General features: G+C 48.4%; 2 protein-coding genes across 7 annotated transcripts; both read right to left on the reverse strand.

The window, feature by feature from the left end:
• Window positions 1-750: 750 nt before the first annotated feature.
• ZNF251 (zinc finger protein 251) lies at window positions 751-36,907 on the reverse strand. Of its 3 annotated transcripts, none has more exons than XM_025395313.1 (5): window positions 36,691-36,906; window positions 36,010-36,117; window positions 35,507-35,636; window positions 34,973-35,086; window positions 751-3,216 (listed from the first exon to the last, which is right to left on the reverse strand). In XM_025395313.1, the coding sequence occupies exons 2-5, from the start codon at window positions 36,040-36,042 to the stop codon at window positions 1,478-1,480; spliced, it is 2,016 nt and encodes a 671-aa protein (XP_025251098.1). In that variant the 5' UTR covers window positions 36,043-36,117; window positions 36,691-36,906; the 3' UTR covers window positions 751-1,477. The 3 variants fall into 3 exon arrangements, with proteins under 3 accessions (XP_025251098.1, XP_025251097.1, XP_025251099.1); XM_025395314.1 differs by lacking the exon at window positions 751-3,216 and adding an exon at window positions 22,829-22,909 and having other exon boundaries at window positions 36,691-36,902; XM_025395312.1 differs by having other exon boundaries at window positions 36,010-36,907.
• Window positions 36,908-54,554: 17,647 nt separating this feature from the next.
• ZNF34 (zinc finger protein 34) lies at window positions 54,555-68,969 on the reverse strand. 4 transcript variants are annotated; one of them, XM_025393179.1, is made up of 6 exons: window positions 68,903-68,949; window positions 61,073-61,125; window positions 59,858-59,944; window positions 59,503-59,629; window positions 58,918-59,037; window positions 54,555-56,066 (listed from the first exon to the last, which is right to left on the reverse strand). In XM_025393179.1, exons 3-6 carry the CDS (start codon window positions 59,888-59,890, stop codon window positions 54,706-54,708), a joined length of 1,641 nt encoding a protein of 546 aa, XP_025248964.1. In that variant the 5' UTR covers window positions 59,891-59,944; window positions 61,073-61,125; window positions 68,903-68,949; the 3' UTR covers window positions 54,555-54,705. The 4 variants fall into 4 exon arrangements, with proteins under 4 accessions (XP_025248964.1, XP_025248963.1, XP_025248966.1 ...); XM_025393178.1 differs by having other exon boundaries at window positions 61,077-61,125; window positions 68,903-68,928; XM_025393181.1 differs by lacking the exon at window positions 58,918-59,037 and having other exon boundaries at window positions 61,077-61,125; window positions 68,903-68,969.
• Between the last annotated feature and the right edge of the window lie 1,252 nt (window positions 68,970-70,221).

Here is a 70,221-nt window from a genome sequence, read left to right on the forward strand (position 1 = left end):
GGCTGGAGTGCAGTGGCCGGATCTCAGCTCACTGCAAGCTCCGCCTCCCGGGTTTACACCATTCTCCTGCCTCAGCCTCCCGAGTAGCTGGGACTACAGGCGCCCGCCACTTCGCCCGGCTAGTTTTTTGTATTTTTAGTAGAGACGGGGTTTCATCGTGTTAGCCAGGATGGTCTCGATCTCCTGACCTCGTGATCCGCCCGTCTCGGCCTCCCAAAGTGCTGGGATTACAGGCTTGAGCCACCGCGCCCGGCCTTTTTTTTTATTTTTTAGTAGAGACGGGGTTTCACCGTGTTAGCCAGGATGGTCTCGATCTCCTGACCTCGTGATCTGCCCGTCTCGGCCTCCCAAAGTGAAAACAGCCTGTAGTTGATACACAGTTATGGCAGCTTTAATCATAGTTGCCCATAGTGAAAATGCCCAAATACCCTTCCATGCGGGAACGGATAAACAAATGGCTCCGTCCATACAATGGAATGCTACTTGGTGTAAAAAAGCAGTCTACACAGGCAACGTGGATGACTCCAATGCATCACGTTCAGTGAAGCCACACGCAAACAGCTGCACACTGCAATCCTGGAAACGGTGAGGCGATGGACAGAAAACAAACCAGTGGTTTCCACAGACTGGGGTTGAGGAGGGGTTGACCACAAGAGTGCACAAAGGAATTCTGGGTGGTGGTGAAGATGTTCAGTATCTGGAATGTGGTGGTGGCACAATTGTTTGCTTTTGTCAAACCCCACAGAACTATACACTAAAAAAAGTTATTGTTTATAAATTATGCTTCAATAAACCTGCCTTAAAAAAATTTTTTATCAGTAATTATAATTTTCAAAAGTGGAGATACTTGGTAGGCCCCTGCTTTCTTGGCCCCTGAGGTCCCTCTCTCTGCTAAACTGTAGAGTTCCTTAGAACCAAAACCAAACTAACTTCCATTTTAATGAAAATGAAATGCAAAAACTGGGGCTCCAAGCAAGGAGGAAACGTGTACCTGCAGTTCCTCTGCGGGCTGGTGGGAGGTGGTGGAAGGAATAAGGCTAAGCCCCACCAGCAGGCGCAAGTTCTCTGCCTGGAGGCAGATGTATGGGACTGAAAGTGGATGTTCTCAGCCACAAGCCTGGGCCTGGATAGGAAACAAAAGATAAGACTGGAAGGATGTCAGGCAGAGTAGACCCAGAGCACCAGCTGGGCTCATTTTTCACACCCTCCATCCATTCATCATGAGTATCCGGACACAGCACCACACGGTTCAACTCCTGAGCACGGCAGTAGCCTTTACACAGACAGCCTGATTTCCCAGAATGAATTCTCTTATGTTGACTCCCAGATTTAATGACTTTAAATGACTTTTAGTAGTCATCTGAACTATTTATTTTACTTTGCCAGGAATATTTAGACCTTATTTATCTTTCATTATGCCATCTTATCTTCTAATGTAAAGTGAACAGTTGCTAAATTGTCTTCTGCATTTATCACTTTAAAAATGTCTTTCTTGGAAAATCTTTTTGATTTGAATAAAGTATCTTTTAGATCCATCATTTAAAGCAGGTTTCTCTCCAACATGAGTCTGCTGAGGTGGTGTGAGCTGTGAACTCTGGCTGAAGGCTTTCCCACACACACTGCAATGACAGGGTTTCCCACCAGTGTGAGTTACCTGATGTCGAATAAGGGCTGAATTTCCACTGAAGGCGTTTCCACATTCTTGACATTTATAGGGCTTTTCCCCAGCATGCATTTTCTGATCTTCCGTGGGTTGTGAGGTGGGACTGAAAGCTTTTCCATATTCATTACATCCAAAGGATTTCTCACCAGTGTGAACTGTCCAGCGCAGAATGAGATTTGCACCATGGCTAAAGGCTCTGCTGTGCTTCTCTCCAGTGGGAATCTGTCCATCTGGTGTAAGGCTAGAGCCATGAACAAAGGCTGGACCACATTTTCTGCACTTGCGAGTCTCTCCACTGTGAATTTTCTGATGCTGAATAAGGGTTGACCTCCGGCTGAAGGCCTTCCCACAGTCACCACATTCATAGGGCTTCTCTCCAGTGTGAACTCGCTGATGTAGGGTGAGTTGGGAGCTCTGGCTGAAAGCTTTCCCACATTCAACGCATTGGTAGGGCTTCTCCCCAGTGTGAACTCTTCGATGCTGAACAAGAGTGGAACTCCGACGAAAGGCTTTGCCGCACTCATTACAAACATAGGGTTTTTCTCCTGTGTGAATCCTTACGTGTTCAGTAAGATGAGAGTTAAAACCAAAGGCTCTACCGCATTCATTACATACATAGGGTTTCTCTCCAGTATGAACCCGATGATGGAGGAAAAGGCTTGAGCTCTGACTGAAGGCCTTCCCACACTGATTGCATTTATGGGGCTTCTCTCCAGTGTGAATTCTCTCATGCTGAATAAGGCTGGAACTTCGACTGAAGGCCTTCCCACAGTGCCTGCATTCATGCGGCTTCTCTCCAGTGTGAATTCTCTGATGCTGAGTTAACTGGGGGCTCTGGCTAAAGCCTCTTCCACATTCATTACACTTGTAGGGTTTCTCTCCTGTGTGAATTATCCGATGTTGAATAAGAGTTGAGCTTCGACTGAAAGCCTTCCCACACTCACCACAGCCAAAGGGTTTTTCTCCAGTGTGAATTCTCCGATGAAGACGGAGGTGAGAATTGAGTCCAAAAGTTTTCCCACATTCATCACATTTAAATGGTTTATTTCCAGTGTGAATGTGATGGTGCAGAACAAGATTTGAGCTGTGAGTAAAGGCTCGTCCACACCGGCCACATTGGTATGGCTTCTCCCCAGTGTGACTTCTCTGATGTCTACTTAGGTCTGAATTGTATTTGAAGGTTTTGCTGCATATATCACATTTAAAGACCCTCTCTCCTGTTTTATTTCTTTGAAGTCTAACAACATTTTGGTTCAGATTCAAGTTTCTATCAAATGCACTACCCTCTTGGGGTCTTTCTCCCAAAGATCTTTCCCTACCCATGGTAGCTTCTGTTAAAACTCTCTTGTGAATATTGGGTTTGTTCAAACTCTGCCCGGCAGAATTTCCCAGATGCTCTTCGAGTTTACCCTCATGGCACCATGCTTCCCGAAACTCAGCTGCCTGTGCATTATCCCTTAAGACACTTCTTGATACAAATTCTGGGGATTTTACTTCTTCGGAAAATTTTTGGTTTAAAATAGATAGTTCCTTCTTGGTCCCAAACTCGGAATCTGTTAAAGAAAAATATGAATGAGTTACTAGAGAAAACCTTCCATCAGGGATAATGTCCACGATGTGGTAGAAGCTCCTACAAACTGTCATGCAGAAGGCAGTGCTCTCACAGGAAAACATGTGAAAGGCAGAATTCAAAAGTAAAGATGGGATGGCCAATCAACAGGATAAAAATATTCAAGTTCATTAGTTATCAAAGTAGTCAAATCAAAACAAATTATGATTTTTCACCTATCAAATTGGCAAATTATTCAACAAATATTTAGAAAGCCAGGCATGTTCTAGGTAAGGAATATACAGGAAGATAAATATAGTCTCTGATCTCATGTTCTACTCAAGTAGATAGCAAGTAAGTTCTTAAAAATAATGATACACCATGTGACAGAAATTGTGTAAATGTGTTATTGGCCCTAACCTAGTCTACATGGTCAGAGAAAATGCCAGGGGTGAGGTTCAAGCTGAAACCTGACAAAGGAAATAAGTTAGCAGTGGCAGACAGGAAGGCCTGGGCCTGGTTGTGATGCACAAAAATATCAATCAAGTTCTTGATTTAAAGAATTTGGGCCAGGGCCGGGCGCGGTGTCTCACGCCTGTAATCCCAGCACTTTGGGAGGCCGAGGCCGGTGGATCACGAGGTCAGATCGAGATCATCCTGGCTAACACAGTGAAACCCTGTCTCTACTAAAAATACAAAAAAATTAGCTGGGCGTGGTGGCGGTGGCCTGTAATCCCAGCTGCTCAGGAGGCTGAGGCAGGAGAATGGCGGGAATCCGGGAGGCGGAGCTTGCAGTGAGCTGAGATCGCACCACTGCACTCCAGCCTGGGGGACAGAGTGAGACTCCGTCTCCCCCCCAAAAAAAAAAATCTGGCTGGATGTGGTGGCTCACACCTGTAATCCCAGTTGGGGGGCCAAGGCAGGAGGACTGCTTGAGGCCAGGAGTTCAAGACCAGCCTGGGCAACATAAGGAGACCCCATCTCTACAAAAGTAAATTTGTTTTTTTAAATTAGCTGGGTGCAGTGATGCACGTCTGTAGTCCCAGCTATTCAGAAGACTGAGGTGTAAGGATTGCTTGAGCCTGGGAGGTCACAGCTGTGGTGAGCCATGATGGTGCCACTGTACTCCACTATGGGCAACAGAATGAGACCCTGTCTAAAGAAAAAAAAAATTAAAGAATTTAACGGCTGAGTGCACTGGCTCACACCTGTAATTCCAGCACTTTGGGAGCCTGAGGCCAGGAGTTCGAGACTGCAGTGAGGTAGGGTCACGCCACTGCTCTCCAGCCTGGGTGGCAGAGTGAAACTCTTGTCTTTTTTTAATCCCACCACGGCTAGAGCAAGAAGTATGAGGGGAGAGTGGGGCAAGATGGGGCAGGGTAAAGACACAAGAAGCACTGCAAAGAGGTTGAGAAATTTGGACTTTATGATAAAGGCTTAAAAAAAATGCTGAGCACTGGTAAGAATTAAAGCAACAATCAGCAGGGCGCAGTGGCTCACACCTGTAATCCCAGCACTTCGGAAGGCCGAGGCGGGCGGATCATGAGGTCAGGATATCGAGACCATCCTGGCTAACACGGTGAAACCCTGTCTCTACTAAAAATACAAAAAAAAAAAAAAAAAAAATTAGCCAGGCGTGGTGGCAGGCGCCTGTAGTTCCAGCTACTTGGGAGGCTGAGGCAGGAGAATGGTGTGAATCTGGGAGGTAGAGCTTGCAGTGAGCCGAGATCGTGCCACTTCACTCCAGCCTGCGCGACACAGCAAGACTCCGTCTCAAAAAAAAAAAGAATTAAAGCAACAATCGTGCCATGTACTGTTGGTGGGACTGTAAATAAATGACTTTTTTTTGAGATAGGTTCTTACTCTGTTGCCCAGGCTGGAGTGCCATGGTGCAACCACAGTTCACTGCAGCCTTGACCTCCCAGGCTCAAGCAATCTTCCTGCCTCAGCCTCCCAAGTAGCTGGGACTACAGGCACAAGCCACTGTGCCTGGCCAAAATACAACTTTTTTTAAAAGCTGACAATATGTAGCCAAAAAAATTGATATATCACACACCCTTTGTCCCCCAAACTGCTCCCCTAGGATTTATCCTAAGTGGACTGCCGTATGTACATGGAAATGAGTACAATGATGCTCACTGCATTTTGTAATTGTGGGGAAACAAGGAAGAACCCAAATTTCCAAAAATGGGGTTGTTTAAACCCAGTAAAGACTATTCACATAATGGAATACCATTCTACCACTATTATAATAGAAAGATACATAATTAAATGAAAAGCTTATATTACAAAGTGAAGAATCAGGTTCTAAAATTATATGCACAGCATAAACCAACTTTTATTGAACATATATATGTAAGATAGTTGCTATTTCTTCCTTAACTGTTTAGTACAAGTTGGTGAAGCCATCTGGGCTTGGCATTTTTTCTGAGGAAGGGTTTTAAATTATGAGTCAATTTATTTAGCACTTAAATAATTATGTATTAACCTTTTCTTGTGTCAGTTTTGATAAATTGTATTTTTCTAGGATATTTATACATTTTATCTATTTGGTATAAATGTGCTCAAAATATCTCCCCCCAACCACCACCACCTTTTTTCTTTTTCTTTCTTTCTTTTTTTTTTTTTTTTGAGACAGAGTTTCACTCTTGTTGCCCAGACTGGAGTGCAATGGCACGATCTCAGCTCACTGCAACCTCCGCCTCCTGGGTTCAAGCGATTCTCCTGCCTCAGCCTCCTGAGTAGCTGGGATTACAGATGCTCACCACCACGCTCGGCTAATTTTTTGTAATTTTAGTAGAGACGGGGTTTCACCGTGTTGCCTAGGCTGGTTGCAAACTCCTGAGCTCAGGCAATCCACCCGCCTCGGCCTCCCAAAGTGCTGGGATTACAGGCGTGAGCCACCGTGCTTGCTTGTTTCCAGGGTAGAGTACAGTGTTGTGACCATAGCTCACTGCAGCCTTGAACTCCTGGGATCAAGTGCTCTTCCCACTTCAGGCTCCCGGGTAGCTGGGACTACAGGTGTGCACCACCTGTAGTCTGGCTAATTTCTTATTTTTTTGTAGAGACAAGGTCTCACTATGTTGCCAGGCTTGTCCCCAACTCCTGACCTCAAGCAATCCTCCTGCTTCAGCCTCCCAAAGTGATGGGATTACAGGTGTAAGCCACTGCACCCGGCCCAAAATATCTTTTTATTATAGTCTGAAATATCTAGGTGGTGGCTCCTTTTTCATTTTGGTTATTTGTTCATTCTGTTTTATTATTTACATTTTATTATTACATTATTAGTTACATCCAGAAGACAGAAAGAGATGCTACATGCTCCAACAATGTATGTGAGGTTAATTCATCTTTGATACCAAAATTTGACAACAGTATGAGAAAACAAAATTGAAGGCCAATCTCATCCACAGTGATGGATGTAAAATCCCTAAACAAAATATTCAGAAACTAATCCTGTCATATATGTAACAAGGATAACACATCAACAAGTGGGTTTATTTCAAGAATGCAAAGTTAGGCTGGGCGTGGTGGCTCACACCTATAATCCCAGCACTTTGGGAGGCCCAGGAGGGCAGATCACTTGAGGCCAGGAGTTTGAGACCAACCTGGCCAACATGGTGAAACCCCATTTCTACCAAAAATACAAAAATTAGCTGGGCGTGATGATCCTCACTTGTAGTCCCAACTACTTGGGAGTCTGACACAGGAGAATTGCCTGAACCCAGTGTCAGGCCTCTGAGCCCAAGCTAAGCCATCATATCCCCTGTGACCTGCATGTATACATCCAGATGGCCTGAAGCCACTGAAGATCCACAGAAGTGAAAATAGCCTTAACTGATGACATTCCACCATTGTGATTTGTTTCTACCCCACCCTAACTGATCAATGTACTTTGTAATCTCCCCCACCCTTAAGAAGGTTCTTTATAATTTTCCCCACCCTTGAGAATGTACTTTGTGACATCCACCCCCCTACCCCCAAAACCTTGCTCTTAACTTCACTGCCTATCCCAAAACCTATAAGAACCAATGATAATCCCACCACCCTTTGCTGACTCCTTTTTCGGACTCAGCCCGCCTGCACCCAGGTGAAATAAACAGCCATGTTGCTCACACAAAGCCTGTTTGGTGGTGTCTTCACACGGACATGTGAACACCCAGGAGGCAGAGGTTGCAGTGAGCTGTCATGCCACTGCACACCAGCCTGGGCAACAGTGAGGCTCTGTCTCAAGAAAAAAAAAAAAAAAAAAGAATGCAAAGTTAGTATAGTATTAGAAAATCAGGCCGGGCACAGTGGCTCACGTCTGTTATCCCAGCACTTTGGGAGGCACAGGTGGGCAGATGACTTGAGGCCAGAAGTTCAAGACCAGCCTGGCCAGCATGGCGAAACCCCTTCTCTACTAAAAAATATGTAAAAATGAGCCAGGCGTGGTGGCGTGCGCCTGTAGTCCCAGCTACTTGGTAGGCTGAGGCAGGAGAATCACTTGAACCAGGAGGTGGAGGTTGCAGTGAGCCATGATCGTGCCATTGTACTTCAGCCTGGGTGACACAGTGAGACTCTGTCTCAAAATAATAATAATAATAATAATAATAATAATAATAATAATAATAAAAGACTACTAGAAAACAGCCGGGCATGGGCCGAGCGTGGTGACTCACACCTGTAATCCCAGCACTTTGGGAGGCCGAGGAGGGCGGATCACGATGTCAGGAGATCAAGACTATCCTGGCTAACACGGTGAAACCCTGTCTCTACTAAAAATACAAAAAGTTAGCTGGGCGTGGTGGTGGCACCTGTAGTCCCAACTACTTGGAAGGAAGGCTGAGGCAGGAGAATGGCGTGAACCCGGGAGGCAGAGCTTGCAGTGAGCTGAGATCACTCCACTGCACTCCAGCCTGGGCGACAGAGCAAGACTCCATCTCCAAAAAATAAAAAAAATTAAAAACAAATAAAACTTAGCCAGGCATGGTGGTACACACCTGTAGTCCCCCTTACTCAGGAGGCTGAGGTGGGAGGAAAACCTGAGCCCAGGAATTTGACATTACAGTCAGTTATGATTGTGCCACTGCATTCCAGTATGGGCAACAGAGTGAGACCCTGTCTCTGAAAAAAGCATTTTTTTTAGTGAAAGAACCCAAACATGAAAGACTGTATGCTGCAAAATTCCATTTATAAAAAGTTCAAAACCAAGCAAAACTCAGTGATTATCCCTGGGGCAGTAGTGCCTGGCAGGGACACCACTAGGCTTCTGTAGAGCTGATCATGCTTTGTTTCCTAATCTGTGCTGGTTCTATGGCTGCGTCTGATTTGTGAACATTCAGTAAACAATATAATGTGTGTACATAGTCCCTAACAAGAGAGCCAGCCTGTCCTTTGAAGCTTTGAAGCCAGGCATTGCCTTCTCTCTAGCTATGAAAGTCCTAGATGGCATCTTCTTGCAATAGAAGGCTGTTTTGTCTACACTGAAAATCTATTATTCAGTGTAGCCACCTTCATCAATCATCTTAGCTAGGTCTTCTGGACAACTTGACACAGCTTCTCCATCAGCAGTGGCTGCTTCACCTTGTGCTTTTGTTATGGAGACTGTTTCTTTCCTTAACCCTCATGAACCAACCTCTGTTAGCTTCAAGGTTTTCTTCTGCAGCTTCCTTACCCCTCTCAGCTTTCACAGAATTGAGAGTTCGGGTCTTGCTCTAGAGGCGATGCTTTGGCTTAAGGGAATGTGTCTGGTTTGATCTTCTATCCAGTCAGTTTCAGGGGGACTGAAACTGTCTCCATATCAGCAATAAGGCTGCTGTACTGTCTTGTCATTCCTATGTTCACCAGAATAGCACTCCCAATTTCCTCCAAGAACTTTTCTTTTTATTGTTATTATATTTTTGAGACAGGGTCTCACTCTGTCACCCAGGCTGGAGTGCAGTGGTGTGATCATAGCTCACTGCAGCCTCAAACTCCTGGGCTCAAGCGATCCTCCCATCTCAGCCTCCTGAGAAGCTGGGACTACAGGCTTGAGCCACCACGCCTGAAGAAGTTTTGCTTTGCATTCACAATTTAGCTAACAGATGCAAAAGGCCTGGGTTTTGGCCTGTCTCAACTTTCACCACGCCTTCCTTACTAAGCTTGATCATTTCTAGCATTTGCAATAAAGTGAGAGGCGTGTGACTCTTCCTTTCATTTGAACGCTTATAGGCCATTGCAGGGTTATTAATTGGCCTAGTTTCAATATTGCTGAGTCTCAGGGAATATGGAGGCCCTAGGAGAGGGAGAGAGGTAGGGAATGGCTGCTCAGTGGGTCAGGACACCCACCATTCATTGATTAAACTCACCATCTCATACAGGCAGAGTTCATGGTGCCTGAAACAATTACAGTAGCAACATTGAAGATCAAAGATCACAGAGCACCATAACGGATATAATAAAAAGGTTTGGAATACTGCAATGATTATCAAAATGTGACACGAAGACAGAAGTGAGTATGTTCTGTTGAAAATGGCACTGACAAGACTCGCTCAACACAAGGTTGTCACAAAACTTCAATTTGTAAAAAATGTTGGCCAGGCGCAGTGGCTCGCACCTGTAATCCCAATACTCTGGGAGGCCCAGGGGGCGGATCACCCGAGGTCACAAGTTGGAGACCATCCTGGCCAACATGGTAAAACCCTGTCCCTACTAAAAATACAAAATTAGCCACGCATGGTGGTGCGCGCCTGTAATCCCAGCGACTTGGGAGGCTGAGGCAGGAAAATCTGAACCCGGGAGGCGGAGGTTGCAGTGAGCTAAGATCGTGCCATTGCACTCCAGCCTGGGCGACAAGAGCGAGACTCCGTCTACGGGGGAAAAAAAAAGGCAGCAGTATCTGCAAAGCACAACAAAATGAAGTGGAAGAAAATGAAGTGTGCCTGACCTATATTCATATTAAAATTTAAAAATACGAGTTCACTCCTAAAGCTCCTGGTTATAAAAGTCAAAAGAAAAATTGGGAAAAAAATGAAGAAAAGTTTTTATGTCGTTTTCTCTATGCGTAGTGCCCTTTTAGCAAGCATGTAAGATTCCTTTTAAATGCCAGGGTCCTCCCCGATGTCTCATATCAATGTAACAGGATGCTTAAGAATAGATCTCTTGGGCTGGGCGTGGTGGCTCATGCCTGTAATTCTGGCACTTTGGGAGGCTGAAATGAGAGGAACGCTTGAGCCCAGGAGGTGGAGGCTGCAGTGAGCTGAGACCGCACCTCTGCACTCCAGCCTGGGCAGCAGAGTGCGACCCTGTCTCTGAGAAACCAAAACCAAAACATCTCTCATCAGGCTATCAACAAGTTACATGTGTTTTTTGTGACTACTCAGATAAAAATGTTCCACTGTAACAGTTTCTCAACATTGCAGGCAGGGCTGGCGGGGTTCCCAGGAGGGAGTGCCCTCACCCACCACCTCGAGGCCGCTCGCTCACTGTGCAGCTGTATGGCAGGCCCAGCGGTGCCTCTCCGTACATCACCAGAATCGGCTGAAAACTGCCAAAAGAGAACTCAGAAAACAAACAGGTAAGTGGAGAGGCCATGCTTTATCCACCTGGCCTAAAGGACCCTCCAGGCGCGGGGCCCAGAGCACCAATCCCTGGACAAAGAGCAGCAAGGGTGGGCTCTGCTGCCTCCCAGAGGCCTCCTGCGTAAGACAGCCACGGAAAGCACAGCACGTGACGCCGCGACGAGGCGTCCCAGGGGCAGGGCCCTGGCAAGGAATCCCCAACAAACACGACTGAAAGTCAGCCTGGATTCAAAGTCCACATGGAGGCACTGCCAGAGACGCCTGCCGGGCCAGGTCAGACACCGTGGTAGGGGATGACGGGACCAGAGCCTGTGGCTCCCGGGGGCGTCCATCACTAACCTCCTTCTTGTACAACACACACTCAGAACTTCTAAAGCAGGGCATCTGTGCTCACCACTGCCCCTTCAAAGGCGAACAAACAAAAACAGAATCATCTTTTCCCATCTGGCTGACAAGATCTTACTCAAGATCTCTTCATGCGAGGCCGGGCGTGGTGGCTCATGCCTGTAATTCCAGCACTTTGGGAGGCCGAGGCAGGCGGATCACCTGAGGTCGGGAGTTGGAGAATAGCCTGACCAACATGGAGAAACCCCATCTCTACTAAAAATACAAAATTAGCTGGGCGTGGTGGCTCATGCCTGTAATCCCAGCTACTAGGGAGGCTGAGGCAGGAGAATCACTTGAACCTGGGAGGCGGTGGTTGTGGTGAGCCAAGATGGTGCCATTGCACTCCAGCCTGAGCAACAAGAGTGAAATTCCGTCTCAAAAAAAAAAAAAAAGAAATCTCCTCACGCGATTCAGACACCCAGTGACGGTCGTGGGAACTACCCCCATGAGAGGAGACAGCAGCACCTCGGGCACCGTGTCGCCACATGGGATTAAGACTGAGGGCGGACTCTCTTCCAACTGCCCCAACAGGACTTCAGTGCTTCCAGATGATGTCCAGAGCACTGACGAAACCCCACGACATTAGGGTTCACTACACTGACATCACCCATGGGATGCCTGGGCCACGAGCTAAGGCCACCTTGCTTCCTGGTCTAAGTCTGGCACGAACCACACACAGGAGCCTTGCTCCCCTGCAAGTTTAGAATATCCCAATCAACACTTTTAGTCAAAATGACCACAAACAGTGGCTATCAGAACCATAGTTTCACAAACCTATGCAGTTCTTTGTCTTTCTCCAGCTACAAAAGTGTGTTTCCTCAATGGTGTACTGCGTACCGATGGAACTTTCTGGGCAACAATAACATTATATATCTTGATAGAGGTTTGGTTTACACAAGTGTGTCTATTTGTTAAAACTCAGCAAATTCACACTTAAGATTTGTGCACTTCATTTATATAATTTTCACCTCAAAAGAAAAAACTGTAAACAAACACTGATCTTCAATCAATGACACATATGTATTTAAAGGAAGTGTCCTGTTAGTGCTGCTTCTTGGTTATTTTATGTATGTATATATGCATTTTGAGACAGAGTCTTGCTCTGTCACCCAGGCTGGAGTGCAGTGGTGTGATTTCTGCTCACAGCAACCTCTGCCTCCCAGGTTCAAGCAACTCTCCCGCCTCAGCCTCCTGAGGAGCTGGGATTACAGGAGTGAGCCATCACACCCTGCTGATTTTTGTATTTTCAGTAGAGACAGGGTTTCACCATGCTGGCCAGGCAAGTCTCAAACTCCTGACCTCAGGTGATCCACCCACCTTGCCTCCCAAAGTGCTGGGATTACAGGCATGAGTCACCACACCCAGCCCAATAATTTTAAAATTAAAAATAAAATTAAATTCAATAAAGGACATGTCCTGACAGCTGAACTTTTTTTTTTTTAGACAGAATCTTTCTCTGTCACCCAGGCTGGAGTGCAATGATGCAATCTCAACTCACTGCAACCTCTGCCCCCCAGGTTCAAGTGATTCTCATGCCTCAGCCTCCTGAGTAGCTGGGACTATAGGCATGTGCCACCACGCCTGGCTAATTTTTAAATTTTTTTGTAAAGACGGGGTTTACCATGTTGGCCAGGCTTGTGTCAAACTCCTGGCCTCAAGTGATCTGCCCACCTCAGCCTCCCAAAGTGTTGGGATTACAGGTGTGAGCCACTGTGCCCAGCCTTGCAATTTACTTCAAAAGCAAAAACAAAGTAGATGGTGGGTCTGGTAGAGGGATAGTGGCATGGTAAATGTTAACACAGAACCTCGGTGGTGGGTGTATGAGTCTTCACCATAAAGTTCTTCCAAATGTGGTGTATGTCTGAAATCTTCCGTAACACACTGGGGGAAAAGTGCTGTACATCAATTCTAGATAATCCAAAACCTATGCATGATTGACAAGTCATAGGAAAAAGATGAGTTGGCCAATTACATTAGACTGAGCGTTAGAACCTATCAGACCTCAAACACAAACCACAGTAGGTAACTTAATACTGGCAGCAGTAATAATTCACTTATATGTAATAAATTGTTGATAAAGGCCAGGCTGCATGGCTCACACCTGTAATCCCAGCACTTTGGGAGGCTGAGGCGGGTGGATCATCTGAGGTCAGGAGTTCGACAGCAGCCTGGCCAACATGGAGAAACCCTGTCTCTACTAAAAATACAAAAATTAGCCGGGCGTGGTGGCATGTGCCTGTAGTCCCAGCTACATGGGAGGCTGAGGCAGGAGAATCGCTTGAACCCGGGAGGCAGAGGTTGTAATGAGCTAAGATCGTGCCCCTGCACTCCAGCCTGGGCGACAGAGCGAGACTCCATCTCAAAACAAAACAAAACAAAAATGTTGATAAAATATTACTTAAGTTGGCTGTGGTCGCTCATGCCTGTAATCCTAGCACTTTGAGAGGCTGAAGTGGGAGGATCGCTTGAGGCCAAACGTTTGAGAACTGCCTGGGCAAGATGTTGAGACCCCACCTCTAAAATAGACCCAGTGCAGCAGGCCTGTTTCTGAGCTGCCTCCACATGCATTATCCTCTTTGACATGAGCTCCGACTGCCATGAGGCCTCCGGCAGCCGCCTGACCTGAGTTCCCTACCCCTCCCTCTTAGTCCCTGCGGGTCAGAGGCCACCGCTCCAAGCCCACCTGCAAACAGCTGCTTGACTGGACGCAAAACCTGGACTGACTGCGGAGCAGGAGCCCTCCTTGCACGTGTTTGCTCCAAACCCTGCAACCCCTCTTCTCCACCTGGGCTTCCACCCACACCCTGGAACCCAGGAGAGGCAGATGCCCCAGATCCTCACCCTCCATCCTCTCTCCTCACGCCGACCTCCATGTGGCCTTCAGGCGTGCCATGTACCCCCAAGACCTGTAAGTAAGAAAATCCTTATTTTCCATCTTGTGTCTGATCACTGAAGAGGTTTTCTCAAGAGAAACAAAAGGAAAAAAGAATAAAAGAAAAACCCTGGAACAGCTATCACAGTGGCTGCGCGAGATGCCTTTCAGCTGCGCCTGGCTGACTAAAGTCACTGCCAGTGGGGATAACTACATCTGGGAACAGAGATGCCGCTAGGGTCGGTCCCACAGCCGGCAGCCGGCAGCCGGCAGAATTTTAGGCTGTACATGCCAGATGCCTAAACTGTGCACCCTAAATGGCTGTTGGGCGGGTAAGGGTGGCTCTGTGTTTCCGATATCCTGACCGAGGAGGCACCTGCTCAGACCACGGTCCCTCTGTTGGGACCTTCCCATGCCACACCTGCCTGGTGTTTTCCTTTGTCCCAGTGCTGAGCTGAGGGGAGCTCCTGGCTATATGGACACCTCCCGCGGCATTCACAGGTATCCAGGTCTACTGCAGACCCAGACCATGGGCGATCCCTGCAGGGCTGGCCATGACCCCTTGCAAATATCCATGCTTTGTCCCTGTGCCTGTCGGCCCTGTCCCCCAACTCCAGGGGGTTTCACGGGTCTAATCCCTGGCATGGACTGGTGGGCAAAAGCAAATGCCCTGAGCACCCAGTCCCTGCCCCCACCGGACACTGGAGGCCGCCATCCAGCTCTTAGATGAGTGCAAGGCTCACAGCAACAGCATGGGCTGTACTTGGTGCCGCTGGTCCTGTGGTCCTGAGGCCTGGGGCTGACCCTGACACCAGAAAATGAAGGCGCTGGTGGGTGCTGACCCTGGTCCCACAGAGGCCGCTGGGACACCCTGGAGAGGGAGGTGCTGCCTGCGAGGTAGGGACACACAGAGGTCACCCTCAGATTCATCTGGCAATAATCTAAAAAATGTCAAAATCACAGGGGACGGGGGAATTAGAACTGGAGACCAAAATTCCTCTATGGTAGAAAATTCAAATTTGCCTTGAGGGATTTTGCAGGCCGGGCGCAGTGGCTCACGCTTGTAATCCCAGCACTCTGGGAGGCCAAGGTGGGTGGATTACCTGGGGTCAGGAGTTCGAGACCAGCCTGACCAACATGGAGAAACCCCGTCTCTACTAAAAATACAAAAATTAGCTGGGTGTGGTGGTGGGTTCCTGTAATTCCAGCTACTCGGGAGGCTGAGGTGGGAGAATCATTTGAACCAGGGAGGCGGAGCTTGCAGTGAGCTGAGATCGCACCACTGCACTCCAGCCTGGGGACAGAGCGAGACTCTGTTTCAAAAAAAAAAAGAGATTTTATACTGTCCAGGCGCGGTGGCTTATGCCTGTAATCCCAGCACTTTGGGAGGCCGAGGAGGGTGGATCATCTGAGGTCAGGAGTTTGAGACCATCCTGGCCAACATGGTAAAACCCCATCTCTACTGAAAATACAAAAATTAGCTGGCCGGTAGTGGAGTGCGCCTGTAATCCCAGCTACTTGGGAGGCTGAGGTGGGAGAATTGCTTGAACCCGGGAGGCAGAGGTTGCAGTGAGCTGAGATCGCATCATTGCACTGCAGCGTGGGTGACAGAGTGAGACTCCGTCGACAGAGTGAAAAGGGGGCTGACTCAGGGCATTTAGCACCGGGTCAGAGTTAGTGCTCACTCCCACAGAAATGTGTACTAAATTCCTCCAGGACACTGGCCCAGATCCCCCACATCTGTCCCTCAATGTGGCCAATCCCATGCCCACAAATCAGAAAAACCACTGATGAGGAAGCCTTACCGGGTGGGGACGACGGGCACACTCCGAGGCTCCCTGCTGTGGATACTCAAGGCAAGGCCCGGACTCAACCACCCACCAGTGACAACAGCCAGAGTTCACTATGGAGGTGCCCTGGAGACCACACCCACCTCCTGCTGAGTGACAGCAGACAGTGCGAGGGGTCTGTTGTCTCTTTGAATGTCACTGCCGGGGGACCCTGGGACTGTCTCCAGTCCTGAAGAGGCTCCCCTCAGTCACATGGCAGCTCTGGACAAGACACGTGCAAAGGCGAGACATGGGCAGCTGCTCCCTGGTGCTCAGCAGTCACCTGCTGAGGGCCCCCAGCCTGACTTCGACTGACCCTGGCCCCCCACAGTGGGACCCAGGCCTCACCATTATTTTCCCTGAGCACCTGGAAACTTCCCCAAATCCCAGGACTAAGAACCAGACCCTCATGGGCCCCCAAGATGGGTGGCTGTGCCCAACGCCCTCATCATGGGGCAACCAGAAAATAAGCACCTGGGCTCACGCGGCCACATTTCTTTTTTTTTTTTCTTTTTTTTTTGAGACGGAGTCTCGCTCTGTCGCCCAGGCTGGAGTTCAGTGGCCGGATCTCAGCTCACTGCAAGCTCCGCCTCCCGGGTTCACGCCATTCTCCTGCCTCAGCCTCCCGAGTAGCTGGGACTACAGGCGCCCGCCACCTCGCCTGGCTAGTTTTTTGTATTTTTTTAGTAGAGATGGGGTTTCACCGTGTTAGCCAGGATGGTCTCGATCTCCTGACCTCGTGATCCGCCCGTCTCGGCCTCCCAAAGTGCTGGGATTACAGGCTTGAGCCACCGCGCCTGGCCACGCGGCCACATTTCTGAAGGCTGAGGACACTCGACAGCCTGTTCTCACGGAACTAATACCCTCCCTCCTTTCCCGACTTGAGAGAATGGCAGCCTCCTCATCCCTTAGCCTGGGGACTTGGTGGTCCTCCAGGGACTGTCCCACTCTGAGGGGACAATTGCCTTTTACTACTCTATTAATTGGGGCAAGAAAAACTTTCAGTACTTTATAAGGGGACCCAAGTCACAGCAGTTTCTGAGGAGCCTACAAAATGTAAAAAGGGAAAGCTTTTAAAATAAAGGGAATCACGAACAAACCCTCGGGAGTTCACCTTCATTTTATTTTACTTATTTATTTTATTTTATTTTATTTATTTTTGAGACAGAGTTTCACTCTTGTTGCCCAGGCTGGAGTGCAATGGCACAATCTCAGCTCACCGCAACTTCTACCTCTCGGGTTCAAGTGATTCTCCTGCCTCAGCCTCCCAAGTAGCTGGGATTAAAGGCATGCGCCACCATGCCCGGCTAATTTTTGTATTTTTAGTAGAGATAGGGTTTCTCCATGTTGGTCAGGCTGGTCTTGAACTCCCGACCTCAGATGATCCATCCGCCTCAGCCTCCCAAAGTGCTGGGATTACAGACGTGAGCCACCGTGCCCGGCCTATTTTATTATTTTTTTTTTTTTTGAGACAGAGTTTTTTTTTTTTTGTTCTTGTTGCCCAGGTTGAAGTGCAGTGGCGCAATCTCAGCTCACTGCAACCTCCGGCTCCCAGGTTCAAGCGATTCTCCTGCCTCAGCCTCCCAAGTAGCTGGGATTACAGGCGCCTGCCACTATGCGTGGTTAACTTTTTTGTATTTTTAGTAGAGATGGGGTTTCACCATGTTGGCCAGGCTGGTCTTGAATTCCTGACCTCAGATGATCCACCTGCCTCAGCCTCCCAAAGTGCTGGGATTACAGGTGTGAGCCGCCGCACCCAGCCTATTTTATTTTGTTTAAGACAGTCTTGCTCTGTTGCCCAGGCTGGGGTACAGTGGCATGATCTTGGTTCACGGGAGCCTTGACTTTCCAGGCTCAAGCAATCCTCCCACCTCAGCCTCCCGAGTAGCTAGGATTACAGGTGCCCACAGCCACACCCGGCTAATTTTTGTATTTTTAGTAGAGACGGGGTTTTACCATGCTGGCCGGGCTGGTCTCGAACTCCTGGTCTCAAGTGATCTGCCTGCTTTGGCCTCTTAAAGTGCTAGGATTACAGGCATGAGCCACCGCGCCTGGCCCCTCACGACCCTTTAGATGCCTCCATTGGCACTACTTTTATTAAACATCTGCCACCCACGGGCTCTCTCTTCTTCCATCATGGGAGTGGGTGCCCTCATGCTCCTGGAACAAACCTAAGTCACCGGCCCTTCTGGTTGCAGCTGCCCACTGGGAACCCGTCCACTTGCCACGTCCAGTAAAGACGGTGCACACCCCTCAATATCCCTTAAAACAAGGTGTGCTGGCCTGTGCCCAGTCATTAAAAACATGCTAAAGGCTAAGGTTACAAAACCACTCTCTCTCCCTTTAACAGCATAGTCTAGCCTGTACCCTAAATTAGTTCCAAAGAGTGGCGCTTACTTATTAATTACTGAAACTTACATGCCCAAGTTTCTCCAACAAAGGCCCCTCTAACTAAGATACCAAATTATTGAAGATATTCCAATGGTCCCAGGTGCACACTTTGTGGTCCTTGGTTTGGCCAATATGTTTTATTCTATACCTATTACTGAGGAGTCTCAACCACAATTTGCCTTCATTTTCAAAGGAACACAATATCCCTTTACTCAGCTTCCAGCGAGGTCCCCAATAGCCCAGCCAGTGCCCCAAACCTCTGCAGACAAGACCTGGATGAGGCATCTCTTCCACACTGTCATTTACGGCATTGTATTGATGACCTCCTGTTAAAAGGTTCCTTCTGAATAAGCTGTTCACATTCACACACCATCATAACCCAGCTGAAAAATAACGGTGATGGCCAGGTGCGATGGCTCATGCCTGTAATCCCGGCACTTTGGGAGGCCAAGGTGGACGGATCATGAGGTCAGGAGACCGAGACCATCCTGGCAAACACGGTGAAACTTTGTGTCTACCTAGAAAAAAAAAATACGAAAAATTAGCCAGGCGTGGTGGCAGGCGCCTGTAGTCCCAGCAACTCAGGAGGCTGAGGCAGGAGAATGGCGTGAACCCGGGAGGCTGAGTTTGCAGTGAGCAGAGATTGCACCACTGCACTCCAGCCTGGGCGACAGAGCGAGATTCTGTCTCAAAAATAAATAAATAAATAAAAATAATGGTTATGAGGCCAGGCGTGGTGGCTCATGCCTGTAATCCCAGCACTTTGGGAGGCCGAGGCAGGCGGATCACAAGGTCGGGAGATCGAGACCATCCTGGCTAACACAGTGAAACCCTGTCTCTACTAAAAATACAAAAAATGAGCTGGGCGTGGTGGTGGGCGCCTGTGGTCCCAGCTACTTGGGAGGCTGAGGCAGGAGAATGGCGTGAACCTGGGAGGCGGAGCTTGCAGTGAGCCAAGATCACACCACTGCACCCCAGCCTGGGTGACACAGTGAGACTCCGTCTCAAAAAAAAAAAAAAAAAAAAGGGTTATGGTATCACCCCACATAAAATACAGGGGCCAGTGCCTTCAGTAAAATTCTTGGGCACTGTCTGGTCAGGGTGCAGCAGATCCTATTAACTGTTAAACATAAACTACTGACACTGATACCACCCACAGGTCTTCGACAGACACATCGATTTGGATTCTTCATGTTTTGGAGACAAGAGTTTCCATATCTTACTCTAATACCCAGACCCTTTTATGCTATAACCTGTAAAGCAACCACCTCTCAGTGGGGAGGCCCCACAGCCCTCGCCCGGCCTGGCAGGCAGCCCAGCACACCATGCCACCATGCCTCCAGGTCCCACTCTTGCGTGGAAGCTCTGGCGACACCCACTCTGCCTCATGGAGTCTGTGGAGAAAACATGGTCCACCTGGTTGCCCATAGGGTTCTGAACTAAATGAGCCCCAAAGAGCAGCTCGATATGCCCCCTAGAAAGGCAAATGCTATCTGCCTATTGGGCGCAATTAGAAACTGAGGGTCCCACAATGAGTGGAAGCAGCACCCCTGTGGACTCCGATCCCCACCACGCCACAGCTCGGGACGCCTCCCACCCAGCACAGGCAGGTGCCACCTTGCTGCATGGAAATGGCACCTGCGGCAGGCTGACCTGACACGAAGGGTCTTCCCAAACTCCAGGAGGGTGTGTGGCTTTACTCGTACCCGGCCCCTTGCTCATGGTGTTGGAGGACCTGGCCGAGTCAGTCGAATTGGCAGCCTTGTGATGCAACATGCCTGCGAGTCCAAACTGCCTTCTGCCCATAGATTTAGACTCAGTCAGGCAAGTGGAAACAGGACAGTTTTCTCGTCCAAAGCAATCTCGGGGGGCACCTGTTTGTGGAAACAGGACGGTTCTCTTGTGCAGGGCAACCTTGTGGGGGCACCTGTTTGGGAAGAAGTTGCCTCCTAGGGCTTCCTCACCTTAGTCTGCGAGGGATCACCATAAATGCAGGGTGATACTTGAAACAGCACCAGAGATGCGCAGAGCAGCCCTCCCAGGGAACTACAAGGCCTTCCTGACAGGGGTGGTCAACTAGGGGCACACCATCCACCCACCGGGATGGCCCCCATCTCAAGGGGGATGACATCGCTCCAACTTCAACACTGAGAACACAGACCCTCCCCGCTGCAGACTCCCATCATGACTCCACCCCCCAAACTAGGATCACAAATCACAACTCCACCCCCCACAAACTAGGATCAAAAGGGTTGCCTCTGCCTCAACTATGGACTTGCAACTAGACTCCAACCTACAGAGCTCTCTACAAAATATAGAGCCCAGGGATGCTAGGAATCTTATTTTGCTGAGATAGCCTATGCTTGACATATGAACTAAATGGAAACAAAAATGCCCAAAGTGCCGGAATTACAGGCGTGACCACGGCACCCAGAAACCTCATGTGTTTTGATGCTGTAATCCCAGCACTTTGGGAGGCCAAGGCAGGTGGATTGCTTGAGCCCAGGAGTTCAAGACCAGCCTGATCAATATGGTGAAACCTTGTCCCTACTAAAAATACAAACATCATCTGGGTGTGGTGGAGTGCACCTGTAGTCCCGCTCAGGAGGCTGAGGTGGGAGGACCACTTGAACCGGGGAGGGTAAGGTTGCAGCGAGCCAAGTTCGCGCCACTGCACTCCAGCCTTGGTGACACAGCGAGGCTGTTTCAAAAAAACAAAAAGAATTTCATTATCTGGTCCCAGTGGGAACAAAGTTTAGCTCTGAATCTTCTCATGTCTTCAAGAAACCATAAAAATAACAACAGAAAAATACAAACAAGCAAAATGAATTTTTTTTTTAAACTGCATTTTCAGGCTGGGCGTGGTGGCTCATGCCTGTAATCCCAGCACTTTGGGAGGCTGAGGCGAGTGGATCACCTGAGGTAGGGAGTTCAAGACCATCCTGGCCAACATGGTGAAACCCCGTCTCTACTAAAAACAAAATTAGCAGGGCGTGGTGGCGGGCGCCTATAGTCCCAGCTACTTGGGAGGCTGAGGCAGGAGAATCACTTGAACCCGGGAGGCAGAAGTTGTAATGAGCCAAGATGGCACCACTGCACTCCAGCCTGGGCAACAGAACAAGACTAAATATCAAAAAAGTAAAAATAGGCTGGCACGGTGGCTCGCACCTGTAATCCCAGCACCTTGGGAGGCCGAGGCGGGCAGATTGCCTGAGCTCAGGAGTTCGAGACCAGCCTGACCAACATGGTGAAACCCCGTCTCTACTAAAAATACAAAATTATCTGGGCGTGGTGGTGAGCGCCTGCAGTCCCAGCTACTCAGGAGGCTGAGGCAGGAGAATCCCGTGAACCCGGGAGGCGGAGGCTGTGACAAGCCAAGATGGCGCCATGGCACTCCAGCCTGGGCAAGAAGAGCAAAACTCCGTGTCAAACAAACAAAACCAGCAAAAAACAGAAACAAAAAATAAATAAATAAAAATAATGAAATTTTTTTAAAAAAAAGGACAACAGGAGGCCCTGGAGGCTGAGCCTCTCAGAAGTGCTGCCAAATGCAATGCCAAAAGGGAACAGTCCCAGTAGCCGGAAGGGGCCACAGAAAAGCAGCACCACAAACGCAGATGGGCCCGAGATGGATCTCTAAAGTGTCCAAAAGGAGCTGGCCCAACCCAGGAAAGAGTATCTGTGAGCGGGGCCAATACTGACGATGGCAGAGCCCTGGGACAAGCCAACACACAAGCCTCAGAAAGCTCGGTGCCCAGGCCACAGTGGTGACAGCTCGCGGATAATGCCAGCAAAATGTAACTTGTAAAGGTACATGCTGGTGACCAGCTGCACAGAGGTACACACACACTCATACGCACACACATACTCACATGTGTAAACACGTACATACACACAGACGCAGATACACAAATACCCATACGTACAGAATCCACAGTCTCTACTCCAAATTTAACAAACACATAAAGAACCAAGAAAATAGAGCACATTTTTGTGAGAAAAGGAAATCAGCCATCTGACCCTGAAATGAGTCAGACGTTGAAACTAACAGACAAGGATTTAAAAACAGGAATTATAATTATCCTCAGTGAAGTAAAACAAAACAGGAAAATCTCAGGGAGTCAAAAGTCTCAGCAGAGACACAGAAATAATAAAAAATAAAATGGTCATCCTGGAACTGAAAAACAGAATTTCTGAAATAAAGCATTACTTGATGGACTAACAGCTGAATGGGCACAATAAAGGAGAGTAAGTGAACTTTAATCAAGATGAACAGAAATTATCGGAAGAATACAGATAAAAATATTTTTAAAATAATAAATAGCCTTACAAACCTGTTACATAATTCAAATGGTCACTTATAATTGGTATCTAAGGAGACCAGAGAGGGAATGGTACAGAAAGAAATGTGAAGAAATAATGGTCAAAAGTTACCCAGATTTGATGAAAGACAGAAATCTACAGGATCAAGATGCTGTATGAACACCTAGCAGAGGAAAACCCAAGAGGCCGGTGCTGCAGCCCATCAGAGTCTACCTGCTGGGAACCGAACCGACAGGCAGCTCGCCTGGAAAGCAGGAGAGTGACCCAAGACACACCACCAGCCAGGGCTCCCGTGGTGACTCCTCATCGAAAGCCAAGGAGGCCAGAAAAGAGTAAAATAGCAGCTTTAAAGTGCTGAATGGGAAAAGGAAAAAAAAAAAAAAAGCAAAATAAAGGTACTTTCATACACGAGAAAACTAAGAACTGGGGCAGCAGACTCGCACCATGAGAAATGCAAAGGTCTTTAGGCTGAAGGGAAATGATGCCAGCTAGAAACTCAGATCGTCAGAAAGGGATGAAGAGCACTAGAGATGGAAAATCTGGGGAAACACGAGATTGTTTGAAAATACTTTTATTTTTAGAGCATTTCACAGCAATATTAAGCAGAAAACACAGTTCCTACATACACCCCCCCACACACACCTCCCCCACTACTTACCTCCCGCAACACAGTGATACAGCATCACAATGAATGAACCCACACTGACACATCATTACTATCTAAACTCTCAGTTTAGGGCTCACTCTCGGAGCTGCGTGATCTATGGGTTTTGCATCTACCTCTGTAGTACTATATAGACTAGTGTCACTGCCCTGAAAATCCTCTGGCTCCACCCTGCTTCTCTGCTCCTTGGCACTGCTGACCTTTTTGCTCTCTCTAGTTTTGCCTCATCCAGAATGTCATATAGTTGGAATCATGCAGTATAGGTGTCCGTTGGTAAACAAAGGGGATTCGGCCCGAGACCCCCCATGTATACCCACATCCATGCATACTCAAGTTCCATAGCTGGCCTTTCAGAATCCACTTACATGAAGTCAGCCCTCTGGACATGTGGGTTTCACCTGTGTTTGGTTGAAAAAATCCACATATAAGTGGACCTGGGAAATTCAAACCCATGTTGTTCAAAGGCCAACTGTATAATCTTTTCAGACTAACTGCCTTCACTTGGTAATGTGCATTTAAGGTTCCTCTGTCTTTTCATAGCTTGGTGGCTCATTTATTTTTATTTATATTTTATTTATTTTATTATTGAGATTGAGTTTCACCTTTTCGCCCAGGCTGGAGTGCAGCGGTGCCATCTCGGCTCACTGCAACCTCCGCCTCCCGGGTTCAAGCGATTCTCCTGCCTCAGCCTCCTTAGTAGCTAGGATTACAGGTGCATGCCACCAAACCCAGCTAATTTTTGTGGGGCTTCACCATATTGGCCAGGCTAGTCTTGAACTCCTGACCTCAAGTGACCCGCCCACCTCGGCCTCCCAAAGTACTGGGATTACAGGAATGAGGCACTGTGTCCGGTCAATCATTTCTTTTTATCCCTGAATATGATTCCACTCTCTGCATATGCCACTGGTTTATTTACCCGCTCATCTACTGAAGAACATCTCGGTTGCTTACGAGTTTTGGTAATTATGAAATTATGAATAAGGCTGCCATAAATATCTGTGTGCAGGATTTTGTGTGGACATAAATTTTCAATTCATTTGGGTAAATACAAAGGGACAAAATTGCTGGACCACATGGTAAAGGTATGTTTAGTTTTGTAAGACTGTCGAACTGTCTTCCAGAGTGGCCACCGTTTTGATCCCCCACCTGCAATGAATGGGAGTTCCTGTTCCACATCCTGGCCAGCACTGGGGGTTATCAGTGACGTGGATTTCGGCCATTCTAGTAGGTGTGCAGTGGAATCTCATTGTTTTAATTTGCAATTCCTTAGAGACATATGACACTGATCTCACAATGCCCGCCTGTCATCTGGGTATCTCCTTCCATCCGGAGTCTATTCAGGCCTTTAACCCATGTTTTAAATTGGGCTGTTCGTTTTCTTGAGTTTTTTTGCATATTTTGGATAACGGTAGTTTATATGTGCTTTTTACAAATATCTTCTCCCAATCTATGGACTGTTTCTCATTCTCTTGACATTGTCTTTTTTTTTTTTTTTTTTTTAGATGGAGTCTGACTCTATCGCCCAGGCTGGAGTGCAGTGGCTCAATCTCGGCTCACTGCAACCTCTGCCTCCCAGCTTCCAGCGATTCTCCTGCCTCAGCCTCTGGAGTAGCTAGAATTACAGGCACCTGCCACCACACCCGGCTGGTTTTTGTATTTTTAGTAGAGATCCCAAAGTTGATGTTGTCTTTTACAGAGCAGAATTTTTTAATTTTAATGAAGTACAGCTTGTCAATTATTTCTTCCATGGATTGTGCCTTTGGTGTTGCACCTAAAAACTCATTGTCAAACCAAGGTCATCTCTTTTTCTCCTATATTATCATCTAGAAGTTTCATAGTTTTGTGGTTTATATTTAGATGATCCATTTTTCTATGGAATGAAATGTGTCCTGCTCACCCCAAATTCACAAGTTGAAGCCTCAATGTGATGACGTTTGGAGATGGGGCATTTGAGAGATCATTTGAGTTAGATGAGGTCATGAGGGTCGTCATGGCAGAATTAGTGCTCTTAGAAGAACTTGCCCTTTCTCTCTCTGCCATGTGAGGACACAGTGAGAAGGCAGTCATCTGTAACCCAGAAAGAGAGATCCCTCACCAGAAACTAACCATGCTAACACACTGATCTTGGATGTGTAGCCTCCAGAACTGTAAGAAAATAAGGCTGGGCATGGTGGCTCACGTCTGTAATCCCAGCACTTTGGGAAGCCGAGGTGGGCAGATCACCTGAGGTCAGGAGTTCAAGACCAGCACGGCCAACATAGCAAAACCCCATCTCTACTAAAAGTACAAAACCAGCTGGGCATGGTGGCAGGTGCCTGTAATCCCAGCTACTCGGGAGGCTCAGGCAGGATAATCACTTGAATCCGGGAGCTGGAGGTTGCAGTGAGCTGAGATCATGCCACTGCACTCTGACCTGGGTGACCAAAGCCTCCATATGGAGGGGGACGGGGAGGGGGAGGGGAAGGGAAGTGGAGGAAAGTTAGTGTTTTAAGCACCCAGCTTGTGGTATTGAGTCTGAGCAGAATAAGACACATTTTAAGTTAATTTTTTGCGAAGGGTGTCTAGATTCTCTTTTTTTGGCATGTGGATGTTCAGTTGTTCCAGCATCATTTGTTGAAAAGATTATCCTTTCTACATTGAGGTGTGTTTGTTCCCTTGTCAAAGCTCAGTTGCATATGTTTATGTAGGTTTATATCTGGGCTCTCTGCTCTGTTTCACTGATCTATTTTTTCTGTTTTTTTGACCAATATCGCACTGTCTTGATCACTGTGGCTTTACAGTCAAAGTACTGAAATTGGGTAGCATGGGTCTTTCGACTTTGCTCTTCTCTTTCAATATTGAGTTGACTATTCTGGGTCTTTTACCTCTCCTTATAAACATCAGAATCAGTTTGCTAATATCCACAAAATAACCTGCTGAGTTTTTTGGGGTTTTTTTTTTTTTAGAGACATGGTCTTGCTGTGTCAGCCAGGCGGGAATACAGTGGCATGATCATAACTTACTGAAACCTCAAACACCTAGGCTCAAGCAGTCCTCCCACCTCAGCCTCCCAAATAGCTGGGAATATAGGCACATGCCACCAGGCCTAGCTAACAAAAAAAATTTTTTGTAGATATGGCGTCTCGCTATGTTACCTAGGCTGGTCTTAAACACCTGGGCTCAAGCGATCCTCCTGCCTTGGCCTCCCAAAGTGCTGGATTATAGTTATAAACCACAACTAGCCCCTGAGGTTGTGATTGAGAGTGTGTTGAATACATAAATCAAGCTGAGAAGGACTGACATCGTGATAATACTGAGTTTTCCTATCCATGAACATAGAATATCTCATTTATTTAGTTCTTCTTTGATATATTCTTATCAGTCTTGTATTTTTCCTCATAGATTTTGCACATATTTTGTTAGACTTACACCTAAGTATTTTATCTTTGGTGGTGCTAATGTAAATAATGTGTTTTTAATTTCAAATTCCACTTCTTCATTGCTAGTATAAAGGAAAATGATTGACATTTGTATATTAACTTTGTATCCTGCAACCTTGCTACAATCACTTATTAGTTGTAGGAGGTCTTTTTGCTGACTCATTCCGATTTTCCACACAGATGATCATTTGTAAACAGTTTTTATCTCTTCCTTCCCAATGTGTATACCTTTTATTTCCTTTTCTGTCTTACTGCATTAACTGGGACTTCTAGTGCAATGCAGCAGTGGTGAGAGGGGACATCCATGCCTTGTTCCTAATCTTAGTGGAAAAGCTTTAAGTTTTTTTTTTTAACCATTAAGTATGACGTTAGCTGTAGGTTTTCTGTAGATGCTCTTTATCAACTTGAGGAAGTTCCTCTGTATTCCTAGTTTGTTGAATTTGTAATCATGAATTGAGGCTGGCTTTTGTCAAATGCTTTCTCTGCATCTACTGATATGACCACGTGATCCTTCTTCAGCCTATTGATGTGGTATATCACATTACATTAATTTATTTCCTAATGTTGGACCAGCCTTGTTAACCTGGGACAAATCCCACTTGGTCATGGTATATAATTCTTTTTATACATTATTGAATTTGATTTGCTAATATTTTGTTGGAATTTTTGCATTTATGTTCACAAAAGGCGTTTGTCTGTAGTTTCCTTTTCTTGTAATGTCTGGTTTTGGCATTTGGGTGGGTAATGCTGACCTCATATAATGAGTTAGGAAGTATTTCCTCCGTTTTTATTTTCTGGAACAGATTGTAGAGAACTGGTATAATTTCTTCCTTAAATGTTTGGTAGAACTCGTAAGTGAACCCATCTGAGCCCAGTGGACTCTATTTTGGAAGGTTATTGTTGATTTGACTTATTTAATAGACATAGCCCTATTCAGATTGTCTATTTCTTCCCGTGTTTGAGATTGTGTCCTTCAAGGAATTGGTTCATTTATGAAATTTGGGCACAGTTGTTCATCTTTTTTTATTACCCTTTAAAAGTCTGTGGGACATCTCTGTAGTGATGTCCCCTCTTTCCTTTCTGATATTAGTATTTTGTGTCCTCTCTCTTCTTTTTCTTAAGTCTGGCTAAAGGTTTACTGATTTATTGTTTTTCAAACCATCTTCTGGTTTTGTTGATTTTTTCTATTGATTTCCTGTTTTCCATTTCATTGATTTCTGCTTGAATTTTTATTTCTTTTCTTCTGTCTACTTTGGATTTAATTTGCTCTTCTTTTTCTAGTTTCCTAGAGTGAAAGCTTACATTATTGATTTTAGATCTTTCCCATTTTCTAATACATACAGTCATCAATGCTATACATTTCCCTCTAAGCACTGCATTCACAGCATTCCACAAATTTTGGTAAGTTTTATTTTCATTTTCACTTAATTCAAAATATTCTAAAATTTCTCTTGAGCTCTCTTTGACTTGTGTTATTTGGAAGTGTGTTGTTTATTTGCCGAGTACTTTAGGATTTTCTAGCTATCTTTTTGGTTTCATTTCTAGTTTAATGTCATTGTGGTCTGAGAACAGACATTGTATGTTTTCTATTCTTTTAACTACGTTAGAGTAGGTTTTGTGGCCCAGAATGTGGTCTTAGTGAATGTTTCATATGAGCTTGGCAGGAATGTGCATTCTGCTATTGCTGGATGAAGCAGTCTACAGATGTAAATTATTCCCAGTTGATTGATGTGATGTGCTGTTAAATTCAACTACATCCTGCTGGATCTGTCCATTTATGATAGAGGGTGCTGGAGTCTCCAACTGTAGACAGTGATTCATCTACTTCCCCTTGTAGTTCTATCAGTTTTTGCATCACATATTTTGTTGTTGTTGCTGTTGTTTGAGACAGAGTCTCGCTCTGTCGCACAGGCTGAAGTGCAATGGTGCAATCTTGGCTCACTGCAACCTCCGCCTCCTGGGTTCAAGCAATTCTCCTGCCTCAGCCTCCCGAGTAACTGAGATTACAGGCATGAGCCACCACACCTGGTTAATTTTGTATTTTTAGTAGACATGGGGTTTCTCCATGTTGGTCAGTCTGGTCTTGAACTCCTGACCTCAGGTGATCCACCCGCCTCAGCCTCCCAAAGTGCTGGGATTATAGGCGTGAGTCACCATGTCCAGCTGGTTTTGTTGTTTTTAGAGATAGGATCTCACTCAGTTGCCCCGCCTGGAGTGCAGTGACGTGATTATAGTTCACTGCAGCTTCAACCTCCCAGGCTCAAGTGATCTGCCCGTCTTGGCCTCCCAAAGTGCTGGGATTACAGGCATGACTACCACACTTGGCAACCTCACTTTTTTTTTTTTTTTTGAGATGGAGTCTCACTCTGTTGCCCAGGCTGCAGTGCAATGGTGCAATCTTGGCTCACTGCAACCTCCACTTCCCAGATTCAAGTGACTCTCCTGCCTTAGCCTCTCAAGTAGCTGGGATTACAGGCGCACTCCACCATGCCTGGCTAATTTTTGTGTTTTTAGTAGAGATGGGGTTTCATCATGTTGGGCAGGCTAGTCTTGAACTCCTGACCTCAAGTCATCTGCCCACCTTAGCCTCCTAGTGCTGGGATTACAGGTATTAGCCACCATGCCTGGCAAACCTCACATATTTTGATGCTGTAGTTAGGCACATACACCTTAAGAACTGTTACGTTTTTCCTGACGAATCAACCCCTTTATCATCATGTAATGCCCTTCTTTACCCCAATAACTTTCCTTTCTCTGAAGTCTGCTGTGTCTAAAGTAGTAAGATATTTCCGCTTTCTTTGGATTACTGTCTTTCTCCATCCCTTTACTTTTAATATATATGTGTTTTTATGTTTAAAGTGAGCTTCTTTTATTTTTTGTTCATAGCAAGATCTTGTCATGAGACAGCAGGTTTCTTTTTTCTTTGCAATGGGGTCTTGCTCTGTTGCCCAGGCTGGAATGCAGTGGTGCAATCACAGCTCACTACAACCTCAACCTCCCGGGCTCAAGCAATCCTACCACATCAGCCTCTTGAGTAGCTGAGACTTACAGGTGCACAACATCACACCAAGCTAAGTTTTTTAACTTTTCGATGAGATGAGTTATCACTATGTTGTTTAGGCTGGTCTCAAACTCCCAGGCTCAAGGGATCCTCCCACCTCAGCCTCCCAAAGTGCTGGAATTACAGGTGTGAGCCATCACTCCTGGCCAAAGTTGGTTCCTTATAGAAAACACAGTTGGGGCCAGGCACTGTGGCCTGTAATACCAGTGCTTTAGGAGGCCAAGGCAGGAGGATTGCTTGAGGCTCAAGAGTTTGAGACCAACCTGGGCAAAACAGTGAGACCTGATCTCTACAAAAATAAAAAAAGAGGTGGATGTGGTGACATGTACCTGTAGTCCCAGCTGCCCGGGAGGCTGATGTGGGAGGATTGCTTGAGCCCAGGGGGTCAAGGCTGCCGTGAGTCATGATCAAGCTACTGCATTCTAGTCTGAGCAACAGAGTAAGACCCCATCTCTAAAAAAACAAATAACTTTTTAAAAAGGGGATTATTGGCTGAGTACGATGGCTCATGCCTGTAATCCCAGCACTTTGGGAGGCCAAGGTGGGTGGATCTCTTGAGACCAGGAGGTCGAGACCAGCCTGGGCAATATGGTAAAACCCTGTCTCTACAAAACACAAAAATTAGCCAGGTGTGGTAGTACATGCCTGTAGTCCCAGCTACCCGGGAGGCTGTGGTGGGAGGATCACTTGAGCCTGGGAGGTCAAAGCTTTCAACAGACTGGGACTGTGCCACTGCACTCCACCCTGGGGGACAGTGAGACCCTGTCTCAAAAAAATAAAAAAAAAAAATTAAAAAGGTGATTACTGATATTGCTGAATTAACATCTACCACATCTGTTACCATTTTCTACTTTTTGCCCTTGTTCTTCATTCCTATTTCTGTTTTCCATGCTTTTTCTACCTTTTGTGGGTTTACCTGAGCATTCTATTATATGTAATTCCATTTTGTATCCTTTTTTAGCATATCAACTATACTTCTTTTTTAACTTTTTAAATTGGTTTGCAATCTGCATTTAGAGCTAATCCAAGTCCACTTTCAAATAACAATCTCTTGGAAGCCCTGTCCCATCTACTACTGAGTCCATCGCAGGCACTCTTCCTTTCTCTTACGGTGTTTTTGCTCTCTAGCATCTAAAAAATTCTTTAAATTTTCTTTTATTTTCTTTTTTGTTTTTTAAGAAAGACAATCTCGCTATGCTGCCGAGGCTGGCCTTGAACTCCTGGGCTCAAGCAATCCTGCTACACTATGAGTTGCAAATACAGGTATGTGCCACCACATCCAGCTTCTTACAATTTTAATCTCTCTGCTTACATTATCAATCTGTTTTTGTATACTGTCTACTTTTTCCATTAAAGCCCTTAGCATGTTAATCATAGTTTTAAAAAAATTCCTGGTCTGATTACTCCAACACTCCTGCCACGACTGACTCTGGTTCTAATGCTTGTTCAGTCTCTTCAGACTGTATTTTCTGCCTTTTAGTATGCTTTGTAATTTTCTGTTGATAGGTAGACATGATATAGTGGGTAAAAGGAATTGCAGTAAATAGGGCTTTCACCATGTTTTCAGGTGTTGGGGTGGGAAAGTGTTCTATGACACTACGAGTAGGGCTCAGTCTTGCCGAGCTTGTGTCCCTGGACTATGAACTTCCCAAGTGCTTTTCAGTTTCCCCCACCCACCATCAGGTGGGACAGAATATCTAGAAGTAGCCAGTGTTAGCTATTTCCTTTCCCCCAGATAGGTTAAGTTCTGATAAAAACACCAGCAGGTTAGGCCCTGGTAAAATTGTTTCTCCTGAGGGCAGGTCTGGTTAAGAACAGAATGGTATATTCCCAAGTAGTTCCTTTTCACTTCCTCCTGCCAGAAGCACAAGGAGATTTTTCTCTGATATTCACTGTCAGTACCTAATAGAGCCCCTGGAGGTAAAACTCACAAAAGCATGGGGTCCTCCCATGACTGGGTCTCCCTGGAGTTTTTTTTTTCAGAGTTGTCCACACTGAGCCTCTAGCAATTTGCCAATTACATTTTAGGCTTACCCATCTGGCCACTGGTTCCCTGGGAGATTATTGCTCACAAGTTGTGGTTGTGATTCTTTGTATCTGCCTGTTTATCTCTCCAATTTTTTTTTTTTTTTGACAGAGTCTCGCTCTGTCACTCAGGCTGGAGTACAGTGGTGCAATCTCGGCTCACTGCAACCTTCATCTCCTGAGTTTCAGCAATTCTCCTGCCTCAGCCTCCCGAGCAGCTGGGATTACAGGCACCCACCACCACGCCCAGCTAATTTTGTGTTTTTAATAGAGATGGGGTTTCACCATGTTGGCCAGGTTGGTCTTGAACTCATGTCCTCAATTGATCCACCTGCCTCAGCCTCCCAAAGTGCCGGGATTACAGGTGTGAGCCACTGCGCCCGGCCATACCTCTCCAATTTTGAGAGCAGTGACTTGTCCTCTGACCTCACACCTCTCTGATAGAGCTAAGATTTGTTGATTTTTCAGTTTGTTCAGCTTTTTACTTGTTAGGACACAGTGATGAATTCTAAGCTCCTTACATGCCAGAACAGCTAAAATACTATTTTTTTGGCCTTTTTCCTTTTAATTTTTTATAAACTATATAACTGTTTAAAACCGAAATTATAACATTGTCTTTCTGAGTTTAAAATGTATGTAGATGTATTACGCATAACAACTATAACGAAAAGGATGGGAAGGATGGTTACAAGATTTCTGGATTTATGTGAAGTAGTACATAAATGAACTGTAAGTAAACTGTGGAAACTTATGTATACTGTAAACCTTAGGAAAATCACTGTAAAAAATAATGCAAAAATATTATGTAAAAAGCAAATAATAAAATTTAAATGGAGTTCTAAAAAGTATTCAAATAACCCAAATAAAGGCAGGAAAAAGGAATTTAAAAAACAGAAGAGGTAAGTGTAAATAAAAAATATGCACAAGTGCATTCCTGAACCGTATCAAAAATTACATTAAACATTAACAGACTACACACTACAATTAAAAGACAAAAGATTGTTAGGATGAAGAAACAAGACCCAATTGTATGACATCTGCAAGAGATTCACTCTAAGTGTAAAGACACAGGTTGAAATTAAAAGGATGAAAAAAGATATACTATGCTAACAGTAAGTATAAGAAGGAAGGAGTTGCTACATTAATATTAGATAAAATATATTTCAAAACAAAATGTATTACCAGAGACAAACAGGAATTCTCTTATCTCTCATAATGATAGTCATAAGTGCAAGTGAGCCTTATAATACAGCTTCAAGATACATAAAGCCAACACTACAAAAATTAAAGGGAAGAAAAGACAATTCCACAATCATACTTCTGTATTTTAACACCCCCCTCTCAGCAACTGAAAGAATAACTAAACAAACAAACAAAAAAATCAGCAAGGATACGGAAGACACAAACAATACCATCAACCATCTTGACTTAACTGATATTTATCTAACCCCAAAATGTCAGAATACACGTTCTTTTTCAGTGCACACGGTATTTGTATCAGGAGAAACCACATTTGGGGTCATAAAACAGGAAGCAACAAATATGAAAGGAATGAAATAATACAGAGTATGTTCTCTGACCACAATGGAATTAAATGACAATAACAATAAGATAACTAGGAAAACACCAACTATTTGGAAATTAATGCGTGTCCAAATAATCATTGGGTCAAAGAAGAAATCACAAGAAAAACTAGATGTTCTGAACTATAATGTTAATGAAAATGCAACATATTAAAATTTTGTGAGATGCACCTAAAGCTGCACTTTGAGAAAACGATATAACTTTACAATAGACTTAGCTCTTACATGTAGAAACCAAAGGCTTTATTCAACCAATTTTGAATGTGCACAAATATGGGGTGTATTTTTCACGAGCCTTTCTGAACAAACTAGAGACAAGCTCCAGCCAACCAACAGACGGGGAAATTTTTGGTAAAAGGACCAGAGGTAAACAATTATTAATAACATACTTAACTGCAGATAAAAGACAGTAACAAAGCTGCGGATATGAGTGGTAAAGTGTTATATGTTCTGAATTGTTTCTACAATATATACATTATAGAAACAATATAACCAACAAAAACTGGGAAAGGAATGAGGAGGAAAAGGGAGAAAAGTAGAACAAGCTTGTTGACTGTCTCAGTAACTGGGAGTCAAAGATAATACTTAGAGCTGACATATCAAGTAGTAGATGTATACTCAATAGAACAAAGGTAAACGTTAAAAAAAGACTACTACTGGTCAGGTGCAGTGGCTCACGCCTGTAATCTCAGCACTCTTGGAGGTCGACATGGATCATTTGATCTCAGGAGTTTAAGACTAGCTTGGGCAACATGGTGAAACCCTGTCTCTACAAAAATTAAAAAAAAAAAAACTAGCCAGGTATGGTGACATGTGCCTGTAGTCCTAGCTACTTGGAAAGCTGAGGTGGGAGGATTGCCTGAGCCTGGTAGGTGGAGGTTGCAGTGAGCCAAGATCATACCACAGCACTCCAGCTTGGGTAATTAAGGGTAAGACTCTTTCTCAAAAACAAAAAAAAGACTACTACTGACTGGTTGGGTATGGTGGCTCATGCCTGTAATCCCAACACTTTGGGAGGCCAAGGCAGGCGGATCACGAGGTCAAGAGATCCAGACCATCCTGACCAACATGGTGAAACCCCATCTCTACTAAAAATACAAAAATTAGCTGGGCGTAGTTGCGGGTGCCTGTAGTCCCAGCTACTCGGGAAGCTGAGGCAGGAGAATCCCTTGAACCAGCGAGGCGGAGCTTGCAGTGAGCTGAGATCGTGCCACTGCACTCCAGCCTGGTAACAGAGTGAGACTCTGTCTCCAAAAAAAAAAAAAAAAAAAAAAAAAAAAAAACTACTACTGACTAAAATTGGCAAATGAAGGAGAGAATGGGGTGAAGAATCAAAAGGACATGGTAGGGAACCAATATCTATTGTCAAAAGTAAGTAAGTATATTATATAAAGAAGAGAACGAAGTTGTTATCAAGGTAATCACCAAAACAAAAATATGATCAGAAAAAATATATGTATTTTTTAAAGCAAAGAAACAGACCAGCAAGATAAAACTTCTAAAGCATGTGCACATGCTCACATTTGTCCAGGGGGCTGTATCTGTGAGACTGCCCCTGGAGGAGGCCATTAACATGAACACCATGCCCCAGCTGTCCCACACTTGGAGCCTCTTAAGGCAGGATTGGGAGGCTGTTCCCAGGATTAGCATCCCATCAATTCTCACCTTTCTGGCAGCTTTTCAAGATCTCTGGTTCCTCAGCTCCCAGAAGATTCAGGACCCAAAGTTCCTTCCCCTGCTCCAGCTGGGAGATCAACTCCGGTTTAGGGACAGGGAATCCTGTTGAGGATGAGGACACTGGTGAGTTGGCATGGCCTGGGGAGCTGGGGCAGGACACTGCCCACTGGGTCTTCCAGGCCAGGTGGGGAGAGATGTGCCCTGTGTGCACATGTGTACGCCTGCATGTATGTTGGTCAGGGGAGCCCGTGGGCTGAGACTAAGTACTGAAGGAGAATCCACTCATTAGCTCTCCTGCCACTGGAGGGACACCAGTGGGGCCACTGGCAACAGGGAGCGAAGTCCCTAGAACTGAGGAGCAAGGCAGGCTTTTCCCATGGGAAATGTTCCTTCTGTAGAGATCAGACTGATACTTGGGACAAGGGGCAGGACCCTCTTCTTTGGGATCCAAAGAGCCAAAGCAGCCTCCCAAGCTCCTTAGAGGTCCCCAGTGCGAACCGGGCCAAGTGCAGAGCGCCTCACCCAGAGAGGCCACGTTCCCATAGTTCTCCAGCATCACGTCTCTGTAGAGTGCCCGCTGCTGGGGGCCCAGCTGCTGCCCCTCCGCCTGAGAGAAGTACACGGCCACATCCTGGAACGTCAGCGGCATCTCCTGCAACAACACATCGCCGCTGCCCGGGCCATGCCCACTGGGCAGCAGCCTGCACTAAAAGGACTCTGACCTGGTGGAGCCCCACTACCCAGAGCCCTGCAGTGGTCAGTATGAACTGTGTATCAGCAGGTCCCTGATGGGGCAGCTCAGAGCGCTGAGGACCAGCCAACTTCAGCCACACGGGGACCCAGCTGAGCCAGAGCCCCTCTCCCTGTGGGAGGGGGAGTCTACATCTCAGAACCCTTTCCTCACGGTTGCTATGAGCCCCTGGCTGGCCTTACCAGTTGCCGGGCTCACGGCTCCAGAGAACAGCAGCTTCTGACTGGGAAGGGGATGAAGATGAAAAGGTGGGCAGGAAGGAGGGTTAACTCACCTGGTGCCCTGGAAGCTGGACTGTGGCTGACATTCTGTGCGCATGGGCTGCTGTGGTTTCCAAGAGAAGACAGGAGACTGCCCTGGCCTGAAGTCTCCCCCAACTTACCTTCAGTGGGGAGAACTCGGGCTCAGCCCCATTCAACCAGGGGTGTGGAAGGATGGCCAGGAGGCAGAAGCTGACTGTTGGTGTGGCCTCCTGGGTCGTGGGAAGCAGGTCACTATGCAGCATAGGCCGATGTGCCCTACTGCTCAGAGACTCCTGAAATCCCAGAACGGCCGGAGCCAGAGCCCGCGGGGGATCCAGGGACTCCCGGCTAAGGGGTGAAAAGCTGGCAGTTCCCGTGTCCAGACCTGCTGAAGGCCCTGGAAATGGGGTGCAGGGCTGTTCTACCTGCCTGGGCCAACCTGGGGCAAAGAGCCACGTGAGGGTGCCGCCTCACCGGGGTTGAGGACGTGAGAGGGAGGCCACGGGGGTGCTGCCGAAGGCCCCAGGCTCCGGGGAGAGGCCGGAAGCCAGCTGTGGTCCTCAGCCCGGCCTCCTAGGGCCGCGCCGCGGTCGCCTCCTCCCGGCCTCTGCAGCCCGTCAGCGGCTCTCGCGGCACCCAGAACAGGCCCCTCCTGGACTGGCCGCCGCCTCCCCGCCCGCTTGGCGTTCCTTCCTGGTCCAACACTGCCCCACCTGTTCGCTTGGCCCGGGGCAGCCACCGAGAAAGCGCCGAGGAGCTGCGCAGCCGCACCGAACCCGGAGTGGACCCGCCCACAGCACCCGGTCCTGAGCCGGGGAGGGGGCGGGCCCCGGAGGACGAGGGCGGGCCCGGGAGGAATAGGGCGGGCCGGGCCGAGCTGCGCACACGCAGACTTCCCCGCCCCCTGCGGGGCCCCAGTGCGCCTCGGAGAGCGCCGGGAACCGGAAACCAGCCGCGGTCCCGCCGGATTCTTCCCGGGCCGCTCTGGGATGACGGGAGGCCCGCGCCGTCTATGGTCGGCGGGCGAGAGCCCGCGGCAGCTGAGCGGAGGGTCTGGGGCTGTGACGCTGCTCGTCCGGGCCGCGCCCGCCTCGCGCCAACCCTAAACCCCCTCCCGAACCCTAACCCCAACCCCGCTGAGCTCCCGGTTCCTCCGTGGGTCACCACACATCGTGTGTCCCGATTCACCATAACCACCAGAGAGTCGCTTATGAAGATGTCACAATTATTGGGACTCAGAACACAACGCCCCAAAATGAAGGCCTGGGAGGCAGTTTCCCTCCGACCTTCCCAGCCCTCCAGTCTCAGTTCTGTTCTCCCGCGAGGCTCCTCATAGGGTGAACCCCTTTTCCCCAAGGCGGGTCACAGAGACCAGAACCCCCAAGCCAGTCATAAAACCTAAAAACATGACTCACGTTCTCCCGCCTTTTTGTGTGAAAACTGGCGGTAAAGGCCGGGGGTGGTGGCGCCTGTGGTCCCGGCTACTCGGGAGGCTGAGGCAGGAGAATCGCTTGAACCCGGGAGGCGGAGGTTGCAGTGAGCCGAGACGGCGCCGTTGCACTCTAGCCTAGGTGACACCATCTCAAAAATAAATAATAAATCCATGTATTTGCCTTTTCTCCAAAAATCTGCCTTTTATGAGTTGGTTTTCAGTGAACCTTCAGAGGGCAAAGAGGAACTTTCCCCTTGGCCCCTACACAATAAAGCATGGTTTAAAAAATACCACTTGATAAAGATGAGGAGGCCAGGCCGGGCGCGGTGGCTCAAGCCTGTAATCCCAGCACTTTGGGAGGCCGAGACGGGCGGATCACGAGGTCAGGAGATCGAGACCATCCTGGCTAACACGGTGAAACCCCGTCTCTATTAAGAAATACAAAAAACTAGCCGGGCGAGGTGGCGGGCGCCTGTAGTCCCAGCTACTCGGGAGGCTGAGGCCGGAGAATGGCGTGAACCCGGGAGGCGGAGCTTGCAGTGAGCTGAGATCCGGCCACTGCACTCCAGCCTGGGCGACAGAGCGAGACTCCGTCTCAAAAAAAAAAAAAAAAAAAAAAGATGAGGAGGCCAGCTTAGAAACGGGGTAGAGGAAGGAAAGGAAAGCCAAGGACTATCTTGTCACCCAGAATATAGTGTAGGCCCTGTACACTCTGTTAGAATCAAGGCACAAATTTTATATCTGAACTTGAAGCAATCAACGAGGATGGAGAATGTCTAGAAGTCTAAAGAACCATGCAAAGTCTCACATGATTAAGAAGATGCCATACATTATTAATATCAGTGCTGGGAGATTGTGAAGAATTACACACTGCTCTGCTTGTGGGAGCGTGGTTAGTACAATGTTGAAAATGAATTAACCTGTACATAAAGAGCCTTAAACACTTCAATTAATCTAGGATCTAGCCTATGGAAATAACAAAAATTACAAAGACAAGGGTGCCCATCCCAGAGTGGTGTTTGTGTGTTTTTTTTTAAATAATGGGGAGAATTTGGAAAATACCTACTTATTCATAGAAAGGGAAATGGAAGATAATTATGCTTTCTGCAGCACAGAAACAGATAAATCTATTGTCCTCTGTACACTTCAATTGAACATTATGCAGCCACTGTGTGTGGTATTTGAAAAAAAATTATTGGCAAAGGGTAATGCTTATTCAATAGAATGTGAAAAATAGAATACAAAATTGTATTTAGCATTATGATCTCGATTGTATATATGGGTGTTGAAGTTCACAAACTTAAGAAGGTTTCCAGATATAGGTGTGTCCAGAATTGGTGGGTTCTTGGTCTCCCCGAGTTCAATAATGAAGCCACAGACCCTCACAGTGAGTGCTACAGTTCTTAAAAGACAGTGTGCCTGGAGTTTATTCCTTCTTCCCGGTGGGTTCATGGTCTCGCTGGCTTCAGGAGTGAAGCCGCAGACCTTCCCCGTGAGTGTTACAGCTCAGAAAGCCAATGTGCAGGAGAATGGTGTGAACCTGGGAGGCGGAGCTTGCAGTGAGCTGAGATCCGGCCACTGCACTCCAGCCTGGGCGACAGAGAGAGACTCCGTCTCAAAAAAAAAAAAAAAAAAAGAAAGCCAATGTGGGCCCAGAGTGAGCAGCAGCAAGATTTACTGCAAAAATCAAAAGAATAAAGCTCCCACAGTGTGTAAGTGGACCCGAGCAAGTTGCCACAGCTGGTGCAGGCAGCCTGCTTTTATTCCCTTATCTGGCCCCACCCACATCCTGCTGATTGGTCCATTTTGAGCTGAGTGCTCTTTTACAGAGAGCTGATTGGTCCGTTTGACAGAGTGCTGATTAGTGCGTTTACAATCCCTGAACTAGACACAGAGGGCTAGACAGAAAAGTTCTCCAAGTCCCCACTAGGTTAGTTAGATACAGAATTAGCTAGATACAGAGTACCAATTGGTGTGTTTACAAACCCTGAGTTAGACACAGAGTGCTGATTGGTGGATTTACAATCCCTTAGCTAGACAAAAAGGTTCTCCAAGTGCCCACCAGACTCAGGAGCCCAGGTGGCTTCACCCAGTGGATCCCGCATGCGGGCTGCAGGCGGAGCTGCCCGCCAGTCCCCAGCCGCGCCTGCACTCCTCAGCCCTTGGGCGGTGGATGGGACCGGGCGCTACGGAGCAGGGGGCGGCGCCCGTCGGGGAGGCTCGGGCCGCGCGGGAGTCCACCGCGGAGGGGGGGCTCAGACATGGCGAGCTACAGGTCCCGAGCCCTGCCCCCGGTGGGAGGCGGCTGAGGCTCGGCGAGAATTCGAGCACAGCGCTGGCGGGCCAGCACTGCTGGGGGACCCGGTGCACCCTCTGCAGCTGCTGACCCGGGTGCTAAACCCCTCACTGCCGTGGGCCGGCGGCACCGGCCGGCCGCTCCGTGTGCGGGGCCCGCCGAGCCTGCGCCCGCGCCCGCCGGAACTCGCACTGGCCCGCGAGCGCCACTGCGCAGCCCCGGTTCCCGCCCGCGCCTCTCCCTCCACATCTCGCCGCAAGCAGAGGGAGGCGGCTGCGGCCTCAGCCAGCCCAGAGAGGGGCTCCCACGGTGCCGTCGCGGGCTGAAGGGCTCCTCAAGCGCCGCCAGAGTGGATGTGGAGGCCGAGGAGGCGCTGAGAGTGAGGGCTGCTAGCACATTGTCACCTCTCATAGGGACCTAGGTTGGTTTGTTCACTGCTCAGCCACCAGCCTGGAACATAGTAGGCACTCTATAAATACTTGGGAAGTGCTTGAAAAACGTATATAAAAAGCTGAAAATAAATACATCATATTAATTGTAAGATTGCAGAATATTTGATTTCCTCTTTTTCTTTTTCAAATCTCCTACAGGGGGTGTGTAATCACTCTGTGACTGGTGGCTGCAGGCTTTCCTAACGGTTATTTCCAATTTACAGGGCTACCAACTGCAGAGCATGCAAGCAGTCCCTAAGCAGCAATCCAGCAGCTGACAAGGTTACCAGCGTCACTGCCATAGATGCTAGGCTGGTTTGCCATATTTACGTGGATTTGGTCAGCAATGAGCACGAAGGATATCGATTCTTTTCTTTTTTTCTTTTTTCTTTTTTTTTTTTTTTTTTTGGCGGAGTTTCACGTTTCACTCTTGTTGTCCAGGCTGCAGTGCAATGGTGAGATCTTGGCTTACTGCAACCTCCACCTCCCAAGTACAAGCGATTCTCCTGTCTCAGCCTCCCAAGTAGCTTGGATTACAGGCATGCATGACCATGTCCGGCTGATTTTTTTGTATTTAGTAGAGACGGGGTTTCACCCTGTTAGGCTGGTGGCAAACTCCTGACCTCAAGGGATCCACCCACCTCCCAAAGTGCTGGGATTACAGGCGTGTGCCACTGTGCCCAGCCTAGATTGTTTATTTCTTACTCAAACAGCTACAGCATGATCAGCAACCTGTGTCCCTAGACACAGAATATGACAGCAAACCATAGGGGCCAGATGACAGGAAGCACAGATGGTGGCCATGGTGCTGTTGAGGCGCCAGTTCCACACTGCAGCCAGGCAGTGGTGTGTCCACAGCTGTACCCCAAGGAGAGGCAAGCGGAGCATCCCAGATGCAGCCAACCAGGGGCGCTGGTGTCACTGTCGTTTCTTACAAGGTTGCTTGTCTCCCTTAGTTTCAGGAGGAGCGTCCAAACATTCTGCCAAACTTAGCTCACACAGTGATGGACCTTGCCACACAGCTATGTGAAGATGTCCAAGGTCTTCAGGGCCCACGGCAGAGCTGTTCCCTACTCCACTGACCTCCCTGTTTCTAAAACCAGTGGGCTTTTTTTTTTTCCCTTTGAGACAAGGTCTCTGTCACCCAGGCTGGAGTGCAGTGGCACAATCTCGGCTAACTGCAACCTTCACCTCCGTGGACTCAAGCAATCCTCCCACCTTAGCCTCATGAGTAGCTGGGATCACAGGTGCATGCCACCACATCCAGCATTTTGTATTTTTTTTTTTTTGGTAGAGACAGGGTCTTGCTCTGTTGCCCAGGCTGGTCTCAAACTCCTGACCTCAAGTGATCCATCCACTTTGGCCTCCCAAAGTGCTGGGATTACAGGTGTGAGCCACAGCGCCCAGCCACCAGTGGGCATTTTTTAGTTTTCCTTTACTTGACCTCACAGCAATATTTGACACCATGAACTGTTCGTTCTTCTTGGAACACTCAATTTCCTTATCATCAATAATACCACCCTTCCTTCATTTTCTGCCAACAACTCTCAATCTCCTTTACTACTTTCTCCTCTACTCAGTGTCTGCCCTGGGCATTCTCCTTACTTTATTCTACATTTTCCTCTAAGAGAGCTTACCTTGTCTCATTTCTTCAACTGCTACTTACATGTAAATTACCCCACTTAAAAAAAATTCCATCTCAGACCTTTCTTCTGTGTTCAAACCTTTAGAAATACATACTCAGCATATTTACCCATTGGCTGGGTGTGGTGGCTCACGCCTGTAATCCCAGCACTTTGGGAGGCCAAGGTGAGCGCATCAACTGAGATTAGGAGTTTGAGACCAGCCTGGCCAACATGGTGAAACTCCATCTCTACTAAAACTACAAAAAATTAGCCAGGTGTGGTTGTGCACACTTGTAATCCCAGCTACTCAGGAGGCTGAGGCAGAAGAATCACTTGAATCCAGGAGGTGAAGGTTGCAATGAGCTGAGATCACGCCACTGCACTTCAGCCTGGGTGACAGAGTGAGACTCCATCTACAAACAAAACAAACAAACAAAAATATTTACCTGGGCCAAACACCCACAGCAAGCAGTGCCGGAAAGGGCAATCGGACTGTGGGCCGGGGCAGGCCCTTGTTCTCCCTCCTCACATTCATGACTAATACACCTGTGTCTTGGGAAATTCTGGGGAGGAAAATTCAGACCCTTCCTTCCCACTGTACCCTCTCAGGAGGAGTGGCGGGGGGAGAGTGACATCATTGGGAATTGTTACCCTGGGGGACGGGTGGCAATAGCAAGGGTCTGTATCTTCCTCCCGGCTGCATGAGGTACATTCAGTACTTGCATCACCAGTTTCCACGTACAAAAACACCAGAATTCAGGCAGCCTGGCCAACAGAGTGAGAACCCATTTCTAAAAATAAAATAAATAAAATAATGATAAAGCCGATTAGCGACCATGATTTTGCATCTGCAGCCACAAGCGCCTGCTAACTGTCCTGAGAAACTGACCCTCCCAGTCATATGTAGAGGCCTCTGCCATGGCAAAGAGCAGACCCCAGTACATTCTGTCTGATCCCAGGAAGACTGGAAGGACAAAGAAGCTGGAGGGGCATGAGCTACCTGTACAAGTTCCTTCTCCACACAGGTACTTCACTCTGCTCTGCAGAGAATGAGTCAGAGGAGCAGAAGCCAGATGCTCCCCTAAAACAGCTTTCTGTGTTTCCCTGGTCCTGAGAGTGTTGTAGGAAAACAATTCTGGCAGCAGCACGGAGAGCAGGCTGGGGATCTCTGAGACTCTCCCCTGGCTGGATGTGGGGAAGGAGGTCACCAAGGCTGTGTTCATGCCAGGGCAGTCCCTTACGGCTGGAGAAGGGTGAGCTGTGGGATGGCAAAGACTCTCCTCTCTAACTCAGGCTTCTCTAAGCCCTGCTCCCAACTAGGCCTCAACCTGGGTCTTTAAGGACTGCAGACTCAACATAAATGGTTTTGTCCACACATCGGATGCAGGCGAACCGCACCATCAGGGCTCGGCCTGGGAGGGTTCCTGGCTTTGCACAGGAAGGAATTCAAGAATAAGCTGACAGTAAAGTGAAAGCAAAACACATTTATCAGAGCAACAGAGTGTAGGAGAATGCCTGCTCCGTAGACAGAGCATGGCAGCACTGGCGGGCTCCTGAGTTATATGTGATGTTTTGGACCCCACAGGCAGGGCAGCACTGGCGGACGGCTGAGTTATATGCAATGTTTTGACCCCACAGGCACTGGTGGACTCCTGAGTTATATGTGATGTTTTGGATTGGTGTCCCCACCCAAATCTCAGGGTGAAATTTAATCCCCAGTGCTGGAGGTGGGCCTGGTGGGAGGGGACTGGATGACAATGGTGGATTCCCCTTTAATGCTGTTCTCCTAAAAGTGAGTGAGTTCCTGAGAGCTGGTCATTTAAAGGTGTGTGGCACCTCTAACCCCCTCTCTTCTCTCTTCCTCCTGCTTCCACCATGTAAAGTGCTGGCTCCCCCTTTGCCTTCTGCCAAGAAGCGGGTTTCACCATGCGTCCTGTGCAGCCTGCAGAACCATGAGCCAATTAAACTTCTTTCTTTATAAATTACCTAGTCTTGGGTATTTCTTTATAGCAGTGTGAGAACGGACTAATGCAATATGCTAAAGAAGGGGTGGGTTGGCCGGGTGCGGTGGCTGACACCTGTTATCCCAGCACTTTGGGAGGCTGAGGTAGGAGGATCACGAGGTCAGGAGATCAAGACCATCCTGGCCAACATAGTGAAACCCATCTCTACTAAAAATACAAAAATTAGCCGGGCACAGTGGCATGTACCTATAATCCCAGTTACTCAGGAGGCTGAGGCAGGAGAATCGCTTGAACCTGGGAGGCGCAGGTAGCAGTGAACTGAGATCGTGCCACTGCACTCCAGCCTGGCCACAGAGTGAGACACTGTTTCAAAAAAAAAAAAAAAAAAAAAAAGAGGGGGGTTGGGTTATTCACAAGCTTTCTAGAAAAGGAGTGGGCAATTCCCTGAACGGAGGAACCCTCTCTTTTAAGCCCTATAAGGGAACCTTGTAGTGCTGCGATGGCATCTGTATATTGTCACGCGCTGGCAGGCATGTCATATGCTGATGTATTAATTACAATTTGCATGTAATGAGCAGTGAGGGCAACTAGGGCTGCTCCCATCCCCATCTTGGTCCTGACTGGGTGTGGCCAGCTTCTGCACTGCCTCCTGTCTGCAGCAGCCAGGTAGTGACTGTTGCTGGGAAAACAAGTCCCATGGGGAACCCACTTCACATCCCACACTGAGACGCACACAAACCCTAGTGCAGCCTCTAGCCCTCAGGCTGGCCCGGAATGACCACAGCCACTTTAGAATGTGTGCCAGAGGCAGCTTAATGCCACCAAAAGAACTGAGTTTGTTCCAAACAAGCTCTGAGGACAGGGGAAGTGAAGAGGCATGGTCAGTGGAGGAGCCACAGGTCACAGCTGGACTCTCTTGGTCCATCTGTCCCCCACAGTCCCCGCTGGACTCTCTTGGTCCGTCTGTCCCCCACAGTCCCCGCTGGACTCTCTTGGTCCGTCTGTCCCCCACAGTCCCCGCTGGACTCTCTTGGTCCGTCTGTTCCCCACAGTCCCCGCTGGACTCTCTTGGTCCGTCTGTCTCCCACAGTCCCCGCTGGACTCTCTTGGTCCGTCTGTCCCCTAGTCCCTGCTGTTCTGGATGTCTGCCCATTGCCCCAGCCCAGGAGCTGGGAACTGCAGCTGTGCTCTCGAAGGCTGGACGTCAGGTGAGCTGTCCATCCTTCCAGTGAGTGCCTTCTACTCTGCCTGGAGCTTCTCTACCCAGCAAATGCCTCCAGGGCTTAAAATAGCCTCCTTGTGCATTCAGCAAGTATGTATTGGGTACCACCTGTATGCCAAGCCGTGTGCAGGAACTGGAGCTTCCCCGTCGTGGAGTGCACAGTCTGCTGGGCTGGAGAGATACGAACACTAAACAAGGCATAGCAGAAAAAGGGGAGCCGAGTGCCCCAGGAGCTCTGTGGGGTCAGAGAGGCCATTCTGAGGCCATAGCCAGGTAGAAAGTGGCTTAGGCCATGGAACCGCATCGCAGAGGCCCCACAGCACAGGACAGTGTGGCACGTCAGGAAAAGCCTGAGGCTAAGCGGAGAAGGAGGACGCATAGGTGAGACTAGAGATGGGGCCAAACTATGGGGGACCCTGTGAGCCACAGGGGTTCTGCACTTCATTCCGGGATCACAGGACACCGCTCAGGGGTTCTCACGGGGGCTGTGGTGGGTTTTTTTTATGTTCTCTGGCTGCTCTATGGGAGTGTTGAAGCCCCTGATGGGAAATGTTAGGGACCTGTGTTAGCATGACTCTTGTGGGGGTAAGGAGGAAAAGGAACGAGAACCCCCAGTTTGGGTGGCAGACGGGACATAGACAGCGAGAGAGAGAAAAGTCAACAGTGCAGGCAGAGGTGACCCTGTGTGGGCTGGGCCCAGGTGGTCGTCATGGCCACCACACCAGAAAACAAGCAACAAGTGGGGACATGTTTGCAAAACAGATACAGGCCTCACCCAAATCAATGAAATAAGACCAAAAATTTTCCGGGCGGGGCACGGTGGCTCACGCCTGTAATCCCAGCACTTTGGGAGGCCAAATCTCGTAGGCAGATCACGAGGTCAGGAGTTCAAGACCAGCCTGGCCAACATGGTGAAACCCCGTCTCTACTAAAAATACAAAAAAATAGCTGGACGTGGTGGTGGGTGCCTGTAATCCCAGCTACTCGGGAGGCTGAGGCGGGAGAATTGCTTGAACCTGGGACCAGGGAGGCAGAGGTTGCAGTGAGTGAGATCGCGCCACTGCACTCCAGCTACAGAGTGAGATTCCGTCTCAAAAAAAAAAAAAAAAAAAAAAAAATGCGGGGCGCGGCGGCTCAAGCCTGTAATCCCAGCACTTTGGGAGGCCGAGACGGGCGGATCACGAGGTCAGGAGATCGAGACCATCCTGGCTAACACGGTGAAACCCTGTCTCTACTAAAAAATACAAAAAAATTAGCTGGGCATGGTGGTGGGTGCCTGTAGTCCCAGCTACTCGGGAGGCTGAGGCAGGAGAATGGCGTAAACCCGGGAGGCGGAGCTTGCAGTGAGCTGAGATTGTGCCACTGCACTCCAGCCTGGGTGACAGAGTGAGACTCTGTCTCAAAAAACAAACAAACAAACAAAATTCCAACAGAAAAAATGGGCAAAAACAGGGACAAGAGTAGAAAACCACATGGCCAGGGAACACCTGACAGTAGCAAATGTACAGATGTGGGGAATTTGTGCGAGTCTTCAGAGCTGGTGGAAATGGGAAGTGGAGTAACTATTTTGGCAGAAAAATATGTATTTTCCCTGTGAACCGGAATCCCACGTGTACACATCCAGAGAGTTCCTTTTGTGGGTTCATGAGGAGACGCACGCAAGGGATGCCCTAGCAATGAGAACCTGGAATGGCCTGAATGAGAGCAGGGGAGGGGCCGCCCAGGACAAAGCTGCAGGGACAAGGACCCTCTATGGCAACTTGCAGGCTTAGAAAGAAGGGTCTCTCGGCCGGGCGCGGTGGCTCACGCCTGTAATCCCAGCACTTTGGGAGGCCGAGGCGGGTGGATCACAAGGTCAGGAGATCGAGACCATGGTGAAACCCCGTCTCTACTAAAAATAGAAAAAATTAGCCGGGCGCAGCGGCGGGCGCCTGTAGTCCCAGCTACTCGGGAGGCTGAGGCAGGAGAATGGCGTGAACCCGGGAGGCGGAGCTTGCAGTGAGCCGAGATTGCGCCACTGCACTCCAGCCTGGGCAACAGAGCAAGACTCCGTCTCAAAAAAAAAAAAAGAAAAAGAAAGAAGGGTCTCCCCCAGTCTACTGGAGTTTTTTTTTTTTTTTTTTTTTGTTTTTGTTTTTTTTTTTTTTGAGACGGAGTCTTTGCTCTGTCGCCCAGGCTGGAGTGCAGCGGCGCGAACTCGGCTCACTACAAGCTCCGTCTCCTGGGTTTACGCCATTCTCCTGCCTCAGCCTCCCGAGTAGCTGGGACTACAGGCGCCCGCCACCTCGCCCTGCTAGTTTTTTGTACTTTTAGTAGAGACAGGGTTTCACCGTGTTAGCCAGGATGGTCTTGATCTCCTGACCTTGTGATCCGCCCATCTCGGCCTCCCAAAGTGCTGGGATTACAGGCGTGAGCCACCGCGCCCGGCCTACTGGAGTTCTTGACACTGGAATTTGGGGCTTGTCACAGGCCTGTTCAGAAAGGGGTCTGGTCCTGAGAAATAATAGGGTATTGGAGGCTTTTGGTCATAATGCTGTCTGTAGTTCCAAAGCCGGAAGAGGCAGCCACAAGCAGACAGGGCGCCGTGTCTCCTGTGTAGGTGGAGACTGGGCATAGTGGCTCACATCTGTAGTTCCAGCACTTTGGGAGGCCAAAGCAGGAGGATCGCTTGAGCTGAGCCCAGGAGTTTGAGACCAGACTGGGCAACACAGCAAGACCCTGTCTCTAAAAACATACATATATACATATGTACTTAAAAAAAAAAGTAAAAGAATAACTGGACACAAAGCAAGGACTGTGGTTGTTGATCCTAGCCTGAAAAAAAACTTTACTGGACATTTTGGGGACATTGGGAAAATTTGAACATGGGCTGGCTATTAAATGAGATTACAGAATTACTGTTAATTTTCTTAGGTGTGGTTATGTGGAGTGATGGTCTCATTTTTGAGAGGAGGGCTGCGACATTTGGGGAGATGTGTCACCAGCTGCAAATTACTTCCTAATGGTTCAACCAGAAATACAACATGTAGAGAGCATTTTGGAGAACAGGACAACAGAGCAGCAGCTGCTGAACTCAGGTGGATATAGAAGGTGTTTTGTGTTTTTTTTGAGACGGAGTCGGGCTCTGTCACCTAGGCTGGGGTGCAGTGGTGCGATCTTGGCTCACCGCAACCTCCGCCTACTGGGTTCAAGCAATTTTCCTGCCTCAGCCTCCCGAGTAGCTGGGATTACAGGCGCCTGCCACCATGCCCAGCTAAGTTTTGTATTTTTCGTAGAGACCGGGTTTCACCATCTTGGCCAGGCTGGTCTTGATCTCCTGACCTCATGATCCACCCTCCTCAGCCTCCCAAAGTGCTGGGATTGCAGGTGTGAGCCACTGCGCCCAATCGGAGGTAATATTCTCTATGCTGGAAGTTTTTTGTAATGGAAAATTGGAAGCAAAACAAGATAGGAAGCAAGGTGAACGCCGCAGATGTCGGCTGCGTCAGACGGACCAGAAGGCCAACTGCCGGCGGGCAAGAGATAAGCACTGGCAGTAGTGGTTTGACACCTGACGTTCCAGTAGAATGCACAAAAGCCATTACTGAAAGGGCAGGAAGTCCCAAGGCTTTCTCTAGAAAGAACACATTCCTGTTCCACTGGCCCTTCACCTGTGAGCTGGGATGGGAGCTTTTGGGTATAGCAGGTTGCTCCTAGGCCTCTTCCCAAGTTCCAGGTTTCCAGGGCCTAAAACCTGGTTGCTCTTCCTGTGGTTTGGGGCATTGTGGGGCTGAGTGATGTGGTTCTTCCAGCGAAGCTGGGGGACTCAACCACCCTGACTTGGGTGGTGCAGAGTCAGGGAACACCAGATTTGTTTCTTCTATCTGGGGCTTGGAAAAGCAAAAGGTGAGTACAGAAGATTAGCAATAAAACCATAACTGTGGCCGGGTGCGGTGGCTCACGCCTGTAATCCCAGCACTTTGGGAGGCTGAGGCAGGTGAATCACGAGGTCAGGAGATCGAGACCATCCTGGCCAATGTGGTGAAACCCTGTCTCTACTAAAATACAAATAATTAGCCAGGCATGGTGTCGTGTGCCTGTAGTGCCAGCTACTTGGGGAGGCTGAGGCAGGGGAATCACTTGAACGGGGGGGCGGGGGTTGCAGTGAGCTGATATCGCACTACTGAACTCCTGCCTAGCAATATAGCAAGACTCCGTCTCAAAAAACAACAACAACAATAACCATATCTGTATTTATTTGCCTCCAGTAATTTTTATCACTCTGCTTGATCCCAGTTACATTTTAAACTTCTACCACTTACTGAGGGCAGTGAATTCCATGTATTTTTTCTGTAACTTAGAAGTATTTTTATCTTGTCTTAAATTGATCTCCAGCAGTGCCTTTTTTCCCACACCCACGTATTATTTCAGGGGTCAGTGACATTTGACAATGTGGCCGCAAATTTCACGAGGGAACGGATGCATCTAGCTTTTCACCAACAGGCGGCGATGTTGGAGAACTGTGGGAACTTGACCTGGCTGGGTAGGCACTGCCCTCACCCCTGCCCCTCTCCAGGCTCTCTGAGTACTTCAGTTGTTGAGAGTGATGGAAATTCCACATCCTTTCTAGACCTAGAAACTACACCCTTTCTCCAGGGGACAGACCTGAGCTCCACAGGGAGGAAAGAGGCTGGGCCTGAGGTAGCCCCTCTCTCCAAGTTCCCTACAGATATTGCACCACGGAATTCCACTCATGCTTGGCAGGACTGTCTCCCCAGCATGATTTGGTATAGTCCTGATGAATCTGAATTTTTCTTTTTTGAGGCAGGATTTCATTCTGTCGCCCAGGCTGGCGTGCAGTGGCACAATCATGGCTCACTGCAGCCTCAACCTCCCAAGCTCAAGTGACCCTCCCACCTCTGCCTCCCATGTAGCTGGCACTACAGGCATGAGCCACCAGGCCTGGCTAATTTTTTGGTTCTTTGTAGAGACAGGGTCTCACTCTGTTGCCCAGGCTGGTCGCAAACTCCTGGGCTCAAGTGATCCTCCTGCCTCAGCCTCCCAAAGTGCTGGGATTACAGGCATGAGCCATTGCACCCAGCCAGAGTCTGAACCTCTTAATCACCTTGCACTCTTTTCTCCCTTTGCCCTTCTTTCTCCCTCAGCCATGAGTCACCCCCATCCCTCCCCACCCCGGACATGGTTTTATCTTTAGAGCCCCTACCTATTCCACCATCGTGGGCCTTCCTACCTGGTCCAGCTGAATCTCTCTGCCTGCTCTCTGCAGACCATAGGCTTTGGTTCTCAGCAGAAATGCACCTGTTGTGTTTCCTTCTCTGCCAGCAGAATTTCTAGGCCTCAAACCTGACCTGATCTTCTAGCTGGAGAGAGAGGAAGAGCCATGGCTGCCAGATGTTCCACAGACTGAAAATACACACACACAGAGATGCTCCTTCCCAAGTGAGAAGAGGGAAGCCAGCTCTGGAGAAGGCAGTAGTGGGATACATTAGGAGGAGACATAACTTGAAAAAACAGAGCCAGGTTCGGCATGGTGGCTCACACCTATAATCCCAGCACTTTGGGAGGCCAAGGCGGGTGCATCACCTGAGGTCAGGAGTTCGAGACCAGCCTGGCCAAAATGGCGAAACCCCATGTCTACTAAAAATACAAAAATTAGCCGGGTGTGATGGCAGGTGCTTGTAGTCCCAGCTACTCACTAAGCTGAGGCAGGAGAATCGCTTGAACCTGGTAGATGGAGGTTACAGTGAGCTGAGATCACACCACTGTATTCCAGCCTGGGCGACAGGGTGAGACTCTGTCTCAAAACAAAAACAAACAAACAAAAAGGCCGGGCACGATAGCTCAAGCCTTTAATCCCAGTACTTTGAGAGGCCAAAGTGGGCAGATCACTCGAGGTCAGGAGTTCGAGACCGGCCTGGCCAACATGATGAAACCTGTCTCTGCTAAAAGTACCAAGAAAAAAGCTGGGCATGGTAGCTCACGCCTGTAATCCCAGCACTTAGGGAGGCTGAGGCAGGCGGATCACGAGGTCAGGAGATCGAGACCATCCTGGCTAATATGGTGAAACCCCGTCTCTACTGAAAATACAAAAAATTAGCCAGGCGTGGTGGCAGGCGCCTGTAGTCCCAGCTACTCGGGAGGCTGAGGCAGGAGAATGGCGTGAACCCGGGAGACGGAGCTTGCAGTGATCAGAGATCAGGTCACTGCACTCCAGCCTGGGCTACAGAGCGAGACTCCGTCTCAAAAAAAAAACAAAACAAAAAAAAAACTTAACACAAAGCTACAATAATAAAAAACAATGTGATACTGGCATGATAGGAAATAAAACATAATTCAAGAGAGCCATGAAATAAACCCTTGCGTATATTATCCTTTTTTTTTTTTTTTTTTTTGAGACGGAGTCTCGCTGTGTCGCCCAGGGTGGAGTGCAGTGGCCAGATCTCAGCTCACTGCAAGCTCCGCCTCCCGGGTTTTTACGCCATTCTCCTGCCTCAGCCTCCCGAGTAGCCGGGACTACAGGCGCCTGCCACCTCGCCCGGCTAGTTTTTTTGTATTTTTTAGTAGAGACGGGGTTTCACCATGTTAGCCAGGATGGTCTCGAACTCCTGACCTCGTGATCCGCCCGTCTCAGCCTCCCAAAGTGCTGGGATTACAGGCTTGAGCCACCGCGCCCGGCACCTTGCGTATATTATCAATTGATTTTCAGCAAGGATGCTTGGACCCTTTGTCATGTTTGTGTCCCACCAAATTTTGTATGTTGAAGCCCCAACCCCCAAGGTGGGGAGAGTGGCTGTGAGGTGATATAGGTTAAATGAGATCATAAGGTGGGGCCGTAATGCAATAGGGCTGGTGCCTCTAAAGGAGAAGAGATACCAGAGATCTGTCTCTCTCCACCATGTGAGAACACAGCAAGGAGGAGGCCATCTGCAAGCCAGGAAGAGAACCCTCACTGGGAACTGAATAGGGTGGTACCTTCCCTTCCTAGCCTCCAGAATTGTGAGAAATAAATTTCTGTTGCTTATGCCAAGCCACCCAGTCTGTAGTATTTTCTTATGGCAGCCCAAACTGACTAATACATCATTCAATTGGAAAAAGAAAGTCTATTCAATAGATACTGGCTGGGCACAATAGCTCAGCCTGTAATCCCAGCACTTTGGGAGGCCAACACAGGTGGATCACTTGAGGTCAGTTCAAGAGCAGTCTGTGCAATGTGGTGAAGCCCTGTCTTTACTAAAAATACAAAAATTAGCTGGGAATGGTGGTGCATGCCTATAATCCCAGCTACTAAGGAGGCTGAGGCAGAAGAATTACTTGAACCTGGGAAGCGGAGGTTGCAAAAAAACTGCAAAAGATCACTGAAAGAAGTTAAAGAACACATAATAAATGGATGGATCCGCCCATCTCAGCCTCCCAAAGTGTTGGGATTACAGGCATGAGCCACCATGCCAGGACAAAACAGTTAAATTACCGTATGATTCAGCTACTTCACTCCTAGGTATAGAGCTAAAAGTACTTCAAGTAGGGATTCAAAAACATTTTTACACCAATGTTCACACTAGCACTACTTACAATAGGCAAAATGTAGGAACACCCAAGTGTCCAACAACAAATGAATGGATAAACAAAATGTGCTATATACATACAATGGAATATTACTTGGTTATAAAAAGTAATGGAGGCCAGGCACAGTGGATCACACCTATAATCCCAGCACTTTGGGAGGCTGAGGCGGGCGGATCACGAGGTCAAGAGATCGAGACCATCCTGGCTAACATGGTGAAACCTCATCTCTACCAAAAATAAAAAATTAGCTGGGTGGGGTACTGCGTACCTGTAGTCCCAGCTACTCAGGAGGCTGAGGCAGGAGAATTGCTTGAACCCAGAAGGCGGAGGTTTCAGTGAGCCAAGATCGCACCACTGCACTCCAGCCTGGTGACAGAGCGAGACTCCATCTGAAAAAGATAAAAGTAATCGAGGTCAGGCACAGTGGCTCATGCCTGCAATCCCAGCACTTTGGGAGGCCAAGGTGGGGATCACTTGAGGACAGGAGTTCGAAACTAGCCTGAGCAACATGGTGAAACCCCATCTCTACCAAAAACTATAAAAATTAGCCAGGCATGGTGGCATGTGCCTATGGTCCCAGCTACTCAAGAGGGTAAGGTGAAAGAGTTGCTTGAACCTGGGAGGGTGAAGTTGCAGAGCCAAGATCATGCCATTGCACTTCAGCCTGGGTGAGAATAAGACCCAGTCTCAAAAAAAAAAAAAAAAAAAAAAAAAGAAATGAAGTTCTGAAACAGGATGCAACACAGAGAAACCCCTTGAAAACACTATGCTGAATGAACTAAGCCAGACAGAAAGTAACACAGATTACATGTTTCCACACATATTTATGTTCCCAGAATAGGCATATTCAAAGAAACAGAAAATAGAATTGAGGTTACCAGCAGCAGGGAGAAGGGGGAAATGAAGAGTTATTGTTTAATAGGTACACAGTTTGTTTGGAATAATGAAACAGTTCTGGAAATACACAGTGGTGATGGTTACACGACACCACGAATGTACTCAATGCCACTGAATTGTACACTTAAAAATGGTTAAAATTGGCCGGGCGCGGTGGCTCAAGCCTGTAATCCCAGCACTTTGGGAGGCCGAGATGGGCGGATCACGAGGTCAGGAGATCGAGACCATCCTGGCTAACACGGTGAAACCCCGTCTCTACTAAGAAATACAAAAAATAGCCGGGCGAGGTGGCGGGCGCCTGTAGTCCCAGCTACTCGGGAGGCTGAGGCCGGAGAATGGCGTGAACCCGGGAGGCGGAGCTTGCAGTGAGCTGAGATCTGGCCACTGCACTCCAGCCTGGGCTACAGAGCGAGACTCCGTCTCAAAAAAAAAAAACAAAAAAAAACAAAAAAAACAAAAAAAACAAAAAAAATGGTTAAAATTGTAAATTTCATGTTATGGTTATTTCACCACAATAAAAAAGGCAACTTCAACTCTACTGACATAAAAAGTATGAATGATATGTTTGTTTCATTTATTTTTTGAGACGGAGTCTCACTCTGTCACCCAGGCTGGAGTACAGAGGCACAATCTCGGCTCACTGCAACCTCTGCCTCCCAGGTTCAAGCAATTCTCCTGCCTCAGCCTCCCGAGTAGCTGGGATTACAGGCGCCCACCACCACACCCAGCTAATTTTTGTATTTTTAGTAGAGACAGGGTTTCACCATGTTGGCCAGGATGAAGAAGTCTTGGACTCCCGACCTCAAGTGATCCACCCACCTTGGCCTCTCAAAATGCTGGGATTACAGGCGTGAGCCACCACACCTGGCCGATGTTTTTAAATTTACAATATGTAAAAATGTTAAAATATGTGGTATTATCTTCAGTGTGAATTTTCTGATATTGAGGAAATAGCAAAAGTGAAGATCCTAGGTGCTGCAATGACAAGCATTGCAGTATTTTCTTTTTAAAATGCTCTCCAGTATGTCTCAAAGAAAACTTTCCTAAATCAGCAGCAATGAATTATTTTTCTAAGTGGGGGAGATTACAGGAGCTTCTTTTTGCTCACTTTTCTCTCTCAATTTCTCTAAAATGAACATGCACTGCATTTGATTTAAGAAAAGAGGTTTGTTTAATGAGAAATGTCCTTTCACCCTATGAAAACATCGTGTGGATAATAAATAAAGGGCAGAGTCAGGTGCCGGGGGCGCATGCAGGAAGTGCTCAGCTGGACTCTGCCCTCAGACACTTCTCCACTGTTACACGGAGAAGTCCTCCCGGAGGTGAATCCGCTGATGCTGACACATGTTGGAACTGTGCCGGAAGGCCTTCCCACACTCACTGCACTTGTAGGGCTTCTCCCCGGTGTGGATCCTCCGGTGCTGAATCAAGTAAGTGCTCTGGCTGAAGGCTTTCTTGCAATCACTGCATTTGTAGGGTTTCTCTCCGTGGTGCAACCTCTGGTGGTGAATGAGTCTGGAACTGTTGTGGAAGGCCTTCCCACACTCGCTGCACTTGTAGGGCTTTTCTCCCGTGTGAATTCTCTGATGCTGGATGAGGTGTGTGCTCTGGCTGAAAACTTTGCCACAGTCATTGCATTCATAGGGCTTCTCTCCAGTGTGGCTTCTCTGATGTTCCACAAGTTTGGTTTTTTGAATGAAAGCTTTCTCACATTCATTACATTTATAGGGTTTCTCTCCAGTGTGAATTCTCTGATGTTGGATAAGGTTAGAACTTTGGGTAAAGCCCTTGCCACATTCCTTGCACTCAAATGGCTTCTCTCCAGTGTGAGTCCGACGATGGCGGATAAGGATTGAGCCATCACTGAAGGCTTTTCCACAGTCATTACATTTATAGGGTTTCTCTCCAGTGTGGATCCTCTGGTGATAAATAAGGGAAGAGTAGGCGCTAAAGTGTTTCCCACACTCACCACACTTGTAGGGTTTCTCCCCAGTGTGAATCCTCTGGTGCTTCATGAGGTTGGGCCTCCGGGTGAATGTCTTACCACACTCGTCACACCGGTAGGGAATCTCTCCTGAGTGCATCCTTCGGTGGTTGATGAACTCGCAGCTCTGGCTGAAGGCTTTCCCACACTCATCACATTTGTAGGGCTTCTCTTCACTGTGAAGCCGCTGATGCTTGACAAGGTTGGCACTGTACCTGAATGTTTTCCCACAGTAACTGCAATAATGCAATTTTTTCCCAGTAGGAATTTTCTGATCTTCTTTAACAACTAAGTTTGCACTCAAGATTTCCCCAGAGTCACGAACTGTCTTTGTTTTTTTTGACCTGTGTATGCGCTTATGGTTGTTGAGATACGATCTCTGTTCAAAACTTTGCTCGCATATATCACATTTGTGAGGGCTCTGATCGGGAACAGGTCGTGACACCAACCTGAGGCTTCCCCCAGACCCCCTGCTGCTCTCCCCGTTGGTCAGTGTGACTGCCCTGGGGCCTCTCTGCTCCAGCTTTTCCAGGCTCCCCTCTGCCTTCCTGATGTGGTCACAGGCTTCTACCGGCTCAGATCGCCGGGGAAAAATCCCCCTCAGCTGGCCTGGTTCTTCCTTACCAAATGTCTCCCGTGAAGTCAACTCCTTGTACTCAGTTCTGGTCCCAAGAGCTGAAACAAAAAACAGAACATCTAAGGGTCACCGGCTCTGACTCTGGAAGGCAGGCATGAGATGCTGCTGGCCACCTGTGGTGTACTGACTTGATCATCTCCAAAGTCACAACAGCCTTGCAAAGATGAGAGTCTGGAGCTCAGAGGCTTATGCAGCTCACCTAGGGCCGCAGTCATGTAGCCCTTCACTCACTCACTCCTTCCTTGATTTGACACTCACACAACAAACTTCTCCTGGGTGGCCACTCCCCAAGAATGGGGAGTGACAAGTACCCAAGTGGGGTCCTGCCACATGGCCCCTCAGAGACTGATACCAGCAGCCACACTCAGGATTGATTAGTCCTGGCCCCTACTTGCCAGCTGAGTCACCTGAGGCAACAACTCACCTACCTTTCTGAGCCTTGATTTCTCCATCTGTGGCCACATGGCACTCATGAGAACAAAATAGAGTAATACAACAGACTGACCATGAAGAACTCAGCCCACTGCCCAGCACAGCGAATTCCAGGTGCAAGCATCTCATGACTGCCACTTTGATTACTGCTCCCTTCCTAGTCCTAAGGGGTCTATCCTTCCACCCCTTGCCTGGCTCTGCACCGCATACAAACAGGTGATGAACACCAATATCGGCCAAGATGTGCAGCAGACAGTGCTCACATACTGCTACAGGAGCCTGTGCTGGAGCTGCTGCTGTGGGGGACGGTTTGGCAACCTTATCTAAAGCTGCTCTATGAACATGCTGACTCAGCGCTCTGCTCGCAGGTACACACGCACCAGAAATGTATTCCGGGCACTGGAGAGATCCATGCACAAGAGCGTCCACAGCAGTCCTGTACAACCCCAAACCTGGACAACTGAATGTCCTCCATAAGTAGAAGGGAACATAAATTGTGGTATGTTCATACAATAGAACAATGGCAACCAAACAGACCACACTGCTGCTCCAAGAAACACAAGCAGCTCTCACAATGTTCAGCAAAAGATGCCCTGTGTGCGTCTAGATAGAAAAATCCAAAGGAGGAAGCGGCCTCCTGTGACAGGAGTCAGAAAGAAGACCCCTGTGGGGAGCAGTGGGAAATGACAGAGGAGAGCCAGGGAGCTCCTGGGGAGCTGAAACAGTCTGTATTTTAATCTGAAGGATGATTTTTCATAAAAATTCACTGAGTTGTAAACTTAGGGTTTGTCCTATTTCTACAGATATTTACATTCAAATAAGCAAATTTACAAAATAAGAAGTCCTTTGAGCCAGCAGTTCCTTCCTAGGATATCATCAGACACATGCAAAAAGGTGACCAGCAGAGCTATCCAATCTTTTGGCCTGCACTTCCAGTGAAGACATGACTGAGACTCACGCGCACAGAAATGGAAACACATTCCGTGTCTGCACGGCAGAACGCACTATCATTCCTGTTAAGAGGCAGTGTCAGCCAGGCATGTGGCTCACGCCTGTAATCCCAGCACTTTGGGTGGCCAAGGCAGGTGGATCACAAGGTCAGGAACTTGAGACCAGCCTGGCCAATATGGTGAAACCCCATCTCTACTAAAAATACAAAAACTAGCCAGGCGTGGTGGCGTGTACCTGTAGTCCCAGCTACTCGGGAGGCTGAGGCAGAAGAATTGCTTAAACCCAGGAGGCAGAGGTGGCAGTGAGCCGAGATCGCACCACTGCACTCCAGCTTGGGCAACAGAGCAAGACTCTGTCTCAAAAAAAAAAAAAGAATGGTTCGCACCTGCAATCCCAGCACTTTGGGGGGCCAAGGTGGGAGGATCACTGGAGCCCAGGGGTTCAAGACCAGCCTGGGCAAAACAGTGAAATGCTGTCTCTACTAAAAATACATACATTAGCCAAGCGTGGTAGCAGGCACCTATAGTCCCAGCTACTCAGGAGGCTGAGGCAGGAGAATCACTTGAAACTGGGAGGTGGAGGCTGCAGTGAGCCGAGATTGCGCCACTGCACTCCAGCCTGGGCGACAGAGCAAGACTCTGTCTCAAAAAAAAAAAAAAAAAAAAAAAGGCAGTGTCTGGGCCAGGTGCAATGGCAGTGGCTCACACCTGTAATCCCAGCACTTTGGAAGGCCAAGGTGAGAGGATCGCTTGAGCCCAGGAGTTCAAGACCAGTCTGGGCAACACAGTGAAACCTCGTCTGTAAAAAAATCAAAACTTAGTGTGAGTGGCACATGACATGCCTGTGGTCCCAGTTACTCGGGAGGCTGAGATGGGAGGATCGCTTGAGGTCAAGGCTGCAGTGAGCCATGATCATACCACTGCACTCCAGCCTGGGTGATAGAGGGCGACCCTGTCTCCAAAAAAAAAAAAAAAAAAGGCTGTGTCCATACATAACAGTGGAAAGGCCAGTGCTAGAAAAGGAATACCCCACAACACAACTGTGTCTGGGCAGTGAGATTCAGGGGGATGTGTACTCTCTCACTTTTCCGTAGTGTATTAATTTAGAAGAGAGGGGAATTAAGTGATAGTCTCCATCACTAGGCCCTCATTGTCTGGCATAAGCTCTGGAGGGCAGGGTTCTGTGGGGTTCTGCAGACCCTAACCTCCCCTTACAGCACCCATGGTCTGCACCTACTCACTCCCCTCTACACAGGACCTTGCCTGGACTGTCCATTCCTGTTTTCCACAGAAATGCTGTCCCGGAGAGATTCTGCTCAATAATCTCCCCGCCAAGGTGCCCAGACTGAGAGAGGTGACCTGGGCTTCAGCAAAGGCCACCGTCAGGCCTCCTGTGCTGGCCCCAATGCATCTTCCCCGCAGACTCCTGATTCATTAAACAGACACGCTGGACCCTAACAAACGCTCATTCGGTGACTTGAGTTGGGGAGCAGACCCCCTCACGCACCTGGGCTGTTGACTTTCAGGTGCTCTCTCCCAGAGGTGCCCTGAACATCCAGGACCCAGGGCTCATCCCCTCGCTCCAACTGCGAGATCACTCCAGGCTTGGGGCCTGCAGGTCCTACTCCTGGGAAGGAGACAGGGACTGGGGTTGGTACCAAGGACACAGGGCAGCACCTAGTGCTGTCTCACCCTGGGGCAGCAGGGTAAGGGAGGCACAAGCAGAGGGGGTGATGGAAGCCTGGACACCCTCTGGAGGGCACTGAGATTGGGCTGGGGCAGTCCTGAGCGTAAGGGAACAAGAGCTCAGGGGTTCCCTCCACTAGGAGGTGCGCAACTCCACCCCCGACCCCGGTCCCCCCATCCCACCAGGGAGGGGTCTGCCTGGGACCTGGAGCGAGAGGGAAGGGAAGGGCTGACTCAGGAAGGTCCCAGCACTGCCCCTCCCCTCATCTTCTCAGATCAGGTGCCTACCTGAGATAAAGGTCATCACCTACCTCTGTGCCCAGGGGGTGAGGCCCCCAGCCCAGCCTCTGCTGAGCCCTTAGCACCCAGGGCTGTTCCCAGAGCTGAGTCCTAGTGAGGGCCTTACCCAGTGAGACTAGGTTCCCGTAGGTCTCCAGCATCACGTCCCTGTAGAGGCCCCTCTGAGCAGGGCCCAGGCGGCCCCATTCCTCCCGAGAGAGGAACACAGCCACATCCTCGAAAGTCACCTCGGTCTGGAATGACAGCGACTGCTATAGCCCAGGTGTGGTCCAGAGTGGGCTGGCAGGGGCAGGGAGGCAGCAGAAGCATGCTAAAGGCACCAGCACAGTGGGTGGCTGCATGGGGGTCCCAGGGTCACCCCTACCATCATGTCAGCACCCCAAACCAGAGACACCTGACAGTGTTTGCCAAGGAAAGCCCTGGGTAAAGATTTCACTCCTCCCAGGAGGACAGATACTCACCTGGGGTGGGGCAGACAGGAACAAGGCCGCCATTGTCTAAGGGCTGGGCTTTCTGAGGGCGGGGCACAGGGGCTGCTCACTCAGGTGCTGAGGGAAGAGAACAGAACAAGTGGAGGCCCAGTCTGGCCCCTTCTTCCACAGCTCAGGCTACTTGGTGCTGCCATAAACAGTCCTGCCTGCCTCACTGGTCCACCCCCACCCATCCCCATGGGGGTACTGCTAACTGGCCTCCCAGACTCGTAAACAAGTTCTCCATTATCTCAGGTAGCAGAGCATATTACATATGCATCAAAGAAAATGCTAAACCATCACAGCCACGCTTGATGCACCACTACCTTTCTACCCCCACATCCTCATGTCCTCACCTTTCTACCCTCACATATGCACGTCCTCACCATCTGCTTTTTTGTTTGATCACCATTAAATAGTGTGGGCTCCCAGAGCTCGGGGCCTTCTCAGCCTCCATACTAGCACTGGCCCCCTGGGCCCACCTTATGTACTCTTAACCTGTCTTTTCTCCTTTGACTCCGCCAGACTTCACAGCCCCCACAGCCTGGTGTTGGGTCTGATCACCCCAACAATCACACCCGGTTAATTTTTGTATTTTTTTGTAGAGATGGGGTTTCGCCATGTTGCCCAGGCTGGTCTTGAACTCTTGAGCTCAAACAATCTTCTTGTCTCGGCCTCCCAAAGTGCTGGGATTACAGGAGTGCACCAAAGTGCCCAGCCTCCAGTCTCACCTCTACTGCCTGCTGCCCTTGGGCTGTCTATCCCCCTCCTCCTCTCTGGCATGCTAAGCTCTCTCATTCAGGAGGAAAACAACAATACTCATTCATTTTACATGGAAGAATGAAGACAAAATGTTAAGGGCTAAGGAAGAAAATTAAAAATGATAGAAGGGGCCAGGCTCGGTGACTCACATCTATAATCCTAGCGCTTTAGGAAGCTGAGGCGGGAGGATAGCTTGAGCCCAGGAATTTGAGACAAGCCTGGGCAACGTAGGGAGACCTCAATGCTACCAAAGAAAAGAAAAAATTAGCTGGCTGTGATGGCACACACTTGTAGTCCCAGCTACTTGGGAGGCTGAGGTGGGAGGATCACTTGGGCCCAGGAAGTAGAGGCTGCAGTGAGCTGTGATCACACCACTGCACTCCAGCCTGGGCGACAAAGCAAAATCCTGTCTCAAAATAAATAAGTAAAATAAGGTTGACTCACTTACCAGAAGCATGAGACTCTTGGATTAGGTACACATGATGCAACTATTTGGCCTAAAATAAAATAACACAGAAAGGCTAAATATCAGTAAATATTAGATCAAACACTAGTTAAAATAAAGCTGTGGTAGCTACATACCTTTTCTGTATCTTTAAAGCTTTTTATTGAAGTATATTTATATTATAAAAGTTGACAAATCCTGAGTACACAGTTCAGTGGATCATCACCAACTGCACAAGCCCATGGAACCAGCACCACAGTCAAGAAAGAACAGGACAGGCCATGCACGGTGGCTCATGCCTGGAATCCCAGCACTCTGGGAGGCTGGGGCAGGCAGATCACCTGAGGCCAGGAGTTGGAGACCAGCCTGGCCAACATGGTGAAATCTCGTCTCTACTAAAATACAAAAATTAGCTGGGCGCAGTGGCAGGCACCTGTAATCCCAGCTACTCAGGAGGCTGAGGCAGAAGAATCGCTTGAACCTGGGAGGTGGAGGTTGCAGTGAGCCGAGATCGCGCCACTGCACTCCAGCCTGGAGGACAAGAGCAAGACTTCGTCTCCAAAAAAAGAAAAAAGAAAAGAAAGCAAAAATCACTAATAGGAATTTTAAAAAATGCATATTACTAAAAGTCCACCAAAAAGCTTTAATAATTACAAACAGGTGTTGATCTATCAAAGAGGAACTGGTAAATCCTCCTCTGGAATGAGTTTTTTTTTTTTTAAGACGGAGTCTCGCTCTGTTGCCCAGGCTAGAGTACGGTGGCGTGATCTCGGCTCACTGCAAGCTCTGCCTCCCGGGTTCACACCATTCTCCTGCCTCAGCCTCCCGAGTAGCTGGGACCACAGGTGTGTTTAATTTTTTTTTATTTTTAGTAGAGACGGGGTTTCACCGTGTTAGCCAGGATGGTCTCGATCTCCTGACCTCGTGATCCGCCTGTCTCGGCCTCCCAGAGTGCTGGGATTACAGGCGTGAGCCACCGTGCCCAGTAAAGATTTTTAACATACTTCCCTCAGAAACAAGTGGGTCAAGTAAAGAATCTCATGCTTAAAGCATAGAGAACACACTTTTTTTTCAACATACTGAACATTACCAAGAAAAGAGCAACAGAGAAAGTTTCAACAAATCCCAAAGGAATATATCATTGGCAAAATAATTCCTACCCATATTGTTGTTATATTAGAACTATACGATGAAAAGTTACCCTCTCGGCCGGGCGCGGTGGCTCAAGCCTGTAATCCCAGCACTTTGGGAGGCCGAGACGGGCGGATCACGAGGTCAGGAGATCGAGACCATCCTGGCTAACACGGTGAAACCCCGTCTCTACTAAAAATACAAGAAAATTAGCCGGGCGAGGTGGTGGGCGCCTGTAGTCCCAGCTACTTGGGAGGCTGAGGCAGGAGAATGGCGTGAACCCGGGGGGGCGGAGCTTGCAGTGAGCCGAGATCGCGCCACTGCACTCCAGCCTGGGGCACAGAGCAAGACTCCGTCTCAAAAAAAAAAAAAAAAAAAAAAAAAAAAGAAAAGTTACCCTCTCTCCAGAAGAATACAGAAATGGAAACTAAAGTGGAAACAGAACCAAGCCTACCTAAAGAAAACTGCACATCCTTAATAGACTCATTTTAACAGGAAAGACTAAAATAAATAATCTAAGTATTCAGCAAGAAATCAAATGCAGGCTGTGGCTCATGCCTATAATCCCAGCAATTTGGGAGGCCGAAGCAGGTGGATCACTTGAGGTCCGGAGTTCGAGACCAGCCTGGCCAACATGGTGAAACCCCATCTCTACTGAAAAATACAGAACTTGGGGCTGGGTGCAGTGGCTCACGCCTGTAATCCCAGCACTTTGGGAGGCTGAGGCGGGCGGATCACAAGGTCAAGAGATCGAGACCACCCTGGCCAACTTGGTGAAACCCTGTCTCTACTAAAAATACAAAAACTAGCCGGGCATGGTGGCAGGCACCTATAATCCCAGCTACTCAGTAGGCTGATGCAGGAGAATCTCTGGAAACTGGGAGGCAGAGGTTGCAGTGAGCCGAGATCGTACCACTGCACTCCAGCCCGGCCACAGAGCGAAACTTCCACTCAAAAATAAATAAATAAATAAATACAAAACTTAGCCGGAAATGGTGGTGTGAACCTGTAATCCCAGCAACTTGGGAGGCTGGGGCAGGAGGATCACTTGAATCCAAGAGGTGGAGGTTGCAGTGAGTTGAGATTACATCACTGCACTTTCCAGTCTAGATGACAGAGTGAGACTCTGTCCAAAAATAAAACAAAAACAAAAAAAATGAAAATAAAAGAAATCAGATGCAGAATAAGAAAGTAACTCAAGGAGGGCTGGGCGCCATGGCTCACGCCTGTAATCCCAGCACTTTGGGAAGCTGAGGCAGGCGGATCGTGAGGTCAGGAGTTTCAGACCAGTCTGACCAACACAGTGAAACCCCGTCTCTACTAAAAATACAAAAAATTAGCTGGGCGTGGTGGTGTGCGCCTGTAATCCCAGCTACTTGGGAGGCTGAGGCAGGAGAATTGTGTGAACTCAGGTGGCGGAGGTAGCAGTGAGCCGAGATTGAGCCCAGTTCAAAAAAAAAAAAGAAAGAAAGAAAGAAAGAAATTCAAGGAAAGAACATGAAAGAAAACAAAACACAATTTAAAGAAACAGAAAGCAATCTCTATGGTCATTCTTTGAAAATGCTAATAAAGCCGGGCGCGGTGGCTCAAGCCTGTAATCCCAGCACTTTGGGAGGCCGAGGCGGGTGGATCACGAGGTCAGGAGATCGAGACTATCCTGGCTAACATGGTGAAACCCCGTCTCTACTAAAAATACAAAAAATTAGCCGGGCACGGTGGCGGGCGCCTGTAGTCCCAGCTACTTGGGAGGCTGAGGCGGGAGAATGGCGTGAACCCGGGAGGCGGAGCTTGCAGTGAGCCGAGATCACGCCACTGCACTCCAGCCTGGGAGACACAGCGAGACTCCGTCTCAAAAAAAAAAAAAAAAAAAAAAGAAAATGCTAATAAAGTACACAAACACCTGGCAAATCCAATAAAGGGAACAAAAAAAGATGGAAAAGGGGCTGTGCACAGTTGCTCATGCCTGTAATCTCAGCACTTTGGAAGGCCAGGGTGAGTGGATCTCTTGAGCCCAGGAGTTCAAGACCAGCCTGTGCAACATGGCAAAACCCCTCTCTACAAAAAATACAAAAATTAGCCAGGCATGGTGGCATGTGCTTGTAGTCCCAGCTACTTGGGAGGCTGAGGTGGGAGGATCGCTTGAGCCCAGGAGGCAGAAACTGCAGTGAGTCGAGATCATACCACTGCACTCCAGCTGGGGTGACAGAGCCAGAGTCAGAGCCAGGGCCTATCTCAAAAAAAAAAAAAGAAAATAGATGGAAAAGTAGAAAAGGAAATACTACCAAGAACAAAAAAGGAAAGAGTGTATATTTAGGGCAGTTTGAATCTATGCTCCTAGGTTAAAAAAAATAGTAATAATTTCAAATAGATTAAAAAAAAAAAAAAAAAAGAGCAAAAAGCCAGGTATGGTTGGTTGGCTCATGCCTGTAATCTCCATACTTTGGAAAGCCAAAACGGGAAGATCGCTTGAGCCCAGGAGTTCAAGCTCAGCCTGGGCAATATACTGAGACCCCATCCCTACAAAAAATTTAAAAAATTAGCAGGGCTTGGTGGCACATGCCTGTAGTCCCAGCTACTCGGGAGGCTGAGGTGAGAGGATCACTTGACCCCGGGAGGCATAGCAATAGTTCTCAGAGTGTGGCTCAGGGACCCTGGGGTTTCATGCATTCAAGTTTGTGTTCACAATACTAAGAGGACACATTAGAAGCATGTGCAGTAGAGTCAGTGACCAGAGAGGGATGTTCTCTCCCAGAGCCCGCTGCTATTCAACATCCTAGCCAACGCAGTAAGTCACAGAAAAAAGAAATGTAAGCTACAAGGATCAGAAGAAAAAAGACAAACTCGTCATTCTTTGAGAATGATAAAAACAATCTACATAGAAAATCCAAGAGTATCAATCCACTGTTGGGATGACAAGAGTTCAACAGCATTGCCACAAACAAGGTCAATACAGAATAATTAATACCACTCCTATTCGTCAGCAATCAGCAACCGAAAACTGACCATTCACAATAGCTACAAAAACTACGCAGTACATTAAGTCTTAAAAAAAGATATGTATGTAATGGACAACATTATAAAACTTTATTGAAGTACCTTAGAAAGGTTTATACAGAAACAGACCATGTTTCTAAATAGGAGGGCTCAATAATATAAAGATATCAATTCTCCCCAAGTTAAATTTATTCTGTGCAATTACAGTAAACATTTCAACAGGACATGATATCTGACAGAAATGACTCCAAATATCACATGAAATAGTAACGATCTAAGATTAGCCAAGGCAGTGTGGCTGGGCACAGTGGCTCACGCCTGTAATCCCAGCACTTTGGGAGGCTGAGGCGGGCACATCACAAGGTCAGGAGATCGAGACCATCCTGGCTGACATGGTGAAATCCCGTCTCTACTAAAAACACAAAAAAATTAGCCAGGTGTGGTAGCATGCACCTGTAGTCCCAGCTACTCCGGAGGCTGAGGCAGGAGAATGGCGTGAACCCTGAAGGCGGAGCTTGCAGTGAGCCGAGATCACACCACTGCACTCCAGCCTGGGAGACAGAGCAAGACTCTGTTTCGGAAAAAAAAAAAAAGATTACCTAAGGCAATACCAAAAAAATAACTGAAGGAGACAACGGTGTGCCCTACTACATATTGAGACTTAGGCTATGGTAATGGAAAGTGAAGTTTAAGTATAGGAAAAAAGATAATGGAAGACATCTATGCATATGTTAATATACCTGCAATATCAATGGCAATGAAAAAGGACAATAAATGGTATTGGCACAACTGGTTTTCCATTGGAAAAGAAAATTAGTTCCCTGCCTTCTATGGTACACAAATATTTCGGGCAGGTTAAAGACTTAAACATTAAAAAAAAAAAAAAAAAAGGCTGGGTGTGCTGGCTCACGCCTGTAATCCCAGCACTTTGGGAGGCTGAGGTGCGTGGATCACGAGGTCAGGAGTTCAAGACCAGCCTAGCCAAGATGGTAAAACCCTGTCTCTACTAAAAATACAAAAATTAGCCAGGTGTGGTGGCGCGCGCCTGCAATCCCAGCTACTCGGGAGGCTGAGGCAGAAGAATCACTTGAACCAGGGAGGTGGAGGTTGCAGTGAGCCAAGACCATGCCACTGCACTCCAGCCTGGGTGATCGAGCAAGACTCTGTCTCAAAAAAATACATAAAAATGTAAATAAGTAAATAAATAATAAAAGCCTACAAAGAAAACGATTGTTTGATTCCATTAAAAAGGAAAAAAGGCCAGGCATGGTGACTCACACCTGTAATCTCAGTGCTTTGGGAGGCGGAGGTGGGCAGATTGCTTGAGCTCAGGAGTAGGAAACCAGCCTGGGTAACATGGTGAAACCGCAGCTCTACAAAAACTAGCTGACGTGGTGGTGTGAGCCTGTGGTCCCAGGCAAAACCTCAGGTGGCTGAGGTAGAAGGATCGCTTTAGAGTGGGAGATGGAGGCTGCAGTGAGCCAAGATTATGTCACTACACTCCAGCCCCAGCAAGACCCTGCCTCAAAAAAAAAAAAAGAAAAAGGATTTTGTACAACACACCACAAAATTAAAAGGCAAGCAGACAAGCTAGAGAATGAAAGATATTTGCAAACATGTAACAAAGCATAAATATACAGAACATATTTAAAAAATTTTTTAATAAGAAAAATGTCACAATTTTGAACAAATGAACACAGGATAGGACCTGGCAAACCCTGTAGTCCCAGGGGCTACTCAGCAGGCTGAGGCAGGAGGATCACCTGAACCTGGGAGTTCTGGGCTGCAGTGTGCTATGCCAACTGGGTGTCCCCACTAGGTTCGGCATCAATATGGTGACATCGGGGAGCAGGGGACCACCATGTTGCCTAAGGAGGGGTGAACCAGCTCAGGTGGGAAACAGGGCAGGTCAAAACTCCCGTGCTGATCAGTAGTGGGATCACGCCTATGAGTGGCCACTGAACTCCAGCCTGGGCAACACAGTGAGAACCCCCATCTCTAATTTTTTAATTAAAAAAAAAAAAAAAGTAAAGTAAAACCAGACTCTCCCCATAGATTGGGGAAATACAAAATACTTCATAAAATCAAATGTTGAGGACACCGTAAACTGGTACAGTGACTCTAGAAATACACCTGGCCCTACTTGGTAGAACTGAAACCCTGCAAAACTCTCTGTGGGGAAACCTAACTCAAAGTATGTACTCTCACTGCACTCCAGCCTGGGCCACAGAGCCAGACTCCGTCTCAAAAAAAAAAAAAAAAAAAAAAAAAAGTATGTACTCTATGGAGACTTGCTAAGGCACACAAGAAAAACACAAGAATGTTACCATGTGCCTGTGTAGAAGAAGAAAAAACTTCAGCATCTATCGGCAAAGTCACAGTGGTGAAAAGTAACGTCAAGGAGATAGAGCAGTTATAAGGCTGAGAAAAACTGTCAGCTATAGAATATCCACAGTATAATACATACGTAGATTTTTTTTTTGAGACGGAGTCTTGCTCCATCGCCCGGGCTGGAGTGCAGTGGCACGATCTCAGCTCACTGCAACCTCTGCCTCTCCAGTTCACGCCATTCTCCTGCCTCAGCCTCCCGAGTAGCTGGGACTACAGGCGCCCGCCTCCTCGCCCGGTTAATTTTTTTGTATTTTTTAGTAGAGACGGGGTTTCACCGTTAGCCAGGATGGTCTCGATCTCCGGACCTCGTGATCCGCCCGCCTCCGTCTCCCAAAGTGCTGGGGCTGCAGGCATGAGCCACCGCACTCGGACATACATATGTAGATTTTTAAGAGACAAAAACAATATTAGGTATGTAGAGATACAAGAAAACGAGACTGGGCGCAGTGGCTCACGCCTGTAATCCCAGCACTTTGGGGGGCTGGGGCGGGCGGATCACTTGAAGTCAGGAGTTCGAGACCAGCCTGGCCAACATGGTTAAACCCCATCTCTACTAAAAACACAAAAATTAGCCGGGCGTGGTGGCGAGCGCCTGTAATCCCAGCTACTCTGGAGGCTGAGACAGGAGAATCGCTTGAACCCGGGAGACGGAGGTTGCATTGAGCCGAGATCGCGCCATTGCACTCCAGACTGGGCGACAGAGCGAGGCTCCGTCTCAGAAAAAGGAAGAGAAAGGAAAGAAAGAAAAGAAGGAAAAGAAAGAAAAAAGAAAAAGGGGAACAAAAACCTGGCTGCGGGGAGAAGCGCTAGAAGCGAGGAGGGTGGGGTGGAGGGAAGGCACCAGCAGAGGGAGCAGCATGGAGGAGCGCGGACGCTAAATGCAGGAGGGGCGGCATCCGCAGAGGGCTGGGAGGACCGAGAGACGCACGACCCCGCCCCTGAAAAGCTGACAGGAGAGGGGCGTGGGAGGGAGCCGGGATGAGGCCTCGGGCCGCTGGGACCTCGGGGTCTGGAGCGCATCGGGACGCAGAAGCCGCCCTGTGCGGCAGGAGTCCAGGGGGCCCCGCGTGGGGCAAGGGAGCTGTGAGGGGCTCGAGGGCGGAAGGAGCCCCATGAGGAGCGACCCCGGGGCTGGGAGAGGGCGGCGAGGCGCGTCCGTACTCAAGGCCTCGTCCCGGGTCCCTGGAACAGGAAGTGCCGCTGATGGCGGGACGGACCCAGGCCCGGAGCACCGCAAGACAATCGGGCACGGGCGCAGCGCGCAGGGAAGGGTCTGCGCCCCACGCGCCCGCCCCCGCCGGGCTCACACTCACCTCAGCGCCGCGGAGCAGCACAGCAGCCCAACCTCGCCCGTTCGGCCCTCCCGCCCAGCCAATCGGAGCCGATCCGGAAATGACGTCAGCCAACTGTCCGGGTCCGAGGTGCCGTCGGGGCCGCTCTGGGAAGCTGGGACGCCGCGTCTCGGCTGCCCACCTCCCTGGCTCGCAGTAAGGCTCCGGGGACCTGCGAATGGCCAAGCCGTAAAGCAGAACGCTGCCACCGGGTGGCAGTCCGAAGCCACGGCCCGGAGGCCTCAGAACTGGGGCGATGGTCAGAGTCGAAAACATATTAGTCTTTCCCTTTTTCTGATAAATTCTCTGCCCAATGAGCCACGAAAGGTGCCACAAACAAGAAAGAACTAGGTCCTTTCCTTTACAGAGAAACGGGAACCGCACCCTTCCTTGGGGCTAAGAGAGGATGCTTACTGGCCAAAGAAGCCTGTCTTGGGTTTAACCCATGGCCCCTCATCCCTGACTCCTGTAATTGGAGCCCAGTGTCCACTCTGGAGAAAAGGTTTTCGGGTGCCTGAGCTGCTTCTGGAGCAACTTTCCCTGACGGCCGGTCCTTCGGCCAAGCCCTGCATCCACTTTGCCCAGAAGGGAGCAGAAAAGCAGTGACCGCTTATGGCCAAGCTAAGCATCTAGTGCTTTCCCAAGACCCTCTTTCTAAATGCCCCTCCATCCTTCAGGAGGAAACACCGCCCTTCTGGATTCTTTCTCGACCAATCATCTAGGACCCTGGGACCAGCCTTGCGAATGACAGTGTATCTAAACCAGGTCCCCTAGCTACTGGCGGGGGGTGGGGGTCAGGGCTGGAGTGGGAGGACCACATGAGGCCAGGGGCTTGAGAACAGCCTGGCAATAGCGAGAGCCTGTCTAAAATAAACAGGCCCTGCTGGGTCACTGCCTAGGTGTGGTGGGCGCCCAAAGACAGGTGGAGCCATGCCAGCAGGATGAGGAAAGCAAGATCATGAAATGGGGGGTAAGGTTCACTCTAGAAACACCGTGGACCATGACAGTCAGGGGCCACCGTGCAGCCACTTAAGAATTGTCATCCCGGAGTGACCATGGAAGCCTAACGTGACCTATTCTCACCTGCCAGGCGCTCTCCAAGTCTATAGGCAGAGCACACCGTGCCTCATTCTGCCTGCTGTAGTTCCACAGGAGTGTTGTTAGGGGCAATGATCTGCAGCTGCTCCATTTGCTGGTGGAACTTCCTTGTGTGAAAGCGCTGATAGGATGCTGTCCTGCGATCTCCTCATCGTGGTTAAGGGACAAGATGCCATGGGCTATGGCCAAACAGGAAGCCCCTC

The sequence above is a fragment of the Theropithecus gelada genome, chromosome 8 (assembly GCF_003255815.1).
Source record: "Theropithecus gelada isolate Dixy chromosome 8, Tgel_1.0, whole genome shotgun sequence".
Lineage (NCBI taxonomy): Eukaryota > Metazoa > Chordata > Mammalia > Primates > Cercopithecidae > Theropithecus > Theropithecus gelada.

Excerpts from the sequence above, each read along its gene's own strand:
- ZNF251 (XM_025395312.1), bottom strand. The coding sequence starts at position 36,240 with ATGCTGCATAGTGACCTGCTTCCCACGACCCAGGAGGCCACACCAACA. Across the intron at positions 35,087-35,506 it reads TGGGAACGTGGCCTCTCTGG|GATTCCCTGTCCCTAAACCG; the intron begins GTGAGGCGCTCT and ends CATCCTCAACAG. Across the intron at positions 3,217-34,972 it reads CTTGAAAAGCTGCCAGAAAG|ATTCCGAGTTTGGGACCAAG; the intron begins GTGAGAATTGAT and ends TTTCTTTAACAG.
- ZNF34 (XM_025393179.1), bottom strand. The coding sequence starts at position 59,890 with ATGGCGGCCTTGTTCCTGTCTGCCCCACCCCAG. Across the intron at positions 59,630-59,857 it reads TCCTGTCTGCCCCACCCCAG|ACCGAGGTGACTTTCGAGGA; the intron begins GTGAGTATCTGT and ends CTGTCATTCCAG. Across the intron at positions 56,067-58,917 it reads CCTGAAAGTCAACAGCCCAG|CTCTTGGGACCAGAACTGAG; the intron begins GTGCGTGAGGGG and ends TTTTTGTTTCAG.